Below are 72,089 nucleotides of genomic sequence, written 5' to 3' on the forward strand. Positions count from 1 at the left end.
TTTAAAAACTCTTTTTATATTAATTAATAAATATTTTTTTTATATTACTACGTAATAAATAAATATTGAAATACTAAAACTCTTTACACTTTTAATAATAGTGTATATATATACACACACTTGTTTTCATGTCCTAATTTATTTGCTCTCTATGCTTGTACTCTGGTGACCATTCAAGTGCTAGCTATCCTCTTGAAAGAGGGTCATAAAATACTAATTACTTTTCCCTTTCATTCCGATTTTTTTTTTTTTTTTTTTGTGGATCTCGTATGTGTAATTTTTTTTTTTTTATGTATATAAATCTGTGCTTTTTTTCATTTCGATGCTTGTGTAACTATTTTTTTAGCAATTTATATCTCTTGTTCCTCCAATTCTTTTCACTCTCCTTTCATGTGTACCATTATTGCATTGATGTTGATTTTTCTCTGCTTCCTTAAGAATCTTTCTTTCCTAAATCAATATAAAATTAGTCATCAAGAATATGTATTTCTTGGAAGCTAAATGTGGGCGTGGTGTGGGAGGTAAAGACCTTCTTACATCAGTTTTCAACCTGAAAGGCTTGGGGTGGGTTGTCTTTTATTTTCTATACTTAGCACTAGCGCCAGTGAAACTAATCCCTTCTTTCAAATTCTTATCCACCATCAGAGCAACCTACACCAATTTCAACACTTATATACATATACATATACATATACATATACATATATATATATATACATATACATATAAAGAGCAAGAAATAATTTGAATTTTTGTCAACTTGAACATGTAAGAAAAGACAAGGAACCTTTTTAGTATTTTCACTTGTCTCCTGCCTGCCATGAAATTTTCTTCTGCATTGGTTATTATTATGACCAAAATTTCTGTAATCATTTAATGAAAGAGTACAAAAGCATTACAACATATTATGAAGTGTTAATTAATAAGAAGAATACCATCTATGAATATAATGTGTAAGTTTGCTCTCATTCCTGTCATCATCATAATCTGTCCATGGTTTCACTCTCATGCCCTGCCACTTCTGAAGTTTGATATGTGAATTGTAATGTAAACTGTTATATTGAATTGATATATATGATATAAGATTACAATGACTATTTATGGTCATAACTTAGGAGACAAGGCTAAAGACAATCCTATCATAAAACATGGAAAAGATAGGAAACAAGCTAAGAACATTGATACCCATATATATATATATTCAAACTCAAGGAGAATGATATGCAATCAACTTGAGTTTGGAGAGGAAAAATGGAGCGGAACGAGAGGCGGATATGTGAGGATCCGATACGATACGATAAGATCATTGATGGAACGTGGTGATGCGCGTGGTGACGAAACTCTGAGGATTTAACACTTTAATGGTGCACATAAGTGCATGATAGGGCGTACGGAGGCGCATGACAAAGCGCTTGGAAGCACGTTATCAAATCAAGGATATGGCATTGAAAGCATCGAGAGCGTATAGGAACTGCAATACGTGTTTGGGACCGTCGACTCAGAACCAACACAAAAGCTATGCTAAGAACTTAGCATCAGAGAGTTTCACTCTCATGCCCTGCCACTTCTGAAGTTTGATATGCGGGATGATCTTTAGAGCTCAACGAGTGCTCTAAACTTGATTTCATTTTCTTTTCCTGCTCATTTTCTTCACTGTTTTCATCACCCTCTTCATTTGAAACTTGAACTTTTGGAAGACCATTTTCTTTTAAATCTCCTGCTTCAAAATTTGATTGGGTATTCATTTCATCTTTTGAGTCGTCTGATAACAGTGCCTCAAAGGAAATTAATGGCTTCTTCCTGAATAGAATCTGTAGAATCAAAATTTCCTAATGTTTGTACATTTGTCAAATTCTCCTCAACTCTATTATGTTTATTAATCCTTGAACTAGGTATTGTAGAGCCACGTCACTGGAGTCATTTTCAACAATTTCCTTAGCCATAAAGTTGCTGTGTTTGTTGAAGTTCCCTTTGCTCTTATCGTGAAAATTTGGCTTCCCTGTCCTTCACTTTTTGTTCCTAGGAGTAGTTAAATATTTGGCAGCAACTTGCTTTGCCTTGGCATGGGGTGTTGAAGGTGTTGAACTAAGCTCAAGAATAGGTTTAACTTTCCTTGGGCGTCAAACAGTTCTTGAGGAATTGAAGAAATCTCTGCAAAATTGATTTTGAAGGTTTAACTCTCCCTCTTTCCCCCGGACAAATAAATCATATAAACGGAATCTAGGGACAGATTAGTAAAATATTTTATTTTTTCTTCTTATTTTTGGGTAAAATAGAATGACCTCCTTTTGAGGTTTGGCTTAACAATAAGGGGAGAAAACATTTTTCAATTTTTTTTTTTTTTTTTTTTTTTTGCAAAGACCCTGATGATGGATTGGGTTACTTTTGAAGTGAATTTACCTTTTTATCCCAATTATTATATTCTTAAAAAAGCTAAAACATTCCGCTATGGTTTGGAGATCTTTCACTTGTTATTTGCGGATGATACTTTGGTTTTCTGTGAGGCTAAGGAGTCCCAGCTGAGATATTTGAGGTCTGTGTTGATTTGCTTTCAAGCAGTTTTGGGCTTGAAAGTTAATGTTGGGGAGGTGCTTGATATTGACAGGTTGGTTGCGGTTTTTGGCTGTGGAGTTAGCTCTTTTTTGATTTCTTATTTGGGTATGCCTCTAGGGTTTCTTCTAGGTCCGTGGGTGTTTGGGATCTTGTGGTAAAAAGGGTGAAAAGGAAGCTTGCAAGGTGGAAGAAGCAGTACCTTTCGAAAGGTGGGAAGATCATTTTGTTAAAGAGCTTTTTGTCGAGTCTCCCTACTTATTTTTTATCCCTTTTCTAGATTCCGTCCTCGCTAACCGCTTCGATTGAGAGACTACCGAGGAACTTCTTATGGGGAGGGCCAGGGGATGAATTTAAGTATCATCTTGTTCGTTGGGAGCAGGTATGTAGGTCCATTTAGTCCGGAGGCCTAGGGAGTAGGAGGTTAGTGCCTTTTAATAGGGTGTTTCTTTAGAAATAGTTGTGGATGTTTGGTTTGGAGTGTGATAGGTTATAGAGGAGAATTCTTTTGGGACGTTTTGGGGAGGAGGCTGGGGGGTGGTGCTTGCTTTAGGTGACATTTCCTGGAAGGGTGGGGGTCTGGAAAGTTATTTGGAATAGGTGGAATGAGTTTTCCAAATATATCAGATTCAGAGTATAGGAAGGTAGGGAGATTCGCTTTTGGGAGGATTTGTGGTGTGGAGATTGTATTATAGCTTGTTTATTTTTGAGACTATTTTGAATTGCTATTGATAGGCATACCTCGATTGCTGACTGTTATCGACTTGATAGCGAGAGGATGACCTGGGATGTACATTTTTGGAGATTTGTTCAGGATTGGGAGCTGGATGTTGTTTACGATTTTTTGGAGCTTTTGTACAAACATGAGATTCGTGGTGGAGGTAAGGATTCTCTGGTTTGGATTCCCTCCTATATAGGTACTTTTTGTGAAATACTTTTTTGATTGTCTGTTGAATTCAGCCGGGAGGTTTCCCTGTAAGGCAGTGTGGCGTTCCAAAGTGTTGCTTAAAGTGGTTTTCTTTACTTGGACTATAGTGTGAGGTAAGATTTTGACGCTTGACAATTTGAGGAGGAGAAAACATATCATTATTAACTGGTGCTACATGTGTAAGCAAAATGGAGAGTCGGTGGATCATCTCCTTTTACATTGCCCAGTGGCCTTGGATTGTTGGAGCCTTTTGTTGGGTCTGTTCGGTGTTTCATGGGTCATGCCTAGATCTACGAGAGGATTAATGGAGGTTTGGACAGGGGGTTCTGCGGGACCTCATGTTAGAGGGTATTGGAGGATGGTGCTCTTGTGTCTATGGTGGTGTTTATAGAGGGTGTGCAATAGAAGAGCCTTTGAAATAGAGGAGTCCTTCGTTGCTGTTCTCAAGTCTTCTATTATTGGCTCTTTTTTTTTTTGGGGTTCGGATTGACATTGTTGTTCTCCTAGGGAGATGATAGATTTTTTTGACTTATTTGGTGCCTTAGGGCCACTGTTCTTTTTTTGTATTCGAGATGCGTTCCACTTTTGAACGTTTTTTATTAATTTTTTTACTTTTTTTAAATAAATAAAAAAAAAAATAGCTATGTCAAATTACCAATTTGCCCACATTAAAAAAAAAAAAAAAAATTTCTCTTCTTCTCTCTCCTCTCCACCAATGCCTTTGCCCATGTGACCTCCTCCCACCCATCACCACCCCCACGCCATGGTACCCCCGCCACCCCCACCACTATCACACCACCCCCACCACTATCACACCACCCCCACTACAATCACCACCTCAAATCTAAGAAGAGGAACCCAAGCCTCCTCACCGCCATCGCCATTTTCAGATCTATACCTTAACCCACAATTGCATTCATTTTACTCTTTTTAGACACAACAAACAGGTAGAAAGATAGATTATACAGAGCAGCTGCAACAATGGGAATTATTTGAGTATTTTCTATGAAATAAACCTTCACGCTCTACGACACCGAAGGCGACTTTAAGATCATTCCGTCCGATCTCACCGTCAATTGGGCAGTCATCATCTGGGTAGTTGATGGAGTTATCTTCTGGGTCATGTCTCAATCGGTGCCTTTTATTTTTTCAATAGGTTCAAGTGGGCTAATTTAGGAGTTGAGAGAGGAAATGTGAGTGACTGGTGGTGATTTGGGTTGGAGGTTGCACATATTTTGTAGGGGAAAAGGGCCGAAGGTGTACAATGTGGATTTGCAAGTGCTGGTTCGACCCCAACCATCAGTGGAAAACTTCTATCACATATTCCATCTTTTTCTCATGCCCTGTGAAAAGAGAGAGCTTGAATATGTGAATTGAAATGTAAATTGTCATATTGAATTGATATATATGATATAAGATTACAATGACTATTTATGGTCATAACTTAGAAGACAAAGCTAGAGACAAGCCTACCATAAAATATGGAAAAGATAGGAAACAAGTCAAGAACATTGATACCCACACACACACACACACACACACACACATATATATATTATACATATATTTTAACCGCCACCCTCAAACTCAAGAGAGTGATATGCAATCAACTTGAGTTTGGAGAAGAAAAATGGAGCAGAAGATTAGAGGCGGATATGTCAATTTTTTTTTTTTTTAAATGATTACTCAAATTTTTTTTTTTTAAATGATTACTTTTTAATTTTTTTTTGGGTAAACTACAATGACCTCCCCTGATGTTTGGCATAATTGCAAACAAACCTGAAGTTTGCATTTTTGTTATAACATGTCCCCCTAAGGTTTGCCCCTTTTTGCAAAGACCTCCCCTCCGTACAAAAAGTAATATATTTTGTCAGAAAAATAATTTGAAGTGACCAAAATACCCTTCAACTAAATTGAAAAGACCTTACTACCCTTATAGTGCCATTAAATTACAACAAAAACTTGCATCAATGGACCAAACTACCCCATTATTTTTTAACTAAACAATTACAATGATTAAAATGTAATTAAAATAAATTTAAAAGACTATTAATTATATTTAATTACAATCATATTTATTTATATAAAATAAATTTATTATTATTATTTAAAATAATTAAATTAAATAAATTACACTTTTAATTTTACAATTATGGTTAGGATTAGGGTCACCATTATCATCATCATCACCATTACCGACCTGTCACCTACCACACTTTTATATGGAACAAACCCACATAACACACTTCTTGTTCATCAAATCAAAGAGAGCAACAAATCAAAGAGGGCTAAAGAGGACCAAAAAAAAATGTCCCAGCTGCTGTTAGAAGATGCAAGGGAATGGAAGGCCCTAAGGAGCTCTATCACGTATTCTCTGTTAGCCAAATAAAAGGGGCAATATCACAGCCGCTCCACCGCCGCCATGGGCTGACATAGTTGCAGATCGCCACCACAGATCACGTTGCAGATCGCCGCCACAAATTGTCATCATCGCTACAGGGTTTCGTCGCAGGTCATTACTGCCACTTTGGATCATTTCCAGCGAAGGCAAATAAACTCCACAGCCATGGTGGTCGCCGAAAGTCCAGGCTCAAAATACCACAATCCATGCCGCCGCCGCCATTCTTAACCCCCACCCCCCGGCAACGACCACCGATATATATGGCGAAACAACTATACCAAAGCTCTTGCGCTCGGCGGCGGAGAGGTTGATCTCGCGACCAGGTTCAAGGTTAGATCACGATGGTAGTAGCGTGGTTCACGGCGATAGCTTCAACGTATATAGTTCATGGTAGCGGCGGCGGTGCTGATAGAGAGAGAGGACGTGTGAGAGTGAGAAAGAAAAGGGAAGACATGTAATTATATGGTTGAGGGCAAAATAGGCATTTTTATTTTTAGATATTTTGATAATCTTTAAAAATATAATAACGAGTGTATATAAGTAAATTCATCACAAAATCTGACATGGGGAGGTCTTTGTAAAAAAATGTCAAACTTCAGGTTTGTTTGCAATTAGGCCAAACCATAGGGGAGGTCATTACAATTTGTCCCTTTTTTTTCATGTCAAAAAGATAATTTTTTAAATGATAATTTTTTATTAATTTATTCAATACTTTTATTTTTTAAAAATCTTCACAAATAACTAAAACTAATGTTAGCGCTTCTCTGAGTAGGTTCAAGTCAAAGAATACAAAAAAATAAAAATAAAAAAATAATAGAAACAAAAAATAATTTCAATTCAAGTACTTAAACCTAATAGAACCTCTAATTAAATCACATAAATAAGAATAGATTATCTCAATTTATTTAATTATTTTTTACCCTGCTAGATAAGCTGAAAAGTTAGAACTTCAATTTGTTGTAAACAAAAAAGAAAAAAAAAACCCTAAAAAGTTAAGAGTCCAATTTGATTGAAGAACATAAACAAATAGAAAATCCCTAGAGCAACATTGTGTTGATTTACATTGTTAAGATTATAAAACATCAAGAAAACCCTAGATCTACATTGTCTTGTATAGTGTTTTCCAATCATTTTTCTAGCAGATTTATGAATTCTCGTGGTGCATGCAATGAAGAAAAGGAGCTGCGTTCTTTAGGTTATAAATGGAGATATATATAGATAGATACACATAGTTTATACGGGTTACTTGGTAAGAGTTCAATTTGTAAGTAGACTGAGAGTTACTAGTTCTCAACTACTAGTCTGTGTTGTTCCACCTGGTTGGTCCCACATAAGTAAAGGTTATTTCAAAGAAATAATAAATAATAAACAAAATTATTATAATGACATATAAACATTGATAACATTTTTGGCCAATAAGGATTGACGTTTAAGTCTCATGATCCCACTCATAATTTCAAAGTCAATTTTAACCATCCACACCAATTAAGAAAATAAATCTTTAACCGTTCGATATTATTCTTCAAAGACACATGGATAGAAATGCACGCACATGCACCGATGCACGCTCTTATGTGATATAAATTTTTTAGGGCAAATCATTTCAGCCTCCCCAATCGCCTCCATCTCTATACTCGTTCCAACTCTGAACTTGCCCCCCCCTCTCTTTCTCCAACTGCAAACTACAAAATCTACAAGAATCAGAAGTTCAAAACCCATATATTTCAGTTTATCCATCTGTCTTCAAGAATCAAAAGTTGAAAACCCATATCGGCATATCATTTCAGATTGTTCAAAAAATCAAAACATATCTTTCAGTTTCCATCGCCCGCTGTTCCAGATCGGGTTCGCCGTTCGCAAGCTTCAGCCGCTGGCTCTCAACTCGCAAGCTTGCCCCCTTTCTCTCTGCAACTGCTAACTTGTATGTATGGGTTTTGTTTTAATTTTTTTTTTTCTAAATTAACTAATCAAGGTCTGTAATTCTTGTTTTGCAAACTAAAAAATCCTATTTGGTGAAATTTTTTATGATCTTTTTTATTTTTATTTTTTGTTTATTTATTTTTTTTACAATATAAACATTTTGAGGTAATCACCGTATCTACATTTTATTTCAGCAAAGCAAAATCTTTTTTTTATTTTCTTTTTCTATAATTTTTTTTTTTTGTTGTTGTTGTTGTTTTATCTACAAGAAAATTTGGATCTGGGCATGAAAAAAGAAAAAGAAAAAGAAAAAGAAAGAATCTGAATTGGATTAGAAATCTGCAGAGATTGAATCTGAAACAATTTTTATCAACATGCCAAGCTTTTTGAAGATGGAAATCTTTTCGGAACTAAAAAAAAGTTATAACAAGAAAATTAAAATACTCACAAAAAACATGCTTTTGAGGGAATTCCATGGTGTTGGAAGGGGCTTGCCATGATTCCATGAACTACCTCACACTCTGCTTCCACTAGTAGATTCTCAAACAGGATTAGTAAATTTGTCAAAAGAAGAGATAGGGTAGGTACTGAGTGATGCATTGTTCAGAAATAAATTGGTAATTTTTTTCATTAATTACCCAAATAGGATTTTCTATGCCTTAATCAGTCTGTCTAAAGAAACATTGTTAGTTAACTAAAAATTGAATTAAACAACAGTTGATTTTGGTTGATATATTTTGATTTAGCCCACCCCATTGAGAAATCTCTGTGTGATGCACGAAGGATATGATGATATTGATTTGTTAATTTTGAAGATTATTCCTAAACTGATGCATTGTACTTTGTTGTTGGATTAATTTAACATAAGAGCCGAGTATAATATGTGCTAATCACACCTATCAATAATCACACCTCTTTCTACGGATAGGTGTCCAACATTTTGATTGAAAGCATAGCTGGGTTGGGTTGATACATGATATAGATAGTACTTAGATGGTGGTATTTTAATTGTTATGAGTGAGATTGTGAAACCTTTTCCTCACAACTTGAGTGTTTTCTTATTTTTAGGGTTAGCATCGGGCCTTAACATTTAGCAAGAACAAGGTTTAAGAAACATCCTCAGTTCTCAAGTAACAAACTCTTACTATTTCTAAAATTTTAATTGGCATTTTTAGTCATTGGTTACGTTTATTTATTCATGTTTTACATACTGATTTTTTGTTTCTACATACATATATATAATATTGTTATGATGTGATACTCGAACAATTTATTAAAGGGGATTAAAGACTTGGAAGTTTAGTTTTCAATTTCAGAATATATGTTTTACAAGTTTATTAACGCTTTTAAAATTTTTCCTCTTTTGTCCTAATAATATAGGTCTCTTCTCTAAAAGAAGAGAGTTGATGGGAATGGGTGGTGTAGGAAAAAAGAAAATAGGTATGTTTTTTTTTTGCCTAGGTTTAAATTCTTTTTATGTTTTGTTTGGTGGTATTTATTTTGATTTTATTAATTATTTCTTTAATACTTTGTTTTTATTTAAAGAGTCAGTATCACGCAACATTTGTTGATGACTGCATTCCGGCTATCTTCCCAAATTCATGCTCTCATGAATTTTTTTAGCCAAAGTGTCATGAGAGTTGAGAAAGTCCTCCAGACATTCATGCTGAGATGTGTAGAGCTCGACTCACACGTATGATATTAACTTGAAAAAAAAAATTCATTAGCTATAATGCAAAGTGTCATGAGAGTGAGAAAGTCCTCCAGACATTCCTGCTATGAGATGTGTAGAGCTCGACTTACACGCATGATATTAACTTTAACACTCTGGATAGTGATTTTTTTTTGAGAAAGAACTAATTACTTATGAGAAATGATTGTCTTTTTTTGTTTTGGGTTGAGAACTTTGAGGTCTGGCTGAAGAATGATAATACTGGTTTTTGTTGGGTATGCTCCGGCTATTCTGTCAAGTTTTATTTTCTTCTTTGTTATGCTTAACAAACATGTCAGCTCATACATAAATTCTGCTTGTTTGTGTGAAATGTATGTGTAAGAGCAGACTTTGTCAACTTCTGCGTAGGGTATGATGGTAGAAGTGGTGAAATGATGCTCTTGAAAGATACTTAGAATGTTCATTTGGTTGTGTTTTATAATAATATGTATGAACACTCGACTCAATTTTTAGTTTTATTTTTTGCCCTAGCAAAGAACTTGCACTCTACCCTTTTTTTTTTTTTTTTTTTTGATTCCTCTACCTTTCAAAAATACCATTAGGCTTTGGTAGTTTATTGTCTAGATTTAAAATTACTGAGAACTTAGAAACTCTCTTTTCTCTCTTTAGGCTGTTAGACCTAAAAAAAAATTATTACTATTTGAAAAGTAGTATAATAATATTGTTACCTGGAAATGTTTTTATTTGTTTATTCATGTATGTATTTTGTTGTTGAGGAAAATAAGTTAAAAGAATGTTTTGGGACCCCTTTTGGCCAAGGTCACCCCCTTTTTTATTGGTTCATGAAATTCTAGATCTGACTTCGACCTTCCATCCAATTGGACGAAAAATCACATATGGCTTATAATAATGGGAGTCTCCCTGTTGCAGTGTGGCCAGATATCAGAACAAGAACTGGTGATAAATTAAATTGAGTTGGAAGTAAAATATGTTACACAATCCAACAGTGAATCGATGAGAAAAGCATGACATTAAGAACATACAGCAGCTACAAATGATTCAAATAAGTAATGAAGCAGGGTGCAGAGACCACCAAATCCCTCCCTTGATCAGCAAAAATATTACGCAATTCTATTCAAAATTAACATGGTTAAACAAAACCCAATAAACTTGCAAATTATTCAGTGTCGGCAATCGTCTACTCTTTACACGACTTGATCTTATAGTTTATTATTTTATCTAGTCTAATAAATAAATAAAAAATCATCCTTTCCAAGGAAACAACGCCAGATTTCATCTTAATGTGGTAAATCATTATCACTCATCAGTAGGTGGATGGATGCAACAAGGATATAATTAATTTCCATGGCAGCTTATTTTTGTAATACCAAGTGAAGAAGATAATCAACAGAATCATGATATTTAGCCAAAATTCACAAAACGTTGACTGTTTTTTTAGAAGTTTACCATTAAAATACACATCATGAAAAGTTTAGACACATGAGATTAACATCATAAAGAGATGAAAAATAATAATAATAATAAGTAAATATCGCAATTTATTATTTAAAATTCTAACTCTAATGATATTCCAAATATCACATTAAAAAACATTTTTAAAATGACTACCACTCGTATTATAAACGTTTGTTCCATCTTTCACTCACATCCCAACACCGTGTAAAATAACTTAAATATTCTTTAATTTTGTCAGAATAGCTCTATAACTTAAATAATTAGATTAAAAGACTAAATTATCTCGAAATGCTTTGCAAATTTACAATTATCTAAGAAGATAAAGGTTGGATGGTTCATACATGTATGAGTGTTTGTTTATGAACTTTCCCTTTCTTTTGGATCATCAAAACCGCTAAAGATTGTTTCCTTCTAAGTTCAGAAGCTCTTTTTAATTTTTGTGTTTAAATTTGATATGGGTTTTTCGAAAAAGCATCAACCAATTGGAAGCCTAGAATCCAAAGGCAAGAAATGGGTGATCGCTGGAATTGCAATTTTTGTTTTTTTTCGTTTTTGTTTTGTTTTAGGGTTTCTCTATTTTAGTTGTTTGGATTTATATTAGATGAGTATAGTATATATTGGGTATTCTAGTTTAGATCAAGATATTTGATTAATGGGTACTTTTTATTTTTATTTCTTATGTTTTGTCTGTTGAACCTCGTCACTGAAAATAATGGAGTTTATGGACTTGGAACCACAGCCGGACTTTTCGGAAGAGATAATGGCATTTAGGACCATTAAAGATTTCTAGTAATTTTATTCAAATAATGCCAAAGGTTAATTTTTTTATTTATTTTTACTTATATAAGAGAGAATGTGCAAACTGGCTGGGCCAAATATGGACCAAACCACAATAGTGGGCAATCCCAAGACATAAAAACATTGCCAAACAAAACCAACCCAAGGCCCAAAATGGCCCAAAATAGAAAGGAAAAAGACATATCCGTGTACGATATGGTTTTGTACTGATAAAAGTGAGAAAATAGGGAGCTAGAACTTTAATGTATAAATGTGTCTATATATATATATGTGTGTGTGAATAAATATCCGTGGTGTGCCTACAAAAAGACAAGAGATAGCAGCGGTGCAGCACAATGGCACATTGTAAAATTTTCACTAATATAGCAAGTGATGTACATAACACAATGGCACATTGTAAAATTTTCACTAATATAGCAAGTGATGATGTACATAAAATGAAGCGGGAAAAGTAAAAGTAAGAAAATTTTGAGAAATTATAGTTATCCATAGCTGTAACACACGAAAGAGAGATTTGAAAATTTATACCCCGTTATAATATTACAATAATAGGTGAGATAATAGTATCGTTTCTGTAATTCTATTAAAAAGCACAATTGAGAAATTAATGAAACAGTAAATGTAATTGTTGAAAAAATCAAATATATAAGGTAGAATCTATTGTCAGGATATAAAAATAAATAAATAAATAAAATAAATAAAACTAGACGGTTAACAAAAACGGAAACTATAACCTTTCAAAAAAAAGTAATAATAATGGGAAACTGTTTTGTCCATTTATGCCTGGTTTGATGGGACGTTTTATTTGTTAGTGGATTAAAAGAGAAAATATTTTAGGAAAAAAAAAAAAAAAAAAAAAAACAGAACAATAAAGTAAAAACAAAAGCCTAGTGTTAAAATATATAAAAAGTTTCAATCAAGGAGCAGGAGAATGATCTAGAAAAGGATACCTTTAGTATATCCACGCAAAGTTCAAATTCACTTTTTATTATCAACGGTCTTAATTGTGTATACCAAATTATAAATACCCATCTTTTATTATGAACTCTTTTAATTGTGTATACAAAATTTATAAATATCCATCACTATTTAATCGTGTATATAGAATTACATGCTATTTAATCATGTATATAGAATTACATGCTATTATAAAGGAAAAACTTCAAAGAAAGTCAAAAGGTTAATATCAATCAATCCTATTAAAAAAAATTGTCATTCAAGTACAGTAACTTTAGCAGGTTACGATTGAAATTACAAAATATTACAAAAGCATAATAAATCGAGTATTAAAAATTTTATTTTCAATATAAAGATTTCTCAATTTGACTTAAAAATTAAAAATTATAATAGAAGTTATTTAACGAATTAGGAGGGAAAAAAAAAATAGTAGCTATTATATAAGTAATTTGGGTTTGTTGAGTTAGCTTATTAGTCAACCGGAAAACAAATTGGAGGCCCAGGCCTAATTCACTACCGCGCTTTTTGGTTGGCTGACCAACAACTTGAGTACAGTTAGTTAAGGGATCAATTCGTGTTAATTTGTTTAATAAACGGTCAAAACTTAGACAAAATTCTTAGTGAAACTCAAATATCTCACTGTCCAATTTATTTGTTCATGAAAATGTTCCTGAACAAGTTCGTTTAAAAGCTGGTTTTGAACTCCAAATATATATATATATAAACACATATTTTTGAGTTCATTTAATATTTACTTAACCAACGTTAATAAAGCTAATGTGACACCCCCAACATTTTCCACGCATAAGTTGATCAAGTTTATACACGAAAAACGAGGGATATCAAAAACAATTGGCAATATACAAGCATGGAATACAAAATGATGATAATAAAAGAATTTAGACAGGAAAGGAACACTAAATAATACAACATCCATCCATCCTTTATTTAATACAGTACTCCATTACAACTTGGAAATCCTATGTCAAGGATCCCTAAATATAAACCGGAGAGTTCAACGTCAAAAGTAAATAAAAGCTGAAACTGAAGTAATACATAAAACTTCTACCCTGAACTGGATCGTAAGAGTAGATGAGTTCGGATGGTGGTCCCTCACTGCTAACCTCAACCTTGGAACGGGTACTGACCGTATCCTGAAATAACAACAATGGTGGGTCAACCCCACGAGCAAGTCCTCTCTACTATGACCCAAATCAGAGAATCAAATAAATTAATCATTATGAATCGGACGAGTACTATATCGGTATACATCCTAAAGGAACTATCCAATGTATAACATGACCTCAACCAGAATAGACGGTAATCACTTAGACTCACACTAGGTGGTTAAGTGTCGCCTTTCCCTACCCGGGAAATCAGCTATTATACATGGTGCATGGTACTGACAACACAGACTATAACGAACTACACAGTGATAACACTTCTCAAAGTACTGATGAATATACTGAGCATATAAATTAGGCAACACATGCCAATAATATTACTATACATACTGAGCATGCCAATTATGCAACACATGCCAATAATATTAAACCACATACCCCGACAGCCACACATCTGTCTATAGCAACGAATGCATAAGGTATAAATGAGTCTAAACTTATTAGCCAGCTCACATGGTTCTATATGGCAACACATCCATATAATATAAATGTGATATAATTAAACAGTCCATTTATTTCCTGAAATGCACACAGCATAATAATCATGGTTTCTATATCATTTAACAGTATAAGCATCCCATAAGATATCATGGATAATTTATATGACTAAAACCATGGCATTATTTAATTTAACAGTAATGTTTGATACCATTTAATAAAATAACACTATTTATATTTAACAATGTCATTAAATAAATTACATTAATATTCGTACTGTAAACGAGCCAATAAACACTTAGAAAAGATTAATTGGCCATAAGAATAATTACCGGGTATTAAAATAATAATTTCGTGGCCCGTTAAACCCGTAAATACCAACACAGTACCTAAAAATCCACGTTTAAGGTTCTGGAATTTACAAAACAGTCCCTAGGGGTATTCTGGACTTTTCCAGTAGCTGTAGAGACCCCACACGCGCCCTCACGCGCCTCCCAGAGCTTCCCACACGCGCCACCACTTTTCTCTCACGTGCACGCGCTTACACGCGCCTTCACGCGCGTCTAGAACCTCCCACGCGCGCACAGGCGCTGCCACGCGCGCACTAATGCGTCCTGATGACGCGGCACTTGCTGATTCGTTGGTTGCATGGTCTTGCTATGGGCGCGCTACACTGGATGAATCTACCTAATCCAAAGGTTCTTGATCCGGGTGTACTGCAGTAACATAGACTGCGATGCACCGGATCAATCAGACTCTACCAATGGCCAGGATGCGCGCACGCACTAACCTACAATGCGCCGCATCACACCGGATCACTCCAGTCATCTTCTTCACTGCCGGTGGCCGGAAACCTCGCCGGAAATTGCATAAAATGCCCGAAAAATCCCTAAAAATTCTAAAAAAAATCCCTAACGCCTTAAGGAAATATTTTTAGCTATTTTGAATTTCATAGGATAATAACTAATTATCTACCATCCTAAATAATTAAAAATTCATTAATTTAATAAACTAAAAAAATTCATTTATTAAAATCTAAGCATGCTCTCACTGCTCCATCATAATCTAAATAATTTAAACAATTAATTTATGGATTCAAAGGGGAAAAATAGATAATAACTTGCCTTATGGATTTAAAATAAATCCGCCGGTTGTGCGTAGTCGGGTAAAATCGCCTACACCGGTCCAAGCTTCTTTCTCTCTCTCTTTTCCTTTCACTCTTATAAAATAGCTTCTGTAATTTTTAAGCTTTCTAACTTAAGTGAGTTGCCTTAAGGGTAAGTTGGCTAACTAATATATATATACTAACTTATATAATATATATAATACAAATATCTAAATTAACATTTAATTCTCACCCATTCCTCACATTCCTACCTATATCATTTAAGCCAAGAAAGCCAAGTCAAGCAAAATGTCGTAAGGTTCAACTATGGGAATGAAATCCTATCCTAAGATTTAATTTTTCATCATTACATTGATTTAATACTATTAATATTATAATAATAATAATAATAATTATTATTATTATTATATAATACAAATTAAATACTTTAATTTAAATAATATTAATTAATCTAAAACATAACCAATAAAATGTCTAAACTAATCATTATAATATATAGAACAAAAAAATCAATATTACATGCACAAATAAATAAAATTAATTAAATAATTTAACATATATAATTAAAAGGTGAATAAATCTACACATTAAAGAATTAACCCTACACAAAATTAATTTAAATAAACTCTTTAAAATTACGGGGTATTACAGCTAAGTTCAAATCTAATCTAATGCAGCCCAACTCAACTTTAACTCATAACACTACATTCATTTAAAAATTAGGGATAATTTCATTTGGTCATTTTTCACCTTCAAATATCTTTACTCAGAATCTCATTGAAGTTTATGCCTTTCACTGCTTCTTATGAAGTTGCATTTTTGATCATAAATAAAAGAAAAAAAAAAAAAATTGAAATGGAAAGAAAATAATCAGTAAATTGAAGATAAAATTACTGCTTAGATAAAATAAAATAAAAAAGACCTATCACAATATTGAACAAAAAATGACTGAATTAAAAAGCAGAAAATTTTAATGCTAACTTTCGAGGGCTTGGTGTCTATTTTAACTATGCAAGTTAACACCAATTGGTGCTAGGGTGGTACGTGTGAGCTGTCATTTAGCAAAATAGGAACCAAAAATGCCATGCCTGCAAAATAGAGTGCTGTGGGTGAGGTATTAATATTTTTAGTTTATATACACACACACACACATTGTTTGGTTGCACCTCAAGCTTTGTAATTTGGAGTGGCTAATTGTATTAGGATAAGTAGTTATTAATATGAAAACTTATTTTTTGTAGGTTCACTTTTTGAGAAGATGAAAGCTTACTGAAATGAAAGGAGTGAAATCGAAAAAGATAGTTTGGTAATATATTATTATTTTGTTAACAACTTTGCATTATAAAATTGGAAATTTTGTTTACACCTAAAATTGGTGCAAAATTTAATTCACCAAGAATTTATGAAGAATTTATCTATTATATATATACACACATTGCTGGGAATTTTGCTGATCTCAGGTGTTTAGCTTCTAATTTGTATCAATTCAAGTTTTTTTTAGTATGTAGCTTATTTTGTTAAATCAATCATCACTTAACCTGAAAATATTCTACAACGAATTTAACAACGAATTTAAAGTGGGAAAAATCCATAGTAACTAGGATACTTGGGTGGGGTTGACTACTTTGAAAAATTCATATAATTTTATTTAATTTGTTGAATGTTTAAAATCAAATCTGTCACCATTACCATTGCAAAAATATAGTCTACAAATCATATTTTTTAATTAATTAGAAAGTCCAAGAACCCCAAACTGCAAAACCAGACCTCCCCTCCCAAAAAAAAAAAAAAAAAAAAAAAAAAAAAAAAAAAAAAAAAAACTCCCTTCAAATAAACCGAGCTATTCGCGAACAGTTCGGATTCAGTTCGATCTCTTTCGTTAAGGAAACGAGTCGAGCTTGAGTTCAAATTCTAAACTCGTTTATTAATAAACGAGTCGAGCCCAAATAGTATTAAGCTCGGCTCGTGAACATAAACTCATTTTAGCTTCGTTTGTGTACGCGAACACAAAGCTCGTATAATATATAAATCACTAAAATACATTAACTTATTTTTAACCCCCCCCCCCCCCCCCCCATTTCCCCCAAACTGCAAAACCAGACCTCCCCTCAAAAAAAAAAAAAAAAAAAAAAAAAAAACTCCCTTCAAATAAACCGAGCTATTCGCGAACAGTTCGAATTCAGTTCGATCTCTTTCGTTAAGGAAACGAGTTGAGCTTAAGTTCAAATTCTAAACTCGTTTATTAATAAACGAGTCGAGCCCAAATAGTATTAAGCTCGGTTCGTGAACATAAACTCATTTTAGCTTCGTTTGTGTACGTGAACACAAAGCTCGTATAATATATAAATCGCTAAAATACATTAACTTATTTTTAAAAAATAATAATGTACAAATCAAATTTGAAAACTTTTATCTTTAAAAAATCGTGTCACCTTACTAAATGCTAACCTTAGCTCTTTGCAATCTCTATGCTATGTCCTTATAATGACATGTGTCAACCTTTATTCCTACTCGACAACCTAGCAAATGAAACGTCAGACTACAACCCATCACCTTACCAGGTTTTCATAGAGCAGCCCTGAGTCTCTCTAAACCCCACCGCCTTCTCCAGCTTCGTTCTACTTTCTCTCTCTAGAAAATGCGTGAGATTCTGCACATTCAGGGTGGCCAATGTGGCAACCAGATCGGGGCAAAGTTCTGGGAGGTGGTTTGCGCCGGCATAGATTCGACGGGTCGATACCAAGGTGACACGGATCTGCAACTGGAGCGGGTCAATGTGTACTACAACGAAGTCAGCTGTGGCCGGTTCGTCCCACGCGCCGTCCTTATGGACCTCGAACCAGGCACCATGGAAAGCGTCCGATCCGGGCCCTACGGCCAGATCTTCCGACCCGACAACTTCGTGTTCGGGCTGTCCGGTGCCGCCAATAATTGGGCCAAAGGTCACTATACTGAAGGGGCTGAGCTCATCGATTCTGTTCTTGATGTGGTTCGGAAAGAGGCAGAGAATTGTGACTGCCTTCAAGGTGATATAATTATATTCTTTTTTTTGTGCTTTTAGAAAGCTACTGTAGTTGTTATTTTTTTGGTCTGTCTGAATGGGTTGGTTCAATTTTTAGTGATTTTTTTTTTCCAGTATTAAAGCAATTTATTCAGTATGTGTAGTGTAGATATGATGATCTGACTATGAGTATGGTTAAATCATCAAAATATACGGAGTAGTATATATATATATATATCATTAATGTGCGGTAGGATTGTAAGAGATCCGAGCAGCTTTTCTGGGTAAAAGATAAATGGAAGTGCAGAGGGCACGTGGGTTTTCAGAAAAGGACCATGAAATATCAGTTTTTTTCCTCTGAAAAAATCTCAGCCGTCTGTGTCTCCCCTGTAAATCTCAGCCTTTTTCTCTCTCCACAGTACTTCATCTATATCGTCCATCTCTTAATCTCTAGACATTAAATTTGGGTTTGAGAAATCTGTTTCATCATCTTTTTTCCTCAACAAAGAAAATGGTCCGAAATTGGAGAGAATCGGAACATGTGTATAAATAAAACTCACGTCTGATTCATATATATATATATATATATATATATATATAAATTTGTATAAATACAAACTGAGATATGGGAGGTGCAGAGAGCAGATGGTTCTTAATATATAAAGAAGTCTTTTTAAGACAGAGATCAACAAAACTCTTTGATGCTTCTCGTCAAAATCTTTCCCACAAGCAAAAGTTTCTCTCCTATTGAGATTTATGAAAGTATGAATCTTGTATTATCTGCATCTTCAAAATTAAAATTTTCATCTGCATCTGTTACAATCTGAAATCTGTGTACTATGTTATGTGCCTTGTTTTTGTTATGTCTTCAAACCTATATAATATATCAATAGTGTCAACATAAAGTTTCCTAATATGTTGCGTCTTAATTTGAATGATGCAGGGTTTACTTTTGAAAAAGAAACAAAAACACGAAGTGAAATGAGTGGAATCGGAAAAAGAAGGTAAAATTCTTTAAATTTATTTTACTTGTTTTACTAGTGCTATATTGTTTATCAATTGAAATTTTCATCTATTAGAAATAATTATCTCATTTTGTTGGTATATGGCTTTATTTATACTTTAAATTTGAATAGATAAGAATCTCATTTGTTAGTTTATGAATTGCTTTTCTTGCACGGTGCAATATTAAGTTTTTTTATTTTTATTTTTTTTGAAAGAATTTTTTTTTTTTTCCAGACTTTGGGTTTGAAGTTTCACATATTAGATGAAACTGATTGTTGGAATTATATCTTCTCTTTGATGTTTAGTATCAAAATTTGGAAGGGGATTTGAAGTTATTGCTTCATGTCTTTTAGACTTGTCTGAAATCAAAATCCAATACTTCTGCAATAAACATTCTTTGGGTCATTCTTGTTTTAGTGAAATTATCCCTCACTGTTGAGGAGATATCTACCTTTCACTTTGAAAGAAGAGGAGATACCATTAGGCTTTGGTAGTTATTCATGTATGTATTTGTTGTTGAGGAAAATCACCTTAGAAGAATTTTTTGGGACGCCTTTTCGCCAAGGTGTTGGACCTTTCATTGCACGTAAAATCGGAGGAGTCTCCTTGTTGCAGTGTGGCCTGATATCAGAACAAGAACTGGGGATAAATTAAATTGAGTTGGAAGAAAATTAAGAACATACAACAGCTACAAATGATTCAAATAAGTAATGAAGCAGGGTGCAGAGACCACCAAATCCCTTCCTTGATCGGCAAAAATATTACGCAATTCTATCCAAAATCTCATTCCTCCCAAAATCTCATTCATCTTTCAATGTAGATAGAGAGAGGTTGATGAGCATTCCACTATTACAACATCCATATGATCCATGTGCCTAATCAAAATCTTGAGAATTGTTAGTTCAAGATAAAGATTTTATAAATTGTGGCAGTGTGGATCTTCATGTATATAGAGTGTGTGACGGGAGGGTAAAACTATAATAATTCAACTACATAAATAAGGACAACAATACTTGGGTCCTCCCATTTTATCCTCCCAATTGATGTGGGCCAATACAATTTATACACATGTTCAAATTTTAATTTTAATTTTTTTTTTTTTTTCACAATGATTATTATCCAACTTGTTACAAGTTAAATCCAAATTCAATTCTTTTTCTTTCCCTATTTAAAATTTTTAGAATCCCTTAAACTCAAACCCAAATTTTTTTTCTTTACCAATTAAAAATTTTTAGAATCCCTCTTTTAACCGGACACGCTTCTCTCCCTTCCCCCCTTTCTCTCTCTTTCCCCACGACTCTCCATACTCAACCTCAATCTAAAATCATAGTCTATTTACATCAATTAAACACTCGACTTCTATTCAATACGTAAAACAATAAGACAAACCAATAGAAGTTGGACACAAAACTGCACCAATCAAATTTTGCAATATTCACAGACTTTTAATCTTTTTTTTTTTTTTTTTTTTTTTTTCATATTTTCCACCAACTAGAGAAAGGGATTAAAAAAAAAAAGAAGCCAATTCCTAGCCCTATCTATTGAAGGTGTTGGGAACTTGGAGGGAAGCAAAAGATAGATCTTACTTTGACAAAAAATAGATTTACAAGAAAAATTAACTCTAACTAAGAAATAAGGGATGTAGAACGACATAGAAATAATGTAAAGAAATATATATTCACGGAGAAGAAAGAAATTCACACACACAAAACAGAGAAAATGGAGTAGATAAAACTACAAAAATGAACGTGTGTGAACATGGAGAAATTATGTATGGTCAACATGTATATATAGAGAGAATTAGGAAAAAGACATTAGAGGAACATAATACAAGTAGGGATGTAGGAAGACATTGAAACAATGTAAAGAAATAGATATCCACAGAGGAGAAATCCACACAATATGCACACAAAGATATAAAATGGAGTAAATAAAATTAACAAAAACGAACCGAAATGAACAGAATCACCGACCGTGTGTGTTTGTGTGTGTGAATAGAGAGAAAACACCTAAAATACAAGGAGAGGTGTGGTAGAAAGACATTGAAAAAATATATAGAGATATGTACATTTACAGAGAAGAAATGTACACACAGTCAGTCAATATACATTTACTGAAGAATATATATAGCACCACCAAGAGAAAATGGAGAAGAAGAAGCACAAAAACGAACTGATTATGTATGTATACACATATATACATATGTGTATAGAGATAATGCCTAAAATATAAGGAGAGGTGTGGTAGAAAGACATTGGAAAAATGGATAGAGATATGTACATTTACAGAGAAAAATCTATACACAACCAGTCAATATACATTTACCGAAGAATATATATAACACAAACAAGAGAAAATGGAGAAGAAGAAGCACATAAACAAACCGATTATGTATATATATGCATATATACATGTGTACACGCGTATATACATATGTGTATAGAGATATGTACGTTTACAGAGAATAAATATACACAGCCAGTCAATATACATTTACCGATGAATATATATAGCACAAACAAGAGAAAATGAAACATAGCACAAACAAGAGAAAATGAAATGAACCATTATGTACAAATGTATATTGATTGGCTGTGTGTAGATTTTTTCTCTGTAAATATACATATTTCTATACATTTTTTCAATATTTTTTTACCACACCTTTCCTTGTATTTTAGGTATCTTCTCTCTATTCACATACGCAAACACACACGGTCGGTGACTTGGTTCGTTTTTGTTAATTTTATCTACTCCATTTTATGTCTTTTTGTGCACATTATGTGGATTTCTCCTCTGTGAATATCTATTTCTTTACATTGTTTCAATGTCTTCCTACATCCCTACTTGTATTATGTTCCTCTAATGTTCTTTATCTAATTTTCTCTTTATATATACATGTTGGTCATACATAATTTTTCTATGCTCACACGTTTATTTTTGTAGTTTTATTTACTTCATTTTATCTGTTTTTTGTGTGTGGATTTTTTTCTTCTCCGTGAATATATATTTCTTTACATTGTTTCTATGTCTTTCTACATCCCTTATTTTTTTTTCTTTTGTGCATATTGATGGTGTATGTAGATTTCTTTTTTCTCCGTGAATATATATTTCTTTACATTGTCTTTATGTCTTTCTACATCCTTTTATTGCTTATTAATTCATTTGTTGATTTTTGAAGTTTTATTGGGATTTTAGTATATGAAATGGGATGATTTGCACTTTTTTAATGGTTTTCTTATGTGACTTTTGACTGAAATGGAGGATTTCATAGTGGAATTGGGAACATATGTTACTCGTGACTATGAGCTTGCCTGTCTTAGAGATGACCTCGCGGAAGCAAGAATCAAGGTTAAAAGACTTAAGGCTGAGCAAGAGGCGTTGTACAACTCATCTGTGATGAGGAAATGAGGAAGAAGTTCTGCAACTAAGAATCACATTTGAAGTTGCGGAACATCGTTTTGAAGATGCTAGGATGGAAAACAGTGACTTAATTAATCATCTTCAGATCGAAATTCATAATGCAAAATTTAAAAGATAATATAATTATAAGAATTGAAAATGGTAATAGAAATATTGTATATAATTTGACTTCTATATCGGGTGCATATTTTATTTCTAAGTTTAAAAGTTGGGTACTATCATTAGCAGTACGATGAGGAGAAAATTTTACATTATCATATGGTTTTGGACGTGTAGGTAAAAATGTATGGACTGATATGTGCATGGTTGGGGATAGTGTTGATGTTGAAATCCCAAAAAGAGGTAGTCGGATCGTCATCAGCGTTTGCCATAATCCTTCTGCGGTGTTAGAAGACACTATTCGTGTACCGGGTGTTTGAAGATATTATTTTTGTAAATTGATTTAAATATAGTATAAATTTTTTTCTTATAGTTTGTTTTATTTTTTGTTTGATATAAATTTTAATGGATTTTGAAAATAATATAAAAGTTCTTAGTGCCTAGATTTGGTGCCTGGATTTGGATTAGTTGGTAGTTAATCACAAGGGACTTTAACATGTAAGTGGTAGTGGGGACTTTATCATGTAAGTGGTGGTGGCAAAAGTATATTATCAACCTATGAACATATATAGTTTGTATATGTGTATTTATTATATCATGAAACAAAAGTGAAGGCTTTCTATTTGAACCCCTATTATAAGTTAAAATTATGTTTTCACCCTTAAAGTTTTTTTTATGCACAATTTATCCAAAGAAGAACTTTTAGGAATTCTAAAGTATTTTTAAATAGTATTTAGGAACTGTTAAACTTCACTAGAATTCGGAAACACAACACATAGCCTTCAACGAAGAATAGAAGAACTTAGATATAAAATTATGGGAAAATTACATATAAATGGAGTTAAAGTTTCATATTTACTTAGAGGCTGAGTCAAAGTTTCATATTTCTCTAAAATGGATTGCTGAGGTGGCACATGGTTTTTTAATGTTTAGAAATTGTGATGCCTAAAATACCCTTCCGCGAAGGTACTACTTTTTCTTCGAAGGTACTACTTTTTTGAACTGAAGGTACTACTTTTTGGCGTCCAGGTACCATGTTTTTTAAACACTCGCGAAGGTACTACTTTTTCTCCGAAGGTACTACTTTTTTGAACTGAAGGTACTACTTTTTTATTAGGGAAGGGCATTTTAGGCACCACAATTTTTTAAACAGTAAAAAATCATGTGCCACCTCAGCAATCCATTTTAGAGAAATATGGAACTTTGACTCAGTCTCTAAGTAAATATGAAACTTTGACTCCATTTATATGTAATTTTCCCTAAAATTATTCTTTTACAGAATATTCTAGAAGTTAGACGATAAATATTTTAGTTAGGTTTATGAACAGAATAGAGTTTAATAACCTAGACAACTCGATAAAACGAATCGGAGAAAACTTAAATTATATCAAAACAATAGTTGAACAAAAGTCTAGTCTCAAGAAATTTAGATAATAAAATAATAATTTTCGTCATTAAAGATATAAATATTGATATAAAAGATATAGCGGAAAATGAAAAAACAATTATAGACTATTTAAAATCGTTAAAAGAAGATATCTAAAGGTTATTGTAATAATTTATGAGCATTAGTGTAATTAATAATCAAGTAATATTAGATCTCATAACTCCAGAACCTTATCATGAATTAGAAAAAACTAAGTTAAACATTGTGCATTTAGGTGTTATAATGATAGGCATAGTAGGATTAAATAGATCAGAGGTAGGAACTAAAACACTTGTTTATATTTATGATGATAGATGGATTAACCATCAATAAGCATAAATAGCTAGTGTAGAAGTAGATTTAGCAGTTAACGTAGCCATTGTAGGATGTATTCCTAATTACACAATGACTACTAAAGAATTTAGTAAACATATCAAGATAACAATATCTAAAAAGGATATAATATGGCAGGCCAATATGAAAACTTATTCATTAATACTTTATTTATGGGAAAAACTGTTAATCAATATAACCTAAAGTTTAAAGCTCAATTTGACGAAATCGTTAAACTATTTTGTAGTAAATATGTTCAAATAATTGAAGTTAGGAAAATAATTAGTGAAACCTAGAATTACCAAATCTTGATAAAACAATCCAAAAGATTCTAAAAAATAATAAAATATATATAAAACATACCGGTCAAGCAAGTATACGTTTCAGTAATTATAATCGACAAGATAATTTAATAGACAGTAATTATAAACGACAAGATAATTTAATAGATAATAATAACGAATAAGATTTTATGACTACTCTAATAGAGATAGAATCTTTCGAAGAAATTAATGTTTTCTATGATAGATTAGAAGATGAAATTTTAGATAAAATCATGTATGATTTCGATAATTTAGAAATAGATGATCTGAACGCTAAATATCCAGAACCTAAGATCAACTCCTAGAAAGCATTTAACCTAGGACAGGGAAAGAATGAGAACATTAAAAGAAATATTTTTACAGTAGGATTTGAATCATTTTACACAAAGAATGAATTAAACACCTTAAAAGAAGAATTAAATGTAGTAGAACATAGAGAAGGAAAAGATATAGTAGAAACATCAACTTCTCAAGACCAACCTACAGGGTCAGTCGACCAATAAATGCCTAACGCCACAGGTAATACTAATACCATAAACGATGATTATACCACTGGACAACGGTTAAATCAAATACAAGAAATCTATGTAGAAAATAGAAATATACCAGACATGCACACATGGACACAAAATCGTAGACGTTACGATAATATACCAGCACAACAAATAGGATCAATACTAGACATATCACGACACGATCCCTAAGATTCGGCAAAAGTAATCGACGATTGGGAACAAGACTGTATTAGGCAAGCTATTCTAACCAACTTTGATAATAAAACACAAGCCATAACTTAGTGTGAAACCCTATTAAGGGGAACAATCCATAACTAGTGGCAATCCTATAAAGTAAATTACGTTAACGATTACGCCCTCTTACGAGATAATTTTACAGTTTAAGGTTTTATTAGTTTAATAAAAAAGGTACTAATAGGAGAAGATAGACTATTAGACGGAACCCAAATAAAGCAAACCGAAACTTTATGTAATTTAGAATGACTATATATTTGTGATTTTAGATATATAAGAGATTACATTAATAAGTTTTTTTGAGTATTACGCAGCCACAGGCAAAACAGGAGATATAACAATAATCGATTGGTATTTTAAAAAATTACCAAGAAGTGTAGGAACTAAGATATGGAAAAAATGGCTAGAAAATTTCAGAAGAGATAGGTTAACTATAAGAGATAGAGTAACCATGTTTATAACATGTTAAAAGCAGAATGTAGATAATGTAAAGAATCAAAACAAATTAAAAAACAATTTTATTATACATGTAAGCAAATAGATTTTTCACCACAGTATGGTTGCATGCCTTAGAAAAATTATAATTATAAGCGTAATAAACAAAAAAAAAAAAATATATAATTTACGCAAAAACAAAATTTATAAGAATTATCGTAATAAAAAACCTTATTTTAGAAATAACCCCAGAGAATTCAAAAAGCGCCCTTGGTATAAAAGGCAAAAAATAAATAAAGATAATAACAAAAAGGATAATAAAAATAATAAGGATAATAAAGTTAACATATTAGGGGTGAGCAAATAATTCGTCAATCCGGTCCGAACCAATTCGATCCGTGTGGTTCGGTTCGGTTTTCAGATCTCATGGTTCGGTGATGGTTTGAAAAATCTGCAATCCAGTGTTCGCGGTTCGGTTAACGGATTGGACCCTGAGAAATCCGATCCAAATCGTTAACCGATCCGAACTGAACCGTTGCCAATCCGAACCGTTAGGAAAGCCGAACCGTTAACCGTTAGTAATATATTAATATATTATATATATATACAATATAATGATATATCGTTTTTATTTTTTTCTTTTTTTTCTTTATTCATTATTTTTTAATGTTAACCTAACCCTAACTCAGTGTCTCAGCCTCATCTCTTCATTACGACATTTCAAGTTGCGCCTCCCTCACTAACTCAGCCAGTCAGCCTCTTCTCTTCACCCTCTTCGCCTCTCCCAATCTCTCGCCTCCTAATCTCTCATCTCTCAATCCAACACCTTTCAGCCATCGTTCACCTGATTCGAAGCAACGGAGACCTCGGTGTATCGAAGCAACGGCGACCTCTTCGACTGGATCTACCTCTTTTCCGGTGAGTTCACAAGATTTTTGAATGAATCTACTTATTCTCTTCTTCTCTGAACAGTTTTTACATGGATCTACTTAATATGTGATTGTTTGAACTTTAGATTTATATTTATCCTTTTTTTTTTTTTTTGGATGTCTTCTTCTGTTCTTCATGCCTTTGATTTTTAGTCACATATCTTCTTTTTTTCCCATTTTTTCATCCTTTGGTCCTTGTCCCTGGATGTCTTCCTGATGCTTAATGTTTTTGGCTATTCGAGAATACTTTAGTATTTGATTGTTCTCTGTTTTATTTAGAAAAAAAAAAAAAATAAGGAGACAAGAATGTTCCAAGTGTTGCAGAAAAGGAGGATTTGATCCATCTTTAATTTGGGATTTTGGGATTTTTTTTCAGCTTTGGGAAATGAGTTCTTGGTTGATTTTGTTCATCTCTGTTCTTAATTTGGGAAGCTTTCAAAGTGTTACTGGGAAATTTGTCTGAGAATGACAACTATGTTTCATATATATTAATATTTGGATGAATTAAGTACTATTTGGTATGAAGTAAATTATTGTAATTTTTATTTTCTATCACCTTTTTTTCGTGGGAATTCTCTGTGTTTCACAATCAAGAAAAAATAGTAGCCATTGATTATATATGTGTTTTTAAATATGTAGAAATGTTGGACTTTGACCCACCACCTTTTTATAACTCAAATAAATCCTTTTAACTAAATGTGTAAGATTGTGATATTAAAGTATTTTCATTTGACAGAACTAATCAGACTCAATTTGTCCTTTATTTCATCCAGTTCCTTTCATCTTTCACATTTTAATATTTGACTGATACTTCTAAAGGAACTGCATCATCAAGTACTTCTGTTTCATCAGTAGATTATAATTACTTTATGGCAATCTTTCACTAATTTTTTGTAACAATTATTTTTCCTGGTAGATGACAACTGCAGAAAATTCTAATGTTCCAAGGCCTGAAGTTACTGCTGCTGGCACCAATGATGATGATTTAAACACGCAGGTATGTCCTACCAAAAAACGTTTCATATATGATGTTTGGGACCATTTCACAAAAGAGAAAGGCTCTAATTGTACTAAGTCAAAATGTAATGTAAAATGCAACTATTGTAGTGCATCTTATTCATGGTCTAGTGGAAATGGGACAAGTACATTGAGGAACCACATAAGTAGATGCCAATAATATCCATTTAATGTTGACAAGAAACAAAAACTCATTTCGTTTCATTCAACTACTGAAGGAGAGGGTGTTATGGTTTCTTGGAAATTTGATCAGGAGTTGTGTAGACAAGCACTTACTAAAATGATTATTATTGATATATTACCTTTCAAGTTTGTTGAGCGTGAAGGTTTTCATTATTTTCTTAGTGTCTTGCAGCCAAAATTCAAATTGTTGTCACGTTTTACTGTGGTTAGGGACTGTTTGAAATTGTATGCTATAGAAAAGAAGAGGTTGAAAACCTTAGTGAATCAACTCAATCAAAGAATTTGTTTCACCAATGATATATGGACGTCAATTCAAAATCTTTCTTATATGTGTCTCACGGCTCATTTCATTGATAAGAATTGGACCTTACACAAAAGAATTCTGAATTTTTGTATAATACCTAGTCACAAGGGTAAGGAAATTGGTCGTGCAGTTGAGACTTGTTTGCTTGATTGGGGTATAGACAAATTGTGTACACTCACGGTTGATAATGCTAGTTCAAATGATCTTGCGGTTGCATATTTGAAAGAAAAGAAGCTTGCTAGGAATGTTGGCTCTTTCCTTTTAGGTGGTGAATGTTTTCATATGAGGTGTTGTGCACATATATTGAATTTGATTCTGAAAGATGGTTTGAGTGATGTAAATGGTTCAATAGTTCGAATTCGTGAGGCTGTGAAGTATGTTAGGAGTTCTCCACAACGGGGAGAGCGTTTTCAAGCATGTGTGAAGAGGGAGAATATAACATTTAAGTCACATTTGTGCCTAGATGTTTCAACTAGATGGAATTCCACATACCTTATGTTAGAGGTGGCCGTAAAGTTTCAAAAGGCTTTTGAAAGGTTAGAAGATGATGATATTCAATTCCTACCGGAAGTTAATAATAAAGCTCCTTCTAGTACTGATTGGGAATATGCTCGAGTTTTGATTGTTTTTTTTAAAAAATTTTATGACGCCACTAACAAGCTTTCCGGATCTTTGTATGTTACTTCCAATAGATATTTTCATGAAGTGTTGGGAATTGAAAAGTTGTTAAATACGTGGTCAAAGAGTTCTGATATTTGGTTAAGTAATATGGCATAAAAAATGAAAATTAAATTTGACAAATATTGGGGAACATTGAAAAAGTGAACATGTTGGTGGTGCTTGCGGTTGTGTTGGATCCTCATTATAAATTGGAATTTGTGGAATTTTGCTATTCCCAACTTTATTCTCTTGAAATGGTTGAAAACCTTAGGAAGAAGGTAATAGATACATTCAACTGCATTTTTAGTGAATGTGCAAAGTTTCATGCATTTACTTCAAGCTCTAGTGGAACAAGTAATATTGCAAATGAAGTGAGAGTTGATGATGGAAATGTAGAAGATGATTTTTCCTCTTTGTACAAGAAGCACAAGATACAAGAAGAAAGTTCTACTCCTAAGTCGGAAGTGGAAAAATATTTGGAGGAAGCTTGTGAAGATGTTCCAGAATTTGACATCTTGAATTGGTGGAAGGTGAACGGAAGTAGGTATAAAATACTTTCAGAAATTGCAAGAGATATTCTAGCTGTTCCAGTCTCTACTGTTGCTTCGGAGTCCGCTTTTAGCACTGGAGGTCGTGTGCTTGATCAATTCCGTAGTTCTTTAACTCCAAAGCTTGCGGAATGCTTAATTTGTACACAAGATTGGTTACGGGCTTCACCAATACCAATTGATGTTGAAGAAAAGTTGGACGAACTTGAACAATACGACTCTGGTAAATGTTAACAATTTGTTACATTTTTATTCAATTTATAAATAAATACCATATTGTGGATTTTTAATTAAATTATGTTATTTTGTATATGTGACTACGGTTTCAGATTCAGATTGAAAGCTAGCCTTGCTTACTGCTATTTTCAGAGTTGTTTTGCTGCTAGTCAAGACTGTTGTTTGATGTTTTATTGTGCTATTTATTTATTTATTTATTATTATTATTATTATTATTATTTTTATGCTAATGAGCTACTGGGCTACTGTTTAAGTATTTTGTTTTGTTTTATTTGGATAATTTATATTTGGTACTGTAATATTATTTTCACTTCCGGATAATTTATAATTTTTTTTTGTTATTAGATAATTTAAGTTTGTGGTGGTATTTATATGTACCAAATATATTTTGAAATTTTCGTAAATCTATTGCTGTTATAATTGTTATAATTGAACGGGCTGTTATAATTGTTATAATTGAATGGCCTGTTATAAATCTTGTTGCAGATTGAATACATAAATTTTGATAATGGGCTATAATTGAATGGGCTATTTGAAAAGCCTAATCAGCTCAATCCGAGGAACTGATTTGATTTGGGTTATAATTGAATAGGCTGTTTGAAAAGGCCCAATCAGCCCAATTCGGGAACCGATCCAATCCGTTAACTCACGGATCGGTTTGGTTCGGATTGAATACCCCCACGGATCGGTTCGGTTTCAGTTTTAACCAATCCGTGGGGACCGGTTCGGCTTGGGATTTATCCCCAAACCGAACTGATCTGAACCGTGATCAGGCCTATAACATACTACCCACAAAAGAAAGAAATTGCAAATGTTTTATTTGTGGAGATTCAGGTCATATAAGACTAAATTGCCTTTATAGATATAAACAAAATCCTATCAAAAGAATATAAGAAAAAATCAATATACTTGAAGATATTGAAGAACAAATAAAAGAATTATATGAATTAGAAAGTATTTATGATTCCGAAGATGATAATGAAAGTATATATAGTATCGAAAGGATAGAAAATGATTTCGTTAATGATGAAGACTTTAAGTAAGGTCTTCATTCAATGTAAGATTTTGTTTGCACTGTAAACAATCTATCATGTCTATATACTTTAGTTAATTTTTATTTTTCATCTTATAATTGTAAACAATGTAATACATCTATTAAAAAAGGTCATTACTGTAGAGACCGCTGTAAAATTTTATTATGTCATGATTGTTATACAAAATATGAGAATCAGCTAGAAGATACACTAGTAGAATCTATAAATTCAATATATAAACCATCTAGTTTCATCCAATTTCCTGTAACATTAGAATTTAAAGAAAAATTAGTTCAAACATCAGTTATGTTAGATACTGGAGCATCTAAAAGCATGATTCAAAAGCATTTAGTACCAGAAGAATTATTAATAAAATTAAACTATAATGTTAATATGAGTCAGTATAATAATCAAAAACTCCCAATAACTTACTGTGTTCAAAATATTCATATATTAATTAACAATGAAAAATTTATTTTTCCACAAACTTATGTAGTTAATAATATTCCTAGTACCTATGATTTTATTTTAGGATTAAATTTTATAAATTCACTCACTAGAAGATTCATGTATACCCCCAAAGGTTTACAGTTCTTTAAAAAAGGAATCTTTAGTCCATTCAACTCTCCTTATATTCATCAGAAAGAAAAATGAGTTATTACGTATGTCAATACTTTACCTATGACAAAAGAAACTGCAGAAAACTTATTTGGTGTAACTGAATATTTAGAAGATATTTCTGAAGCATTAATGTTTCTCAGTCATTTATATGAACTTAAGATTTTCCTTAATAACAAAGCTATCCTTAAAAATTTTAAATTAAAGATAATCTTCTACGATTAGCTGAAACAACCGAGATTTTAGGAGAAAATCCTCAAAAACATTGGTATAAAAATAAAATCGAAGTAAAACTAAATATAATCAATCCTTTTATAATTATAAAAACTCAAGATAATCCATGTACCCTAGATAACCAAGAAGAATTTCAGAAATAAATTAAAGAACTCTTACTACTAAAGGTAATAAGTAAAAGTAATAGTAGAGATAGGAGTCCAACTTTTATGGTTAGAAATCATACCCAAAAAAAGAGCGGAAAAGCTCGTATGGTTATAAATTATAAAAGATTAAACAATAATACTTATGATGACAACTATAAAATTCCTAATAAAGATGTTTTAATAAATAGAATATAATAATACTTATGATGACAACTATAAAATTCCTAATAAAGATGTTTTAATAAATAGAATATAAGATAAAAAATGGTTTTCTAAATTTGACTGCAAATCAGGATTTTGGCAAATCCATATGGCTGACGAATCCATTGAATAGGCTGCATTCACATATCCTGAAGGACATTATGAATGGTTTGTTATGCCTTTTGGATTAAAAAACGCAGCACAAGAATTCTAACGAAAAATCGATACATATTTAATAAGCATTCAAAATTCTGTTGTGTTTATATAGATGATATTCTAGTCTTCAGTCAAATTAAAGAAGAATGTAGAAAACATCTTGAGATAATATTAAATGAATTTATAACACAATGACTCGTTATAAGTAGTAAAAAGATGATATTAGAAAAACAAGAAATCGAATTTTTAGGCTTATTCATAAAATGAGGAAAAATAGAATTACAATCACATATTGTTCAAAAGATTTTAAATTTTCTTGATAAATCAGAAGAAACCAAGTTATTATAAGCATTTTTAGGATTATTAAATTATGGTTGCAAATTTATTTCAAAATTAGGACAATTAGTAGGACCATTATACTCTAAATTAGGAAAAAATAGTCAAAAATATTTTAATACGCAAGACATAGAACTAGTTAAGAAAATTAAATCTCTAGTCACTCAGTTAGAACCTTTACAACTCCCACTTGAAAATTGTTACAAAATAATTCAAACACATTTGTCGCCATGCAAGCGGAACATTTAATAAAGCACAATTTACTTTACCATCAACAGATCTAGAGATCTTAGGAGTAATAAACTCTATTGAAAAATTTCAGATATTCCTTAATAAATAGTTTCTTATAAGAACAGATTATGATAATATAGTTAAATTTGCAAACAACAGCGGATGTTTGCCAAGAGATGCATTTAAGTTCTTGACTGTATTATTGGAAGAGATTTTAAACCTATATTTGAACATGTTAAAGGAAAATTATTTAGCAGATATTCTATCTCGCTTACTAATTGATTGCTAAATTTTTAAGGAATAGAGAAAAGTAGCAACAATAGCTATAGCCTTATACCATGTACTTATAACCCATTTTTAATTATACAAAACCCAGCTCAACAGTTCCGCGCTAGATATAATCTTTTTCCAGACCAAAAACTTATTCTAGATAATCTTTGGTTTAAAAGAAATGCACCCGATAAATCCATCATCATAAATTTAAATACTTTAAGTGAATATTTTGTAGCATCTAACCAAACATATCATAATCTCCAGCAAAAATACCAAATTCTCATATTTCATTATAAAAAGCTGAATTTAGCTTATCAAAATATGATAGCAAACCCCACAGCTGAACTAACCTTTTTTGAACAAAGGACTAATGAAGATGAAAATCTTCAGAAAGTTCAATTTCTGCAAGTACAAACCAAGTATGTCAATCTATTACCCATCTTCTCTTCGACTTACAGAGAAATCCTTAGACAACAAGTCGAACTCTTTCCTAAAGACATAAAAGATCTAATCCTTGAAGAAGTAAAGTCTGATAGATTCAAAGAAAAGGGGTTGATATCTAAAATTACCTCAGAAACAACAGTCCACCTAAAGGAACTCATTACAATTATCTTTCTTTACGTCTTGTACAAAATTACGACGTTCTTGCCATAGTCCTATTAGACATAGATCTTGTACATTACTCCCATATTGATATTTTCCGAAAAACATGTTTCTCAACAAAAACCACCAGTACAAAATTACGACGTTCTTGCCATAGTCCTGTTAGACATTGATCTTGTACATTACTCCCATATTGATATTTTCCGAAAAACATGTTTCTCAACAAAAACCACCAGATGCACCGCGAGCAAGCTCTTAGAGTTAGGGATGGTCAATGGTATAACCATACCCAATGACATGCCCTTGGAAGTATTAGAAGTTTTTAATTTTCCAGATAGATTAGATCAAGCCATTCTCTTTGAACAATCTCATTGACACCAAAACTACATGCCAGAAAGTCTAATTCTCCTTCAAATCCATAGCACTTCCCTAGAATGGGTAAAAGATGGAGCTGTAATTCTTAGACAACGTAGGATCTATATTAATTCAGAACCAGTTGAAGTTCAAAACTAGTTACAACACATCTCCTTTGTTAATGATTTTCGTAACCATATAAAACCAGCCACATTTGACTATTTAATATATTATAAAGCATATCGACAGCTTAACCCGAGTTTTAACAATGGTTTCAAATTTTAGATCATAATATTAATATGGAGATTTTTATCAAAACCAAAATTCCATATGTCAGCAGATCTCCCCCAGAGATTGAAATCTCACCAGAAGTTATTGCTATAATGAATAAGGAAGAAAAAATGCATCAGAGGACTACATGCTCAATTAGATAATCAGTCAGATGAAGGAAACAATAGCTCACTAGACAACACTGAAGAGAGAAATCTGTTTAATATGCTAAAAGTGTAAAGATTTCACCAGAAGAATCCAAAGAGCATTCCAGAGTAAAAAAGTCCACAGTATAATTCACTTTCAGGGACCATTTCTAGATAAGATTCCACAAAAAAAGTAGATTTTGAATATAAGAATCCACCGAAAGCAGATTTTGAAGCCACAAATTTTCTAAAGGACAACAGTTTAAACATAAAGGTGTCCCACAATAATTCAAAAAATCTTATCTCCAAAGCATCTTACATCTTAGCCATCTATGTAGCATCTACAATCTCAAGCGTTGATCTATCTCTCAGATCACTCTATAAAAGGAGCTTCTAGCTCAGGAGAAGATCATCAAGTTTAGAGCCATCAAGTTTTAGCTTCCATCAAGCATTCCAGCCTTCAGCTAAAACTTCCTAGTGTGTTTTCTTTTGTGATTTCTTTCAGTGTGTTTCCTTTTGTAAAATATTGTGTGCGAGTGTATCAATGTATAAACAGTGTGTATCCATGTATATAGTTTTTATGAAATAAATTGTGTAGTTTGCTCTTATTCAAAAGATTTTCTTTTTCCTTATTTAGTATTTTCAGTTCTTTCAGGCAAAAGACTTAGGTTGACAAAAAGATCAAATATATAGATTTTATTTAGCTAGATAGTATAGATTCTAGAATTTTCTTGAATCCAACTAGTACAAGCAGCCATAGTTTTAATTTAGCAATTTCTTCTGTGAATTGACTCCAATTGTTGGCTTGTTGGCCCCTTTTTGTCGGTGTTCAGGCATTTTTACAGGGCGTTATCAGAGCGTTATCAGGTTTGGCAGTCATTTTTGTGATTTAATTATTAATTTGATCTCTATGTTATCCCTATGATATTGTATGCTTCAATCTTGGTTATGTTTGATTTAATTTTGGTATCAAAACTGTAATGACCCGGTCATTTTCCTTCCTTTCATTTTTCTCAAATTTTACGGATAAATTTTTTCCGTTCAATTTTCTTTTCCGAGTTCGGTTTCTCGTCACTTGGCGTCGTCTCGAGTGCTCGGGGAATGATTTTAGAGACTCTTTCCATTGGATTGACAACTTCCTTATAAGGACTGTGTTATTTACACATTTTCTTTTTTTGGACACTATTCACTTTTCGTCTTTTTTCCCGTTTGTCACTTTTTGCCACAACCTCACTTTTCGTTTACGGAGTTGAATTTTGACTTTACGAGTTTTCATTCCAGTTGATTTCCTCAAAATAAGTAGCTTTACTTTTGGAGAAAAGCTCGTAGGTTAATTATTGTTGTTGTTGTTGTTTTTTTTTTTTTTTTTTTTTTTTCACAGGGGCGTGGATGAAAGGATTTTTCAAAAACATTTTTTTTGTTTCTTGGGTTTTTCGTAAATAGCTTTTGGAGATATTTTGATTAGGGGGTTTTTAAGAAAATATCTTTTGGCATTCTATGCCAGTTTTGCAGTTTTTCCTTTTTGTAGGTGTATTGTGTAATTAACGAAAGTTATTACAAAAATGCCTCATTTTGAGCTTGGATTCTCGTACGGGTTTCATTTTCACATTTTATTGAGTCGTGTATTCTTAGAATTTTCTTCCGATCGTTTTCCCCAGTTTTAGGGTTTTTGGCCCCGGTTACTGCTGAACTTGTTCGGGGCATATCTTTCTGCTCGGGACTCGGTTTTCGACGCTGTTTTTCTGTTATTCATTTTGGTTCTTTTTCGTTCACGGTGTTTCGCTATTTGAGCGCGTCTGCGCAGATTTCACTTTTCGGGACTCGGCGGGACTTATTCGGGGCACTTTTTGAAATTTTCTATAAATAGGGGGTTTGAAAAATTAAATCATTTCATTTCCTCTTCTTCTCCATTGCTATAGGTCTGGTTCTTTAGCCTTAAGGGGGCAACCACCCTTCTTTTCTTAAATCAACCCTCTCCCTCTTTGATTTTTGCCTTGATATATAAGGCTTTGTTGTGTTGAATGTTTTCTATACTTATACAACTTGTATGCATGCCTTTGTATTTATTCTAGAATTTAATTTAATTATTTTCTTTATATAAGATTTAATGCACATGGTTATATATAGCTTAGAATTAAATTGTGTCATGCTATTAAATTAGGCCTTCATATGTGCATTAACATATATTAAATTGGAAATATTTGAATAAGTTTTGAGATTTTTATTTAATTATTATCTTGTATGAAAATTTAATTCATTTGGTTGTATGTACTATAGAATCAATTTGTAATGTGATATTAAATTAGGCCTTGGTATTATGGATGACAATTTGACCCGCCTCCCGGTTATCTGCCCCACCCCGCCCCTTTTTTGGCGGTTTTGGGGGACTGTTTTGCTTATTTGAGCGGGGATGGTTTGATATAATAAAAACCCGCGCGGATTTAATAGGAGAGTGGGGGGAGGTTGTTCTGTCCCGCTCCGCCCCATTTAGATAAGCAAATTACTTAAGTACCCTTATTTCATTAGTATATATATTTCACACAATATATTAAGTACCCTATATAACAATATTAAAATAACAAATAAAATTGATTAAAAGGAAAATTAGAATGGTGAAGAATTGAAGATGAGGGGAAAAAAAAAAATGTATTTCAACAATAAATAAATTATGGTCTTCAACGGGGCGGGGCGGGTACCCGTGGGGGTAAAAATATTAAACGGTTACCGGGATGAGGTGGAAAGTTCCCCCGTTTTTATCGCTTTAGGCGGGGACGGGGGCCGGGTTTTTAAACTGTTGCGGTGGAGGGGGAGGGTACACCCGCCCAAACCCACCCCCGTTGCCATCCCTACTTGGTATGTTCTTTAACATATGTGAATTTGAGAATATTTGGAATTGTTTTTAAATGTAGAGAAAATTAATTAATTAGTGAGCTTTGGTTAATTAATTTTATTTTAAGTGTTCTAATCACTTGTAGACACTAAAATTTTAGTGAGTTTTGGTTTTGACAAATTGACCCATCAAATATGGGTCTAATGTTAATTAAGTTATTTAATTGGTCCAAGGTTAGTCCACTTAAATTATTTAATTATCCCAGCCCAGATAATTAAATGAAAAGATAATTATTCATAGTAAAATATATTTAGAATAATTATTTTTAAGGATAATTATCATAATATAACCGACTCGGCCCAGTTATGATTTTATCATCATCAGAAGAGGACACGTGTTATCATCCTATTAATCGAAGAAGCCTATAAATAGAGGCTTGGAGGAAGGAGGAAGGGGTACACAAATTCAGAATTCAGAAATCCTGAATTTTAGAGTTAAATACAGAAACTCTGTCAATACTCATCCCCAACATCTAAACCCAAAAACGAAGAACACCAAAGACATCAAATCGTGCCGTTGTTCATCAAATTTCATGGTGATCAAACAACAATCACATTAAATCGTGCCGTTCTTCATCCAAATTCCACGACGATTCAAGATCACGCTCGTGCAGTCCTTGGATCCAACCAACTAAAAAAAGAGATCGAATCAGATGACCTTATTTTTTTGTAAAGAATATTATAGAGGGTTATACTCCAATTTTTTCAATTTAATAAAATATTATTTTTGCTCCATATTTTGTTCTTATTTGCAAGAGGTCAGAGCATTCGTGGAGTGTTGTGTGATCTACTTGCAACTCTTCTACAGAGATTGAGAGTAAACCTGAGGTCGAGAGCTGTTAGACGGGGGAGTCGCAAAGCCAGGGATTGTCAGCAATTGCTTTTTGGTAGAACGATAGGGTGTGAGACTGAGTCAAAGTTTGGTATACTTTGCTTCAAATATAATGGATCGTTTATCTCAGACTACAAAGTCCAACGAGGTTTTTCTTGTTACAATTGGTCTATTATACTAATTGGAGTTTCCTCGCTAAAATCCTGGTGTTATCTCTCAAACTCTTTTTACTTTACTTGCACTTTTTTTTTTTTTTGCTTTGTGATTTAATTTTAGTTTTATTTTGATAAAATTAAAATAAGTAAAAATTGAATAAAAGAGTAAGTTGAATCTATTCAATACCTCTCCACAACCATTCCGCTGTGCACAAACTCAACATTATTTTTGATAATTGTAGTATTATTAATAGAAATAATAATCTTATTATTATTTTTATGGTAGAGTTGGTATTGTATATATATTGAATATATTTATAAAATTATAGTATAATATATATGATACCTATCACGTTAGTTTTATGAACTTAATATATATATATATATATATATATATATGTTTATTTTATATTTTCCTTTTTCTTTTCTTTTTGAGTAAGATAACTAGATGGGAAGGAATTAAGATTATATAGCTATATATATTTATTTTGGGTTTGCCATAGGGTTTAGAAAACCCTATTCACGTTCATAATGGAGGCAGCAGTTTTAGAGAGAAAAAGGGAAGCAGGAAGAGGAAAAACAAATAAGGAGGCTTAGGTTTCAATTTGTAAATCCCTAAGGCAAGTTCTAATTCTGTCTCTTCTCCTTTGGCTTGTGTTCTGTACATGCTTAGTTCAATCCCAGGATCAATTAATGGATTAAAACAAACCTTCTTGCATATTAAAATTTTGATTTTCACAGTATGTTCATATATGTAATGGGTTGTATAGTTTTTACATAATTAGATGATATGATGCATGACCTATGATTTAATTTGATGTAAAGATGTTTATATGCTTTAAAATCAATATGGGAACACTCTGGGACGTAGTTGGTAAGCTTCGAACCTTCAACAATGGAGGTTTGAAGGAGCAGAGCCGTCGGAGAAGAAGAAGTTGGTTTGCCGCGGTGGTTCGGTCGACCAAAGTGGCTCAGCAGTGAGGGGTAGAGATTGTATTTCGGCCGATCGAACTGGGTATTTCAGTCGACCGAAATAGCGTTATCGACTGACCAGTTTGGTACTTCGGTCGACCGGTTTGGCACTGGGAACTGTTTTTGGGATTTTTGCATACTGTATATGCTTGCATGTACTGAATCTGTTTTAAATATTTTAAATCTATTTAAATAGATTCATGGAGGATTGTAATGCATAATTTAAATTACTATGCTAATGGTTTGAACAATATGATTTTTTTATTTATTTTTAATTATAAATTTGCATGTTGTTAAATGATTATTTAAGTTGCTTAAAAATTTAATCTAAGTAATTTATGTGGATGCTATATGATCTGAAACATGAGTTTGCCATATAATATAATCATGTATATTATCAAATTTTATTATGTTTATATTCTGGAATTAATTGATGGATTGTTTAATTATTTCATCAACTGCTGGATTTTTGTGGATCGAATGCACCAGCATAGGATGGTGGCATTCTAGGGAAGAATTATCTTATCAATTAAGTTCTACCTATTTTTGGTATAAGAGAATGGATTAACTAAAATGTTAAGTCCTACTTATATTCGTGTCAGGTCAATTGAACAAGTTGAATAACTTATCTGGATTACTTATGGTTGGATATGATGAATTATATATATATAATTATATACCATGATATGAGCTTGAGTGTCAGGATCAGTGGTTAGAGCACGTATAACCAGGGATGTGTAGCTGAATATAGGGTAGTTGTGTACCCTGGTAGGTCTAGGTACTCATGCCCACTATATGTGCGTTTTTGCATGTTGTCTACTATTCAGGTTAAGACAACCCTATAGTTTAGAGAGGTTCTTTTAGTATTTGTATATATATATATATATATATATATATATATACATACAAACTATATAGTTAATGTTGGATTGATTAGGATGTATACGTGTATTGGGGTTTCTGTTTGGAATGTAGTAGATTATAACTTGTTCGTGGGCTTGACCTACTATTATTTTTCAGGTGTTCGTCAGATCCAACCATAGATGTGGTTCGTGCAGAGCAGAGACTATCCATTCACTTTTTCAATTCGACGTACTAGTCTTTCCTTATATTTTAGTATTTGGTTTCATTTCTTTTATTTCATTATTTAATTTCAGTTTTTATGGATAGGAGTCCGCATGATGGGTTCCCGAGTTATAATGATATCAAGAATTTTGGATATTGTTATTTGGAGGATTATTTAATTAATTATTTAAGAGTTATTATTTAGTTTTTTCTTTCTTCTTATTTATTCTTAATTCTTTTTGTACTCAATACTTGTTTAAATATTAATTGTTTGATATCCTTCGGTTCTGTGCTCGGACTTGATAACCCGTGGCTTTAGAATCGAGGGATATCACAGTTGGTATCAGAGCACTCCAGGTTCAAGTGTCTCTAGGATTCTTTCGTTATAAGATATTCGCGTAGCGTATTATTTTGTTTAGAGCATTTAGGATTCATTGTATTCCTTTACGGTCCGTTTTAATCGTACTGATGTTTATCTTTCTATGTTACTAGAATAGTTAACGCTAGAAGAAGATGGAACAATATGAGAAACAGGCAGCGAATGGGAGCGGCACGTAGGCAGCAGGATTCCTACGGCGTCAGCAACTTGAGGAAGAGTAACAACTGCCTAGGTTTCAGAAGGAGGAACAGGAGGAAGATGGTCAGTTGCACATTGAGCAGGAAGAAATACAGTAGACTCAGGAGTCTTAGGATCGGGGCTACAATCAGGGCAGGGATCCAGAGTATCTTCCTCATGTAAATGACCTCATTGCTCGGGCTATAGAAGCAGGTTTAACAGCTACACTTCGGAATCAGCAGACACCTATACCAGCAGCAGTGGTTCAGACTGATCCTTGGGAGAAAGCTAGGAGTTCTTTCACAAAGGGGAGCCCACCTAAATTTTTAGGCTCCACCGATGCGAAAGTAGCTCACCGGTGGAAGAAGGACATTGAGTGACATCTTCGCATGGTTAAGTGCATAAAGGTTCAGAAGTAGATACTTGTTACCTTCAAGCTTGTCGGAGATGCACTCCAGTGGTAGGAGATAGTTACCATCGCGGAGGAGAGGACTTCATTAACTTATGATCAGTTCAATGCTCGCTTCAATGAGATGTACTTTCCATATGCAGTCAGGACAGCTATGAAGACAGAGTTCTTTAATCTAGAGCAGGGGAACATGACAATGGCAGAGTATTAGCAGCAGTTCACGCGCTTATTTCTATTTGCTCCAGAGGAGGTGGATACCGAGGAGAAGAAACGTAACAGCTTCATTAAGGGACTTATGTGGTCTATTAAGCGATCTATTACAGGTAGTCCAGCATACACTACTTATGCTCAAGTGGTAGATGCTGCTTTACAATAGTATCAGTTGACTGTGGATTTCAGATAGGCTAGGGGTGAGAAGCGGGGGGATAGAGACTCTGCTAATTAGTCAGTTGAGAAAGGGAACAATAATGGACATCGACACAATGATAAGGGCAGATTCCAGGGACAACAGTCTTGGAAGAAGCATAAGGGTGGTTCAGATGCTCACATAGATGGAGCACCTATTCAGAGGCAGCATAATGGGGGACCACTGGCAGGATAGGGTCAACCATAGGCTAACCAACAGAGGAGGAAATTTGGCACCTTCCAGGGAAATTAGGCATCTTTCAGGGTCAGCCATAGGCTAACCAACAAAAAGTTGTAATATTTGGAAGATTTAAAATAATTTCGAATAGTTGAAAGATTTTTTTTTTTTTCCAAAATTTTCATGAAGAATAGTGTTACACAAGCTGATTCGGTTGAGAGAATTTTTTTTGCAGTGGTACTGACAATCACAACTTTCCAAACTTGTATTAATTATTTTGGGTTAATTACAACGACACTTCCTGAGGTTTGACATATTGACAGTCATATATAACTTAGCTCTTTTTTGGATAAAGATACCCCCTATAATAATTTTGATCCAAATAAGCCCTTAAAATGTTAAAAAAGACGAGATTACCCTTCAATATTTAATTCAATTTTATTGTAAAATATCAGTACTCATGAAAAGTCAAATTTGTCCTTATATATATATATATATATATATATATATATATATATAACAGTAGGGAAGAGAGAGCACCAGCCGCGACCACCACAAACAACTATGGCCGCCCCTCTCTCTTTGCACCCACCATCGCAGCCACAACCACCATCCCTCTCATCTCCCTTCTTCCTTTCTCCTCTCCACCCAATTTCTTCACCCATTGTCGCCATCGCCATCTGGCTCTTGTGTCGAGGAAGTGTTCATCGCCGCTGCGGATGACGGAGGAGGCGACAAGTTCTGGTGGGGTTCACGATTGTTCTCGGGGTTTAAGATCGGGAAAGTGATTCAGAGTCAGGTGGGTTGGGGTAGAATTGGAGAAGAAGATAAGCGAGTTGAGTGAGTTAGAGCGATTTAGATTGGGTGGGAGCCAGTTGAGTGAGTCTGGGAGCTAGTTGATTGAGTCGGGGAGGGCGAGTTGATTAAGTCGGTTGGGCCGCCGTTGAGGGCGTCGAGTGGTGGTGGCTGCTAGAGGAAGGTTGAGTCGTCATCGTCGTCGTCGTCATCATCATCGACGGCGGTGGTGGCTCGTTTGCGTTTAGAGATATGGTTGCGGTGGTGATGATTTCAATTGTTTATGTTCGTTTTGATGGAGAAATTAGAAAACCCAACTTCTGTGCAATTTGGGGGTGACGTGGTTGTTGTGTGCACGCTTCTGTGTATATGTATCTGCATCTGTGCAAAAGAGGGAAAACATGTAATTGTTTGTGTATATGTATATACATATATTCTTCTCTCAAACACACAAATATACATATATATATATATATATATATATATATATATATATATGTATATTTGTGTGTTTGAGAGAAGAAGCGATTTATAAATCTGTGTGCGCACAATTGGGGTGTTTTATCGGTTCAATTGGTTGGGTTTTTTTATGGGTTCAATTGATGGGTTTTGGTTGTGGTGGCAGAGGTTGTAGTGGTGGGTGGAGAGAGAGAAAGAAGGGGTGGGTAGGTTCAATTGGTTGGGTTTTTTTCATGGCATCATAAAACTCATAATTGAAAAATAAATAAACAATTGAACTTTTGGAGCCATACTTACATTGACATGATGTTAAAACGTGTTCTTTCTGTAAAATGGTCTTTCAAAAAATAATTACAATGACATGCAAAATTGTTGTACACAAATTTTTCATGCGCATTAGCATCGGTGCATAATATTGGGTACAAAATCACGCAACTATACGTAATATTTCTTTGAACATGAATTACAGCGAGTAATTTTGTCCACAATTTAAATAATTCTATGCATAGAATCAATGCCATATGATATCACTTTTGAGAATGCCATGTACCACTTTTTTATGCACACACGCCTACTTGAAAATTTTACGCACGAGTACTAAATTTTATGAAGAATATCATGCAAAGATGCAAAATCACGCAGCATTTTTATTATTTCCCATCAAAATCGAAAGGACAATTTTGGGAGAGAAAATATGGAATCAATATTTTCAGAAAATGACATAATTGTTGATTCTATTTTATCGACTACATAATCGATTTTACATAAATAAATTATTAAATAGTTTTGTATCATTTGACACATGATAGAGTACTAGTTCAATTTAAATTTTTCGATTAAAAAAATTGTCTGTGAATTGAATTGAATTGGTCTGCCATGTGTTAAATGATACAGAACTAGTATCTAATAATTTCTCTTAATAAAGAGGTTTTATTATTTTTTAAATCTAACAAAAGTCCTTAGATTTTATTTATGGGAGTAAGTACAAAATGGGATGACCTTTTGCAGCATTACTCTTCACTTCATTGTATAATCTGCAAAAGTCTGTTGGCATAAGAGCATCTGCATCGGCCTGTTTAGATTTTCGCTCTCCAAAAAAAAAAAAAAAAAATTATTATTATTTTTTTAATTTTTTCCTAACGACTATTTCCTAACAGTTATATTTTTCATCTTATATAATGAATACTCATTTACTTATTTAAAAATCATCATTATATTCATCTCTCTATTTGTATTCGTGTACTAAAACTTTTATTATGTAATATTTTTTAAGATTAAAAATAATAAAATTGTTTCCCAACGACAATATTTTTCAATTAAATAATTTCTTTGCAAATTATTAAAAAAAGTTAGATTGATATTATAACTTTAAACAATATATTATCCATTATGGATTTTTTTTTTCTAAAAAAAGGCAAAAAAACAAATTAAACAAAATAATTAAAAATAACTTAAACAACACAATATCCTGAATTTGATAAGAAAATAAGGATTACAAAATCCATGGGAATAAGAAAATGAATTAATTTTTTTTTTTTTTTGAAAGGTTTTAAAAAATTGAATTTTTTAAACTTTTTTTTTAAAAAAAGATTATAGTCGTTAAGACACTATTTGTGTCAGACAAACAGTGCCTTAATGGCCAAATGCACTATTTGTGGCAGAAATTTAAAATTTAAAGCAAAAAAAAGTTAAAAAAATATCAAATTTTAAGGAGAAAAAAAAGTTTTTAAATTTATTTTTGGCCAAAATTAAATTTTTTTTGGACAAATAGTGCCTAAACAATATGTCTTTTATTTAATGAATTTTATTTTATTTTTTAAAAAATAATGAGCTCAAAATAACCTAATTTTGGGTTTTTCCCATAAAAACCCATGCCGCCAAATAATGCCTTAATTCAGAACTGTATTACTTTGGCCAAAACGACATCGTTTTGGCAAAGGCAAAAGACAATAAAAAATTAAAAAAAAAACCCGTTCGGGCTTGGGCTTGGGCTTGGGCTTGCAGTATTTAGCGAGCCAAATTGCTAGCCCATGTGGGCCCGTCCAATTATTGCGAGCCCACTACAGTGCGTTTGGGCTGCTCACTCACGGAAAGGCCCGTTTGGCTGGAGCAGTGTGGATGCTCTAAAGTATGTATCCAAAAAGTCCATGTATTTGTAATTTTATCGTTTCAATTTGAGTGACAGTTGCTTTTATCCTCGCGCAGACAAATAGTTCCCAGTGTGTCCATTTTCAAAAATTTCATGGATGAAATCCAGATGGGTCTTTCAGAAACTGAACCCTCACCTTCCTTCATGGGCCTCCTCTCTAATCCCCTCCTTCAAAACCCTAAATTCCCAAAACCCTTTTCCAGAAACTCCAAAGTTCGTCCTCAACCATGCAGATATAAGCAGCCTCCTCTCCATTTGCGGCGAGGAAGGCTATCTTCATCTGGGTTCTTCCCTACATGCCTCGATCATCAAGAAAATTGAATTTTTTGACCTCGAAAATCAATATAGTTTTCGAAATGCCCTTGTTGTTTGGAATTCTCTCCTTCACATGTACTCAAAATGTGGTGAATTATTGGACGCAGGCAAGCTGTTTGATAATATGCCCATGAAAGACACCATCTCCTGGAATTCAATAATATCAGGCTTTTTAAGGAATGGTGACTTTGAGATTGGTTTTGGGTATTTTAAACAAATGTGTGATTTGGGTACTTGTCGATTCGATCAAGCAACTCTAACTACAATTGTTTCTGCATTCGATGGACCGGATTTTCTTTACCTAAATAAGATGATGCATGCTTTAGTTCTTTCAAATGGGTATGAGCAGGACATTGCCGTTGGCAACGCTTTGATAACATCATATTTTAGATGTGGGTGTTTTTGTTCAGGAAGGCGTGTTTTTGATGAGATGCTTGAAAGAAATGTGATTACTTGGACGGCTGTTATATCTGGTCTTGCACAAAATCAACTTTACGAGGAGAGTTTGAAACTGTTTGCGAAGATGCGTTGTGGATCAGTGAATCCCAATTTTTTGACATATTTGAGTTCGCTGTTGCCATGTTCCGGTCTGCAGGCTCTCAAGGAAGGGCATCAGATTCATGGGCTTGTCTCGAAATTGGGGATTCAATCAGATTTGTGCATTGAAAGTGCATTAATGGACATGTATTCTAAATGCGGTAGCATGGGCGATGCATTGCAGATCTTCGAGGGTGCTGAAGTGCTTGATAAGGTTTCTATGACCATTATTCTTGTGGGTTTTGCACAAAATGGGCTCGAGGAAGAATCTATTAAATTTTTTGTGAAGATGGCAAAGGCAGGAATTAAGATTGACCCCAACATGATTTCAGCTGTTCTTGGTGTCTTTGGCATAGATACATCGTTATCCCTTGGCAAGCAAATTCATTCTATAGTTATAAAAAAAAGCTTCAGTTCAAATCTCTTTGTTAGCAATGGGCTGATCAACATGTACTCCAAGTGTGGTGATTTTGGGGAGTCGGTTAAAATTTTTATTCGAATGCCTCAGAGGAACTCAGTCTCATGGAATTCCATGATTGCAGCTTTTGCCCGTCATGGGGATGGATCCAGAGCACTTCAATTGTTTGAGGAGATGAAATTAGAAGGTGTAGAGCCCACTGATGTAACATTTCTCTCTTTGCTTCATGCTTGTAGTCATGTAGGATTAGTGGACAAGGGCATGGAGTTCTTGGAATCCATGGATAGAGTTTATGGGATTAGTCCAAGGATGGAGCACTATGCTTCTGTTGTCGACATGTTAGGCCGAGCAGGGCTTCTTAAAGAAGCTAAGAGTTTCATTGAGGGATTACCTGTAAAGCCAGGCATACTTCTTTGGCAGGCACTGCTTGGTGCTTGCAGCATTCGTGGCGATTCTGAAATTGGTAAATATGCAGCTGATCAGTTGCTTTTGGCGGCCCCTGATAGCCCATCACCCTACATTTTAATGGCCAACATTTATTCCTCTGAAGGGCGATGGAAAGACAGAGCAAGTACCATTAAGAGAATGAAGGAGATGGGGGTAGCGAAAGAAACGGGGATAAGTTGGATTGAGGTTGAGAAGAATGTCCACAGTTTTGTGGTTGAGGACCGAATGCATCCACAAGCAGAGATTATTTATGGTGCTTTGTTCGAGTTGTTTAGGCACATGAGTGATGAAGGTTATGTGCCAGATAAGAGGTTTATTCTACATTACTTGGATCAAGATGGAAAAGGGATTAGCAACATTTTGACCATCTAAGATCCAACTACTTTTAATTGTACGAGGATTGTAGTTATAAACCGTCGTGCTGTTTTTCTATACGTTCTAACGATCTCTCTACTAACTGATATTATCTATTTAATTACTTTCAATCAATATGTGTTGGTTTGTTCTAATTTCAATCAATATATGTTGATTTATGATTGTGTGTATCGGTTTTGAAGATTCGGATGATCTAAAAATGGTTTTTTGCTCAACTGTGAGCACAAAGTTTAGAAGGAATCACAACATCTAAGCTCTTGTTTGTCATGTCAACTTGCTTCAACGACGGTCACTGTGCCCATCCCTGGCCAAAATTTTGACGTGAATGCCTCCTTTCTTCGTCCAAAGACAAGGACTTAAATTTCACGAAATTGTGATATGAAAATCAAAGCTTAAAGGATGCACTATCACCTTAACCTGGATGCCTCCATCACAGAACAAATAATGGAATCATATGCCTCAAAAATTGGCCAAAAATGTAGTAACTTTTCCCTTGTGTGTGTGTATATATATTGATTTAAATTGCGAGGGCTCAATTTTAAGGTGAAGTGGATTCTGCAAGAGTGAATGGGAATTCTGCTTGGCCAGAAAGTTCCTATCCTGCATCTTCCATTAGTTTTTTTTGGTAACTAAATAACCAGAACTCAGGTGTAAAAGACTGATTACTTTGATTATACCATCAAAATTCTACGTTTTGCCTTACAATGTAAGGTATACATGACATAGATTTTACAGTGTAGGCTTGATGAGTGCGAGACTCTGCAACACAAAACCTTAAAGCAGAGTTAAGTTGGCTGCCAGGCACCAAGTTACAAGACACGGAAGACAAACTCATCTTGAAATAACTTTCATGAATCGATTTATTGAAGAGAAGATGCCAGCTGCTTTATCAAACAACGATGGGCCTTTCTCTGAATTCTCTTCTACATCTCCAAATATTATCTGCAGAAGATCAAAGAAAAAAAGTTACCGGCTATGTACTTTCAAAGCCCCTTGCAACCCAACTTTGCCGGCCATGCTTCCAAAAGTTGCTGCATAATTTATGTGTTGATTGCAATTGTTTCCTTTTCTGTTCCCCAATTCCCTGTTCCTCAAGTATTTCTTTAGTCGCAGTTTTTGGAAAAAAGAACGATTTTTATGCATAAAAGTGTAAAACCTATTGAAAACTATCAGGCATCCCGAACCCCAAAATTTCCTTAATTAAAGGCATGGTTTTAAGAAAAATTCATAGCCGCATTCTGTAACATTATTTGTACCTGTTCAAGAGAGAGCGAAAAAAAAAAAGGAGATTCCGGGACTAACTAACCTCAAGTTCTTCTGCATCAGGACGGCTTATTTGTTCCTTGGCTAGCAGATATCTGTTTGGCCTATCCTTATCATCATAAAACACCTTCCATAATCTGGCAAAAAGTTAGAAAAAGATGAGGAGGTGGAGTTATTAGATCGGTTCATTAATATCCCGGGGATTAGAGCCGAAAAATAATGGGGCAAGCGTGAGAAACTGCTCAAGCTAGGCTTAGTGATGGCGTGCCATGGTAGGTCATCAGTTGGGACACAAATTCAATTTCAAGGTTCAATTTACTGGGTTCAACTAAAATTCACACATATGTTCTATAGCATGTGTGTATGTAAATATGTAATCAACTAAAAATCTAAATTCTGTCAAGATCGTAACCGTTCATCTATTTGGTTGTAGCCGGGGCTCAGGATTGATCCAGGCATAGAATGTGTTGGGCTCAAGCATACCTCAGTGTAGACTGAAGGGTCTAGTGGATGCTGGGATTGCGATAAGATGGAAAATGTTAGTGCTTACCCTGGGTAACATCTAAATGTAGCACCAGATGGCAGAGGTCTCATTGAATATACCACCGTGAAAGTGCTGCATGACAAATGAAACACATTTTATCATTAATATGATCACCACGCAATTTACATCAAGCATACAGAAAGGATTTAAAGAAACTAAGTCTGACAATTAAAATTTTGGAAAGAGATATCCAGGTTTAAACACACAAGCAGCACATAAATGGAATTACAAGCAACACATAAAAGACATGCATCAATCCTTTCAACATATGACAACATACAAGATTTATGTAATCTTATCAACCTTCTAAAAAGTCAATGAGTTCATATAATCAAGAAAAGAATGAATTTAAAATAAATACATTTGTAAAAAAAACAAAGGTGCAATGAGATGAACTACATGACTATTAAGGTGTGACAAGGTACAGATGAAGGCACTGCAAGGACAAGATAAATGCCCTATAAGTGCAAGAAGAGATGTTCAATAAAAAAGATGACCCAAATTATACAAGGCACAAGGAGAGACAAAAAGGAAAAGCTTTTGTCTAGTTGACATAAGTTGTAACAACCCTCATCCTACCTAGACACATAATATTGTCCGCTTTTGGCTCCCCCGGACCAAAGACTTCTCAAGGGGTCACCACCATCCTGGTACTGCTCCAGGTTAAGCAGGCTTAACTCTGGAGTTCTGGTAAGTTCACGGCCATCACGGCTTTAAAACGCGTTGTTCATAGAAGGGTGTAGAACCTACATATAGCAATTCATCTTTCCCAGGTGATGTGGGATTATGACACCCTGTAGCCTGCCAGTGCTCGCCCACATCACACCCGCCCACAGAGGTCGTCACATAAGTAGTCAGAATAAGCTTCATTGGGTTCAGTTGAGTTGTTACCCTATCCATACACAATTTCTAGGCAGAAAGAAAAAAGTTTGTGGACAGTTCCATTTTGTCCAAACAAAAATGGTTCTCAATAGAATAAAATTAAAAAATTCAAGTGAAAAGTGAGCATGGAAGAAAAATAAAAATTACCTTAAAAAGTACCGCCGCAACTTCCGGACATTGAACCCAACTCCAACATCCTCACTGATAAGACGTGGGTTCCACATGATAAGAGGCCTTGGCTAACAATATAATTCAAAGAATTATCAGAAAAAAATTTCCTTGCCAGCTTAAGGTGAAAATGAAAGAGAAATTTGTCAAAATGAACAAAAGGTACATAAATTTACACATATTATGGAAGATGCTGTGTCAGGGGCTTATTTGTTATTACTTATATAATGTTGGGGCTTATGTGTAATTTCTGAAACTTGTTATTATAAATAGAATGTGGTGGAAGGATGAAAGTATTCTCTTCATTCTTTCTCTCTTTTTCTCTCATCCGCTTTCTTCTCTTTTTCTTCTTTATCACTTACTCTTGATTTGATTATATCTTAAAGTCAAATATAAGTACATCACAGACATATTTAACCCCCTGACGCGTGTTGAGATAGACAAAAAGAAATACAAAAAAGACACCATCAAGAGTACAGTTTTCAAGTTTTCCAAAATTGTGCAGACCTTTTCTGTAAGATTTCCAGGCAAGATTTCCATTTTCCTAAAGTAAAAGGTTGAGGGTTCAAGCCCATTGGGGCAATGTGTTCGTGAGTTTCTTGTCACGATAAAAAATTATCTGTGAGTTTCATGTTAATTCAATGAAGTCTACTCCAATTTGCATACAATTTTCTGATAAGAACAATTACTTATTTGTTACGATGTGCATCTATGCCAGAGATCTAGAAGACGGAATGGATGAGACAAGAAGCTTTCAGTGGCAGCCTAGAAACCTCATATCCAAATCCAGCCAACAATCTCAACATATCTTCTTTGTCTCATTAGAATTATTCATTAGAGAACCATAAAGTCAAAGGAAAAATTACAGCACAATGATTTAAGTTTCTTTAGATTTTAGAAGCTATATCATCACAACACTATTGATATAGGTTTCCAAAAAAAAAAAAAAAAATAACCATGAGCTAAGGCCATGATTCTATTTCTAATAAAGAGATATAATGAGGTCAAGTAGTTACCGGATCATCTGAGAGAGCAGATGCAATTCGTTCCACATATTCCAACATTTGATAATCAGGAACGACCATTACAATGATTTCATCATCGATAGCTACAGGTTTCCGGTCACTTAAACTGGATGATATAACAAGCACATAATTGTAAGAATATATGAATTTTACAGAAAGAAAATCATCTCAATGATCTCATACAGTTTTGCATCAATCCATTCATTAATCGAAGCATATAGGGAGATATAGAATCAGAAAACCCCAGTGACACAGTCTGACTACTGGGTAAATAGCATACAAAGCAGTGTTAGATCCCTCTGAAAAGAACAACTACCCAATCTAAATTAATGGAGTAATTTCATCTGTTTAGTGAAATTTACCTGGAGAATCCGAAAACAGCATCTTTCCACTGATATTTTAGAAGTGCGGCTGCACCAGCATCCGGAAATATGGCTTTAACTCTCTAAGAACAAAAACTAGTGGTTGAAGCCAAATAAAATGAATAATGACTAAATTTAGAATTTCTTATTTATGTAGCATTCTAGTCAAAATTAAAAAGCAAAGAAACCACACACTTTTGTCCATTAATAAACTGGTTTAGACATATCAGCGTCAGAAAAGAAACATTCTACAGACATCTATATGAATGGATTCCAAAATCCCAACTTTCATGGTAAGCAAAAATATTTATTGGCTTATAACTTTCTTAATGCACTATCTTTTTAACAAGTTTAAAATATCAAATAGTTTCAATTGCAAAATATTACTAAAGCAATGCTCCCCACTGACCTGACATCCTGTTTCCTCAATAAGTGTATCCAAGAAAATTCTCGACAGTTGCCATAGCTCTGCTTGGGCACCTTCATCATCAAGAAACTGCAACTGTGGGATTAAGAGCTCAACCTAAGTGGGGAAAAAAAGAAAAACATAAGTGAGAGTAATAGACCAGAATCAGCAGAAGTGTTAGCAAATTCCACATAAATCAGTATTGTAACATGCAGAAAAGCAATAAATACTTGCGATCAAAGTATAAGAAACAAATTTGACAGCTTGACCAGGAATAAGAATTGACTAGCTTTGCAAGTATGCATTGGAAAAATGCTTCCTGAAAAGACAACTTGACAGTAATCCATGGACTTCTGATAAGCCAGTAGCAATTAGTATCACTTTCCAAAGACTTCAAGATCGAATATATGCCAATTGATTCTGTATAACCCAGTAGATACAAGTCTTCAGGTTAGAATAATGTGGCTTTAAATGTTTGATGTGTATGTGTGTGTTAGGAAATACATAAATACTAAGAAGAATTCAGAGGGGATCATACTTATACAATGGTGAGAAATAGCAGGCAAGTATGAATTAATCATTCTTTATACTAATATAAGTAAGAAGCTCTTTTAACATCCCTAAGCTTCTAAAATCAGAACCGAGTATAAGATTGAGTTTTCTAACATACTATGGCTCTCATTCCTCCTGAAGACACAAAAGTGGCACTTGCTTGACTTGACTGTCGGACTGCACCTTCCAGATCAGAAGGCAAACAGCTGAAACATACAATGAATCAAGTAAAATATTATTTCCTTCCACCATTTTGATAGAGATACAGAAATATAGAGCTAGCATTAAACAAAATGCACCAGTTCATCAATGAAATGTTGCTTGACAAGTAACCTATATGCTTTAGTTCTACATATAAATAGCTTAACAGAATGGACAAAAACCCAACAAATAGTTAGTTTTGAAAGCATATTCCTCCACCTATTTATACTTGGAAATTCATGTGCATGCTTAGAAATGCATTCATGAAGCATAATCCCAATATAAATAAATGCACAATAGTAGGAATGATCACTCTAGTATCTGTTCAAATAATAGAAAAATTACATTGCAAACAGCAAATTCCTTTTTAAGGATATAAAACGTTAAAAGTTTCCAAGTTACGGTAACCTATATTTATATATAGAGAGAGAGAGACAGAGAATAAAGGTATTCTATGATTTGTCCATTACTGCCTTTTCCTTGCATAGCTGGTCCAAAACCCAAAAATGGAGGAAGGTTCAATTAAATAACTGGTAACCAATGTAAATTATATGTCAAATGACTCAAACCTATATTAACATGAACTTGAGAATATTTGTATAAATTTTTGGAAGTTCCCCTTATGGGACGCATTGCATCAAAACTTTTGAATATCTATTGGCCACTTACTTTCTTGTTGATATGTCGACTTAGTTTTCACTTTAAACGGATTTCACAAATAGAATAAAAGATGAACATGTGATATATAATTTTAGCAGAACAAGAAATGAGTGGGGTAAAGTGAAAATCAAGAGCCAAATATGCCAAAACGGAACAATTTCATTACTGGCATAGACTCCGTTGGGTAGAGATTTGAGATGATATTGCTTACAAAATTAAAAAAGAATGGTGTTGGAGTATGTCTCAAATTCTGTTGAAGGATGGGTCATGAAGAAGTCTGACCGGTCACACTATTTGTGACCGGTTGCAATTGTCGAGCGGCAAAGACTGGGGTATTGGATCGCACTTTTGCGGACTGGTTGCACTCGCTTGACATGTGTGGGAAATTGCTTTCCTAAAGGCTGCAGGACCGGTTGCACTCACCTGACATGTGCAGGATTGGTTTCCTTGTTTGAGAAACTGCTTTCCTAAAGGTTGCAGGCTTGTAGGGCAAGTTGTTTCTTTGTAATTCAGGAAGTTGTCTCTCACAAGGATTCTATTTTAGAGTTGAAGATTGATTTGGTAATTTCTTGTTAGACAAGGAATGAGAATCCTTGTTCAAGAAACAATTGGGTTTGAAGACGATAAATAGAGGTTGAGTTGGGTGGAGAGGGTAGAGAAGAAAAGATGAGGGGTGAGTATTGCGAGGAGAGGAGAGAGTGTACGCAATTCCTGAGAGGAGAGATGTAGCCTCAAAAGATGATGAGTGAGTGAGTGGGGTTGGGCATCTGGTTGCATATTCTCTTCTTGATTCATTATAGTGAAAGTTCTCTCCATGGACAGTCACGTAGCCCTCTCCATATTTGTGTGATTGATGATGTGATGATGATATGCTTCCGTATCAAAGCTAGTTGGAGGGAGTTAATATTCACAACAAATGGGTCAGATGGAGATGTGTTTTTGTCATATTATGTGATCAACATATACCTTCAAAATTTTAAGGTAAGTTTTATAAAGCATTTCTTAAACAAATTATACTTTATGGAACAAAATGTTGAATGGCTTACAAAAGATTTACAGATTTAGAGATGGGTGTGCACTTGACAAGAAAGATAAAACTTGATCCAAATACGTATGTGAGACAGTCTAAGTAGCACCCATTGGAAATAAAACAAGAGAAAACTGACTAATATGGTTTGTGCGACTGAAGTTAATAGTAGTTAGTCTTACTAAACCTTGCTTAAAATATGAACTCCATTTCAACTTGTTTAGGTCAGTAGCCAAGTTATTGAAGAAACAAACTTCAGTTTATATAAGGCGCTTATAAAAACTGAAAGGAAATCAAATTGTGTTTCACATAGTATTTACGCACACAATTTAGCAGTGTAAAATGGAATAATCACCACAATTGATAACAACAATAGCAGGAATGAGGGATGAATTAATAAGCTAATCTCTTAAATGACCTAACAACAATTCTAGAAACAGATGGATTCGTATTAGTGTCACAACTCACAAGAAAACTAAGAAGCACGAACACACCTCTAAGAAGGTGCCAGGTATGACACTCCTGGACATGTGTTTGTTAGTTCCTGGGGGTGTTCGGAACTGAAAATTAAATTTTACTATTTCTGATGATTAGGTGACACATCGGTACACTTGACCGACACATCCTACACACAACCAACGAGTCTTATTTAACCCAAACACGTCTAAAAGTAGCCTTATTTGAAATCTTAAAAATAAGGCACACCTCCAAATTCCAATATATATTTTTTCCGTTAAGAAGCATGGTCTCTATAAGTTAAACATGCAATGAAACCTTTTCATATAGGACAAAAGTATTATTGTAATAATAAAGTAGGAGAATAATAGCGTATATAATACAATAATCTTCAAGATATTTGCATAAATCCATCACCTGAATTAATTTAAAAACCATAATTGTCTTATAGATATATATAAAGGATAACTTATGCTTATATATAGTTGTGCCCATGCAGTGCCTGTGTCCTACATTTCTAGTGGAGCTAAGACCATCCCCATACCCTGCAATAGCAGGAGCCCTCGTGCACTAGGCTAGCCCTTTTTACTTATCTGTTGTGTTGTGTTGTTTCTTGTTCCTGTCCCTTGAGTCTGTGCTACAGTACTACTTAGGAAGAAACACAATGGCCTACATTTAAATGTTATGCAACCACAATAAATTCTGCCAATTTCTCTTGAACACCCCCCACAATGGTCACTCAACTGTTCATGGGTAAAGAAAAAAACCCAAAAAAGAGGCACAATCAATACACAAACACATACAAGTATACTTGGATATCTCTATACATATGTGAATCCAATTTCTCTTGAAACCCCACAATTAAACATACATCAGTACATGGGGAAAAATACTAATTACCCTCCATTTTCTATGCATGCCCTGCACACACTGAATCAATATAAACACCATGGTAAAAAAAGAGGAACAATCAATACACAAACACATACAAATATACTATGGACATCTATAATCTGTAAATATGTGATTCAATGCTGTCCTGGGTGTACAAGAAATCAAACCTGTCATCTTCTTCTGGCTCCTCTAGAATTGTCTGTTGCAGAGAAAGTGAAGCAGACGGGATGTCCTCAAGATTGTCTTGGGGAGCTTCACCTTGGAATTTATCAAACTTGGCACAAGTTCTTGAGTTAGATAGAGCTATGTGGAGTGAAATTCCATTATACCCACAAAGGTTGGGAGGATAAGGAGATGATGGAAAGAGAGGGGTAGAGGGTAATCTGGGAAAAGAGGCAAAGCAACAATACAAGCTTGAAAATGAAGAAGCCATGAGGTTTCAAGCCTCCAGCATTACCTCGAATCAACACACAAACCACCATGTGTGATGGTATAGCAGGAGATAAGTGGGTATGCATCGGGTGTGGAGGCTATAACTACGCCACACCGAAATGGCAACTAAATATTCGCCACGTCCGCAAAATGTCTTCTTTTTTTTCCAAATAATTTTTTTTTTTTAAGAGAAAATTACTACGAAATCCTACTTTTCTTATCAAAAGACAAATAAATCCTAAAATATTTCTTTAGACCAATAAATCCTTTTTTTTTTTTTTTTTTTTTTTTTTTCCTTTTCCCTTTCAATTTAAGTCCTAAATTACTAAATCTTTCATTTGAACCTTATTAAATAGAAGTAAATTTTTTTAGTTATAAATTTATTCTTGATATATAATTTATTTGTAAATATTCTTTTACATTTTAGCTACTTAATAATATATCATTATGAGATTAAATATTAATTAATCTAATTTAAATTCAATTAAAAAACTCTCGTGTAGAATACAAGATTTTAGTAATTTAAAATTTTTTAAATATAAATAAAATGTATTTTTTATTCAAATTTTATGTCTGATTTTGTAAGGGTATTTATGAAAGTTTGGATATAAATTTTATATCTAATTTAACAAGAGTGTAAATAAATAAAACGTGTGTACTAATGATAAAAAATAACGTGAGAGATGTTCACTGTTGTTGGTAGATGTACAGCTTTGTGATGAAAAAAATGCTTTTATTAGGAGAATTGTTATAAAATTATTATTAATAAAACACATAAATAGCTGTTTGGAGATGCATTTTATAAAATACTTTCACAGTTGGAGCATTTTTTAATTTGTTTAGTAACAATGTTGTTTAAAAGCACTTTAATACTAATTTTACAGTAATGTATTTTAATGGAGTGCTCTTAGATTTAGTAATTGTAGGACTTTGTAAGAGGGAACAAAATTGTCTTAATTAAAAAAAGGGTTAATTTTGTTTAATAAGAAAACAATTATCTAAATATAGAACCTCCACTTTGTATGCAGTTTAAAAGTTAAAATTTTTAACTTTATTCAAAATCTCTCCCATTCAAAAGTTTTTTTTTTTTTTTTTTATTTACCAAACACATTTAAAAGCAAATTTTTAAAAATAAAAACGCATTTAAATGGTTTAACAATCCCAAAAAATTTGTAATCTTGTTTGTCTCAACTCTCAAGACACCACGCATATCATGAGAATTATTCAAGACAATAATGATTCTTAAGGTGTATAGTGGAACCAAACCTATGATTCCAAATAACCTTTTCTGCTTTTGTATTATTTAAACAATATGAGAAGGTTCTGATCAACTAAACAAACATTAAATCATTAACAAATGTTTTTTATTTTATTTTTTAATAAGGCAAGAACAGTAAGAAGTTAAATTAATGGATACAAAGAGTTAAAATCTGATACTCCAAAACTCACTGAAAGTACTAATTCATTAAGCTACCGAGACATCTACGATCACTAGCAAATGTTAATAATTAAGAATAAATTATTCTTGATTTAACCCTGCAGATATACTAACCCAAATGGATCTCATAACAAGGAAAAAGTTTAGGTTTCTCTGATTGTACAAAAGAGAAATTAATCAAACAGAACTACTTTGAGGGGTTTAACAAAAAATTTAAATCGGTAATGCATAATAACAATTTTGAAAAGGGAAAGGATATATATTTCTATTCTTAGCAACAATATATAGATGTCAAAGTACATATTTTCCTACCCAAGTGCATAGCGGCTTTAGTAAGGAGTCAAAAGATAAGTTTTTGAGGTATCGCTTTCGAATACGTATTTTAAGAAAAAAAAAAAAAACGAAAAAAATTCATATTTTCCTGTTTCTCTTTCTATCATTCTTTTGCTTTCCTAAAAATAATGTCTCGCATTATTATCTACATAGTTCCAAGATCCATAGGAGATTCTTGTATGCATACATTTGGCTTAGTTTACTCATTAAATATTAAACATGCAGGACATTTTATTTCAACATTGTTTTAAAAATCACGCACCCAAAATTATTGTTTTGCTAAGCTTCTGACCCTCCCAAGACAGAGGAGCCTCATGCCATTTTTTTCATAAACATTTTAGAATCACACAAATGTAGGAAATTGTATGTGGTTTGTTTGTTTACTTATTTATTTTGTCAAGTTCAAAGCACAGATATTGACATAATAAAAAAGATTGGTGGTCCATCATTGCCACAACAAATGAAACATATTTAGAATCAATTCATTAATTATCCCAAAGGAAACTGATACAATCTAATAATAAACAAAGTAACAATTAAAGGTAATGTTGCATACTTTATGTTTTGCTGTTCCGAATTTAGGATCGGAGAAAATTTAGTATAAATTTTAAATTAAATTTTCTTAAATTTTAAATTAAAGTCTCCAATTCGTTACTCCTAAAAAAAAAAATAGTTCAGCACCCTGGAGAGAGGAAAATAATAATAATAATAGTAAGATAACCCAGAGTACGTAGTGCATACCATGCGGTATTGAAGAAGTTCTATAGGAAGCGTGCAACATTCAAGAGAAGTTGCTAACTACTTCTCATTTAATATTAATTATATATATATAATTAATATTGTTGACTAAGTTGTACAGTGACTTTTTAAAAAAAATAAAAAAGAAAAAAAAATTGTAATACTTGAAATCAAAAGATTAATGTAAGAAATTTTTTTTTTTTTCTGTTTGCAAAAGTGATAAATAAAAAATAAAAAAATAAAAAAACAGAAACCTTGTTGGAGGAAAAAAAAAAAAAAATCGGTTTGCAGAAGCAGAAAAGAAAGTGGTTGACTCGTTTCTGGCTTGTCCATTTTAGCCCTTACCCATTTATTAATACTTGTTATTGACGGGTTGAAAATGAGTTACCGATCAATTTATATCCAATCCATTTAAAACCCACCCAATTGCCACCATAAGTCTATAACTATAATAAAACATTGTTAAGGCCAAATTTACTAATATTCGCAAGTCCCAACTCTACTCAACAAAGCGGTCTGTAAAATGGATTGCAGCAAGCTAAAGAGAAGAAATATTTTTCCAAGTTAACATTCATGAGGTGGTCGTCTAAAATATAATCGAAATGCAAGATGTGTTCCACTTAGGCTCTGTTTGTTTGGACTTAAAATATTTTTTAAAAAATATTTTTTTATTTTCTCGTGTTTTGTTGTTGTAAAATATTTACGAAGAAAAAAAAAATTAAAATTTAACAAAAATAATTTATCCATAAATTTTCGGCAAGTTATTTTACATGCCTCGCCTGATATACTCGACCTCAACTTTTGTCAAACACTGACGAAATAAAAATAAAAGAATATTTTATCTATAAAAAAAAAATATTTTCTAAAAGAAATATTTTACGTCGAAACAAATGAAACTTTAATTAAGAATCGAAATGCAAGATGTGTTCCACTTAATTAAGGATCCAAATTAAGGTTTCACAAGGTTTTATCTTTTTGTCAATGAATTGACATGAATGATCAGCAAGGCTTTGTAATCTTACGCCCTTACCACATGCAGTCATTTAGCCTTCACAATTCAGAGTACTCTTTCTCACTCCACTTAATTATTTTTTTAAGTAAAATAAATGACATAAATGGCGTCTTTTTTTTGAGACATTTGGGTCGGAATTGTGAATTTAAAAGTTGAAGTCTCAAAAAATTTAAACTGGACTTGGGTTAAGCAGATTGGCCCGTCCAAATTATACCCCTACCCTCCACATAATTATCTTAATCAATATATGTATATAAATTAGGACAATACTTGCCTACTCACCGGTGAGTAGGAACTTCATACTTACCACCTATATGGCAAGATAATAAAATGACAAGTGTCCTTCCAATAAAAAATAAAAGATTTGAAAAGTTATTTGGGTTAAGCCCAATAAAATTTGAATCAAATCCTAATTTGATTATTTCTCTTTCTTAAAAAATCAGAATCAAACCCAAAAAAATAGAAGGAATTGGATTAATTTTTTTGATGATGGTGAGACTTAAGAGTTCAATTGTAAATCTAGTCACTACCTGCTAGAGTATTTGCATTAAAATAGGCTTATTAACATTATTCAAATAAATAAAAGGAAGTCTTTAGTCATGATTTAGTAAAAAAATAAAATTTATTTTCTTAAGAATTCTTTTTGGTTGATTAATTATAAGACAATCATATATTCATATTTACTTTCACATGTGGGACAAGATACCCATTAACAAGTGCAAGCATCTACCTTTAAACAAACAATTTGTATTTTTTTATTTTTATTTTTATTTTTTTCAACAAGAAGGCAACAGAGGGCTAAACAACATAAGCCACGCTTTAAAAGAACAAAATCAATATATATATATATATATTAGTTTACACATGAAATCTTATCACCCACAATCGAAAATCCTAATCCTATTCATTTCATGGATTTGATTTGAGCAAGATACTTGTAGTTGTGGTTCCTTAAAGCTTAGAGATTAAGGCAATAGAGTAGCATGGGAAAGAGATAATTAAATATGGATTTGATTTGGATCCTACTGGATTTAACTCAAATAACTTCTTAAATCTTTTATTAAATTTTTTTTTAACATTATAGGGACACTTGTCACTTTATTGTTGCGCCATATCGATGGTAAGCATGAAGTTCCTACTCACTGGTAAATAGATAAGTATTGTTCTATAAATTACAAGAGTTTAGATATTTATTATATATATACCATTGTCATGAAGGGCCAGTGGGGCGGCCGCCCCATTGATTTTTTTATATTTATTTATTTACAAAATTATTTATAAATTTTGTAAAAATCTTAAAAATGTCTCTATTTTTTGTAAAAATCTTAAATATGCCCCCACTCAATTCTAGTGCTACCCACTAATCACTATACATTATTGTTGTTTAAAGCGGCCTCATCTCATACAATTCTCGATCACCGGCCTTGTCCTGTCCTGCAATGTTATGCAAACACACCGAATTCTGTCAATTTCTCTCGAACACCACAAAATTTAGCATACATCACTATAGTCTGAACTTCCACTATATCAGAATAATGGATACACAATTTTCCTATGCATACTTAGAGATATATCTTAATCATTAAGAATAAATTATAGTACTTATTAACACTGTAGATTTACTCACCCAAAGGTGAATTTCTTTGCCAGAAAAAAGTTATAATTCTCACTGATTGGACAAAAGAGAATTAATAAAAAAAATTTTACTTTTGAGGGGTTAAACAAAAAATCTGAATCAATAAACGTGTAGAGTTTGTCAAATGATTCAAGTAGAATCGGAGTAAAATTAACTATCTTATTTTCTGGTCAAAAACCAACAATATTCCTCATATTCCTTTGCTTTTCTGAAAATAATATCTTGCATTATTATCAACATAGTTCCAAGAAAACCTTCTCCATAGGAGGTTATTTTATGGATTCATAGGGCTTAGGTTTACTCATCTACACCTATAATAAAACATTGTTAAGGCTATAATTTACCATATTCAGCAAGTCCAAACACTAATTAACTAATAAAACATAGAAGAAAATATTTTCCAGAAGTCAACAATAATCATGAGATGCATTGTCTAAAATATAATCAAAATCCATAAGCATATGGAGCAAAATGAACTATGCAAATTAAAGATCCAACTTGATGCAAAAATAAGCAGGATGTGTTCCACTTAATTAAGAATCCAAATTAAGGATACGTTAGCTTTTCATTTTGTCAATGAATTAACTTTTATAATCTTACTCTGATGGTCTTTGTATAAACATGAATGATCAGCAAGGCTTTGTAATCTTACCACTTGTTTCACTAAAACTTAATAGTGTTAAGATTTTTGAAGCCTTATAATTGACAAATGTGAACCAGGAAAAATGGCTATCAGGCACAGCTAAATAGTCCTCTGATTGTGGATGTGTGTGCATTTGTTTGAACTTTCGAAAAAAGAAAAAGAAAAGACGAAAAATGTTAGGTTTTGGCATATATCAGCAAATCCATATCTATATGACGTTTTCGTCGTTGCTTGCAATTTCTACAAATAATCCGAAGTTTCTTCTCAGCTCATTTCAACTTTGATGCATGTTTAATCTAATGAGGGGAAAGGTGGAAAGAGATAGAATATTAGATCAATCACAGGACACCGCATATCACGAGCTTGCCTTGAAATTTCAGACATATCCTATAAATTATACGTAGCTATAGCGTCGCTTATTAGGAATACATGAAACATACACTTTTTAACCAATGTTGCCATACCTTGATATGGATGATCAGAACTGTTATAGTTGCCAGGCTTTGTGAAACCAGCCGCAAAGGTGACAGTGGCCACAAGTGTAGTGTTGACACCAGCAAGAGAGTATTGACGCTTGTTCTTTCCTGTAGTACTCCTCCTCCTCCGAGCTTGTGTTGCACCAGCATCTCTCAAGGCCAGCCATGTTAACCTCTGATAATTAATCATGATCATGTAACCATAATTAATGAAAGAGAACACTATCTCTCTGTATGTGTGTGTGTGTATATTTGATGCATATGTACATGCCTACACCGAAATGTAGGTATGATTTACTGCCACCAGCAACGTTAACTGGTTTAGTCCAACTTGTAATAGTAAAATTGTGCGACATTTCACTTATGATACTTACCTTATTATTTTCTATCATTAATAGGGATTTGCCTATCTACGACACATACCATTTGAAATGAGGGCACTGTCCCAAGGTCGTTAGTTCACTGCAACATCAAAAGCCGTTGAGCGTTCATGATTTATAAGCTTTAAGTTAACTGTCTTGTCCCATATCAGAATTTGGACAACCCGAGTGCGTATCCCCTTGGTGGCCAAATGCAATGGGGTATTTCCTTTTCCATCTATCTCATTGATCAGCATCGCAGGCCTCAGACTTTTTTAGCATGTAGCAGACTACATTGGCTTTCCCATTCTTAGCAGCCACATGAAGAATATTTTGACCCTCTTTGTTGAGCAATTCTCTCAAGTCCGGGCAATATCGTAGAAACTCCTCTATAATCTTGACATGGCCGCTAATGGAGGCTGAGTCAATAGGAAATGAGCCATCCTGGTTCCGGTCTCTTGTATACATAGCATCAGAAGTTTTGTTTAAGAAGTAGCAAACACTATGCTCCTTTCCAAAAGGAAAGAGAAGAAAAGAGTTGAATCTACTTGTTCCTTTTCAAGGGTTGAAGGTACAAGCAACAAGGGAAGAGAGAGTAGAAATGTTTTTGAGTCAGCAATGTTAACATGTCGTGTCGCAATTATTATCAAATCCATAAGCATATAAAATAATATACAAACATAAACACTCACAAACACGTGTGAAAATGACCAAAGTTTTTGCAAAAATCAAGCAAAATATTTGAACAGAACCACAGGTGGGAGGAAGAACTGAGTCTTGAATTATGAAAATAAGAAAAAACCACAAGGTTGAAGGTTGAAGATTTGCTAGCTTGCTCATTTGAGAAAGAATCAAAATATTGTTTCCTTATGTTACTGTTACCACCTGGAGACTTGAATTTGACCTGGCATTCATTTGGTCATGCCCTACATGAAATCAAGGAACACAGAAACATTGATTGTTAAGAAATAATTGCATGACTTGCCAACAAAGATTTAAACTAGCAGGACTTTCTCCCACAAAATAAAATGGACACTTAAACATTTAAATGCAGAACACAGGAGAGAATAGGGGAGCAGGACAATATTTAGTCTTTTATAATCAGTGTTTGGGGTTCGCAATTACATGGCAGACTAATGTATGAAATACACCATTAGAATGCCCTTAAAACAGGGTGTTTCCTCAAACTCACATGCATAGCATACTCTGATCTGGTAAGATTTTCTTGATGTAAGCTTGCTTGTTTGCATGTCCAAGTAAAAGAAAAAAGAAAGAAAAAATATGAGACCCCTAAACTTTTTTTTTTTTAAAAAAAAAAGGGAAAAGAAATAAAGAGAATCTGGAGTGTGAAAGAAAGATTATATTTAGGTGTTCTAAAGTACCTCCACTAACTAAAGGCCATTACTCAGAGTTGTCCCTGTTTTAGAATTTTTTTTTTTGAGAGCAGCAGACCAGATTTGGACTTAATATTTATCATTATTTATGCAAAATGGTTGTTCTCACACTCAAACATGTGTTTTTACATTTGTGCTAATTCTTTCACTCCCCTAAAGCAGTTTAAAGAGAGTAGCAGTGCATCATATGCAACCGTGCTCATTCTTTGAACTAGATATCAGTAACTTTAATCAATTATTTAAGATCAATGGGCAGGTGACTAATTGTCTGGTCATATTTTTTTTACTGCAAATTTGCAGTTTAAAGAGAGTAGCAGTGCATCATATGCAACCGTGGTCATTCTTTGAACTAGATATTAGTAACTTTAATCAATTATTTAAGATCAATGGGCAGGTGATTAATTGTCTGGTCATATATTTTTTATTCAAGTGTTCACGAATGTCTAAAGATTTCACCAGCTAAGAATCTTTAAACTTATTTCAAAGATGAGGTTGAAAGAGAGAAACAGAGAAGAAGGATGTTGTAGCGTCGCCTAGGCATTTAATCGAGCAGATTGCCTTCGTCCCAGTTAGTAAAGCAGTTGGTGCAATTAAGCTGGGTAGTGCCGAATGCTTATCCTCTGAATTGAAGACAAAGTGAAACAAAGTCAATAGGTATCGAATGATATCCCACCTGCTAGGAAGGTACTGGGATAAGACTGGTGGGTGGGTTGACAGCAATTTTTTTTTTAATCCACACCATAATTATTAATTAGTGCATAGTGCTTCTAGTGGCCCTATCACACCTTCTAGGAAGCTGCTGGGACGGTACTTTAATTAACTGCTGGGTGGTCGACCGGTTGGTACATTTCAAACAATTATATGCATCTTAACAAAATTTCAAGCTCAAATTCATCTGCCAGTCCTCTCTTAATTTATTTAAGTGATCATATATATATATATATATATATATATAGGCTTTGATCAAGTTTATGGTGTGGGTATAAGGGCCCTGCACCTGATGTGGAAGCTAAAAAATATGTTTGGTAATTGATCCGTGCCTCATGGTAGCTTGAAATTGGCTTGTAGAATCTGTTAATTTGAATTAATGGAACAAGGTCTGCTCACCTTAATCATCTGCTTTGAGTGGTGACCGTACGGATCAAAACGAATACAAGGGATTTTTGGTTCAAAAAGAGGGTTAACAAATTTTGGAGTACAAAGAAATAAATTATGCACTTTCTTTTTCTTTTTTTTTTTTTTTTAAAACTGACTAGTTTTCTAGTCAATTGGATTGTATCCCATCCAATCTAAAATTTATACTGGGACTCGAATCTGGCAAGCATAACTGTAACTTAAATTTAACACCACAGAAAGTTTTCGTGATGCTTTGCAACTAAAAAATGGAAGAGAAAAAAAATAAATAAATAAAAAAGACATTGGAATGAAAAATTAAAAGAGCCAACTCACTCGTGAAAAGTCAAGCTATCAGTGCTGCACATAGAGGGGGGGTGGGGGCAGATGAAATTTTGAAGGCTTGAGAAGCAACCGAAATCTCCATTTCCATTTAAGCTTGAGATAAAATGTCTTGATATCTCCATTTCCATTTAAGCTTGAGATAAAATGTCTTGATAGATTGCAGAGAAAGGGAGAGAGGGAGAGAAAAGAATTTGGTATAGAAAGAAAATAAGAGGTAAGAGATAGGACAAATGAGTCTTTTTAATTTATGTGGTATTTTGTCATTTTTATTTAAAAATATAAAAATAATTTCAAGTGTGAATTTGTGAATCTACAATCTCTGTAACATGTGTATAACATGAGAAGTTGTTATTTTTAAAAATATAGGGGAGATTTCTGTAATTTAGTCTTTCTATAGGAGAGATCAGCGTAATTATTCATTTCTTTTTATCGTGACAAGAATCTCACACACACATGACACTGTGAGAACTAGAACTATTGATTTTCTACTTCGAAAGGTAAAGAAACATCATTGGATTACAACCCTGGGAGGTATGCAGTCATTTGACCTTCTAAAAATTCAGTATATTTATTTTTCCAAATATGTGATACATGTACTTCACATAGTACTCTTTCCCTCCACTTAATTATTTTTCTAGTAAAATAAATGGCACAAGTATATTAGGGTAGTTTAATTATTTTTTGAGAAAATGGTGGAAATAGTTTAATTATCCCATTTTCTTTATTTATTTAAAATGAGTAGAATGCGAGAGTACTTTATAAAGTGTGAATATATCATTTATTCTTTTAGTTTTTTTCAATTTAATTTTTTTAAATGTTTTTAAGTTTCCACAATTTTCTTGTACTTTTGTCAAGAGGGAAATTATGCTTGACATTTGGGGTTATCAAGAGTTTATCCTATCATTGTTTGTAAAACATGAAAAATGTTATAAACAACAGCCTGATAAATGGAATGAACTCTCTTTATTAGTCATTCCATTGTATTTTGAACCTTTTTCAATCAGATGTTCAAGAAAAAGAACTTACGACTTGATAGCCTTACACTAAAAGATTAAACAAAAGAAGAAGGTGAAGTTAATCAATAATTATGTTATGTCAGCCTACAAAAGACCATAAAAAAGGCTGCTGTACAAAATCATTTCTTTTTCAACTTAATTTTCATAAATCATTTCAAAAAAGAAAATTGTTTTTAGAAAATCATCAATCAAATGAGTGTCACATTATTTTGTTATTTTCAGAATTTCTAGAATAGTTTCTTACACAATGAACTAAGCGGTCTTGAATTCCTGAAGTTTAATTATCCTTGAACTTAGTTTTATACACGAGTTGTAGTTAGGTTTAGTTTGATAGCTTACAAAAAATGGATGAACAAGAATGGGATAGAGATTACAGCAAAATACCATGCCATAAAAAATTATCTGATCAAGTGAAATAATCAACCAAGTCCTTCAAAGGGGAAAAATGTTTAATAAAATGATGATACAGATGACATGGTGTCAGAGACACGCGATGATGGATTCACTAAATATATATACATATTTTACTTATTTGATAAGATATAATTGCTTATCAAAAAAAGAAAAAAAAAAATTGATAAAAGCTTTTCCATCTATTTACACTACAAATAAAAGCTTTGGCTCGATACAACAATCTGTAATCTATAAAAATTCAAATATTTTATTGATATGAGACACCCCTTGCTCCAAAAGGCCACACCATCAACAATTGTAAGACCTTTCATCAGAATTCGAATTCTCTTCTGTGCATATTTGTGTATTTGAGCTTTATCGTGTTGTTAAATCGATGTTGTTCATATGTATATGTTGCGTTATGTTAGAAGTGTACTTTTACTTTCTGCTCCGGCAATTGTTTTCTTGTAGAAGAAGTTCACGCCAGTTAATCTTGGTTTGATCAACTTAGTTCACATATCTGAACAATGTGTATAACTGTGTTTGTTTGGCAAGCACACCCTCTATACCCACTCCTCTTGTTCAACAGAGATGAATGCCACATCAGGCAAGTTCCATTATATTTCAATTTCGAATGCTTATTCTTTTTTCTTTTTTTTTCTTTTTTTTTTTTTTTGTCTCTCTTAAGGTGTTTAGTTTCTTAATTTTTCTAGTGGTAATGAGCTATTTCCTAAGAATGTTGTGTTTCATTGTTACTTAAATAAGAGTTGTGAAAAAAAAAAGGATATAAAACTTCAAAAGTTTACTAGTTACAATAATCTGTACATATATAGAGAGAGAGAGAGAAAATAAAGGTATTCTATGCTTCTCCATTACTGTCTTATCCTTGCATAGCATTGTGCAACTAGTAACCAAAATGTAAATTTTTTATCAAACCCTCTAAAAACACGAACTTGAGAATATTTGAATAAATTTTGGACATTCCCCTTATGTGTATTGGCCATTTACTTTCACATTGATACGTCAACTAAGTTTTTCACTTGAAACAGGTAAGTCATAAATGGAATCGAAGATGAATATACAAAATATAATTTTAGCAAAACTAGAAATGAGTAGGGTGAAGTGAAAATCAAGAGCCAAATATTTCAAGCAGGGTTTAGTAAGACTAATGATCAACTTCAGTTGCACAAACCATCTGAAACATCTGCAATGGGTGCTACTTAGACTGTCTCACATATGTATTTGGATCTAATAATTCTTTCTTTCTTGTCAAGCACACATCCAACTCGAACATCTGCAAATCTTTTTTAAGCCATTCAACCTTTTGTTCCATAAAGTATAATTTGTTTAATAAATACTTTATAAAATTTAGGGTTAATTATAATGACGCCCCCTGAGGTTTGCTATAATAACACTCTTAGATAAGTTAGATGTTTTTTGAACAATGGCACTCCCTGACAAAATTTGGACCCAAACAGACCCTTAAGAGATTTGAAAAGACAAGATTGCCCATCAATATTTAACTAACTTTTATTGTAAAATATTAAAATTTTAAAATCACACTTTTGCCCTTCTACCAATTTCTTCTAAACCCATCCATCCGGCCCTCTCTCTCTTCACCCATTGATTGAATCTACTCCGGGAAGCAAAAGGCTTAGAACACTTTGTTCTGGCCACAGATGAGTATATGTGAGTCGATATATATATATATATATATATATATGGTCTGTAACTTCTATCAGTATATATATGGTCTGTGAGTCGATATATATATATATATATATATGGTCTCCATATTGGCAGAGACCTCGCCCAGATGGCGTAACTGGTCTTTAACTTCTATATAAATATATATATATCTATGTTTGGCAGAGACCGATCGAGATCGCATAACTTATATATATATATATATATATAAAATATATTTCTATATTGGCAGAGACCCAAATCATAACTTCTATATATATATATATATATAGACTATAGAAATCATTTTGCACGATCTGTATGGAGATAAATTATATATATATATATATATATATATATATATATATATGTGTGTGTGTGTGTGTGTGTGTGTGTGTCAGGTTATATATTGTTCATATTAGATCGCACAATCTGCAACTTGAAATCAGGATTTTACATGCGTGCTTCTCGTTGCTCTAGAAATGGATTTGCTTTAAAAGCTAAACCTATATATATATGTGTGTGTGTGTGAATTTCAACTCTCAAAATTTTCTTCTTAAATGCAATTACAACTTTTCATATTTTTCTTCTTAAATGCAATTATCAATGGAATTCCATGGAAGTTAGAATCATGTTCCAATCAGTGAAGCTCATACATATATGACTTAGATGTTTGGTAAAGGGAAAAACATGCAACCAAACCAGAACACCTAATTTGCTTTAGAGAGTAGACAAAATGATTCTAATCTTGGCAATCAAAAAAATTAATAAATAAAACATCCGATTTGTAAGCGTATGTGATAGTATTTTCTTTTATAATTTTTCTCAGCTTTCTCGGCAACCATGCAAGGGTTTTAGAATAGAGAACACACAAAATTCACCTTGAGAAAACCTTTTGCTATTTTGCGAACGAGATCTTTCGGGAATCCATCTATATATATATATATATGTCAGGTTATATATTGTTCATATTTCTATATAGAGAGATGTGAGAGAGGTTATTTTGGACATTTCAAATTTATTAGAATGGGTAATTTAATAATTTTGTGTCATTTCATAAGTCAAAGGGCATTTAGGTCATTTTATCACATGTCAGCCCTTCAATGGGTGTCTTTGTCAAAGGCAGCAAAGCTTAGGGGGTGTCATTGTTTAAAAGTGGACTAATTTGTATATGACTGTCAATAAGGTAAACTTCAAGTGTCATTGTAATTAATCCTAAAATTTACCTTTAAATTTTGAAGATATATGTTGATCACACAATGTGAGAAACACATCTTCGTTTGACCCATTCTATTTTAATTTTGTAAGCAATATCATCTCAAATCTCTATACTAATAATATTTCATTTTATTGCTACCCCGCTGATAGGAAATCATATTGTTTCATATAAGATTTAAGCACACAAATTGGTAAATGTCAAATGGGAATAATCACCACAAATCGTAACAACAAAAGCAGGAATGAGGGAATGGGGTAAAAAGATGACATCCTAAATGACCTAACAACTGTTCTAAAAACAGATGGGTTCAATGGTTGATATTAATGTCACAACTCACAAGAAGTCTAAGAAGCACGGACGCCTCAAAGAAGGTACCGTGTCTGACACTCCTAAACATGTATTTGACACTTTTTGAAAGTGATCATAACTTAAAATTAAATTTCATAATATTTTACGATTAGCCGACAATCCCATATGATTGGCCAGCACATCCTAGACACTACCAACAAGTCTGGTATGACACCAACATATCTAAAAGTAGCCTTTATTTGACAGCCTTGAAAATAATATGAACAAATCTCAAAATTCAAATCTTATTTATTTATTTATTTATTATTATTTAAGAAACATGTTGTCTATAAGTCAAACATGCAATGAAATCTTTTCATATAAGACGATATACTAATCAGTGTTGTCAAAGGCGTGCGCCTAGACTCAAGGCCCCAGGCTCATACACGTGCAACAATTGCGCCTATTGTGTACCCTTTGACAACATTTCCTCTATAATATGAAATAAAATACTAATTAAGTAACGATAGAGAGTCCAACAGTCCAACATATCCAATTAATTTGTATAAATAAGGGTTGAAGTCATCCAGACATCATGAATATTAATCACACCACGTAAATCTGCCTTCCACACACCACATACTTAATCAATCTAAACAGCATGGTCACTCAACTATTCATGGGTAAAGCAACAAACCCAATAAAAAAATTGCACAATCAATACACAAACACATACAATTATACATGGTTTTCCATAAATATGTGATTCAATGATGTTCTGGGTGTTCAAGCAAATCAAACCTTTCATCTTCTTCTTTCTCCTCTGATCATCTGCTGCTGTGAAATTCACATGAAGAAGATGTGGTGTCCCCAAGATTCTTCACCTTGGAATTTATCAAACTTGGCACAAGTTCTTGAGTTGGATAGAGCTATGTGGAGTGAAATTCCATTATACCCACAAAGGGTGGGAGGATAAAATATAAATGGGTTATAGAAAAGAGGGGTGGAGGGTAATCTGGGAAAAGAGGCAAAGCAACAGTATGAGTTTGCATATGAAGAAGCCATGGGTTTCAAGTGCCCAAAAGCTTCCTGCAACAGACTCATTTTGGTATAGCAAGACATGAGGGGGCATCGGGTGTGGCGGCTATAACTACACCACGCTCAGTTACTAAATTATTCGCCACGTCGACAATATGTGTTTTTGTTTTGTCAAAAGTTTCAGTAAACATTACCACCAAATTCTACTGTTCTGGCCCTTCTGGGTGAAAAACAATTAAGTCCAAAAAATTCAAATCTTTTATTTATACTCTTACAAATTAAAAGTAATTTTTTTTAGTTATAAATTTATTTAAGAATTTATATATAATTATTGTTTATATATTTCTTAAAATATTAGTTACCTGATAATATTATGTTATGATTTTAAATTTAATTAATTTAATATAAACTCA

General features: G+C 33.2%; 4 protein-coding genes across 9 annotated transcripts; 3 read left to right on the forward strand and 1 right to left on the reverse strand.

Annotated features, from left to right (window-relative positions):
* Positions 1-17,971: 17,971 nt before the first annotated feature.
* Positions 17,972-23,418, forward strand: LOC132294630 (tubulin beta-8 chain-like). Of its 6 annotated transcripts, none has more exons than XM_059792548.1 (3): positions 17,972-18,476; positions 19,395-19,455; positions 23,153-23,418. In XM_059792548.1, the coding sequence occupies exons 1-3, from the start codon at positions 18,089-18,091 to the stop codon at positions 23,154-23,156; spliced, it is 453 nt and encodes a 150-aa protein (XP_059648531.1). In that variant the 5' UTR covers positions 17,972-18,088; the 3' UTR covers positions 23,157-23,418. The 6 variants fall into 6 exon arrangements, with proteins under 6 accessions (XP_059648531.1, XP_059648530.1, XP_059648528.1 ...); XM_059792547.1 differs by lacking the exon at positions 23,153-23,418 and adding an exon at positions 22,718-23,146; XM_059792545.1 differs by lacking the exon at positions 23,153-23,418 and adding an exon at positions 22,728-23,146.
* Positions 23,419-28,086: 4,668 nt separating this feature from the next.
* On the forward strand, positions 28,087-30,116 carry LOC132296027 (zinc finger BED domain-containing protein RICESLEEPER 2-like). Its single transcript, XM_059794275.1, has 3 exons — positions 28,087-28,167; positions 28,783-29,210; positions 29,606-30,116. The coding sequence occupies exons 1-3, from the start codon at positions 28,087-28,089 to the stop codon at positions 30,114-30,116; spliced, it is 1,020 nt and encodes a 339-aa protein (XP_059650258.1).
* Positions 30,117-45,614: 15,498 nt separating this feature from the next.
* LOC132294631 (pentatricopeptide repeat-containing protein At3g05340) lies at positions 45,615-47,787 on the forward strand. The gene has a single exon (XM_059792549.1). The coding sequence runs from the start codon at positions 45,683-45,685 to the stop codon at positions 47,672-47,674; it is 1,992 nt and encodes a 663-aa protein (XP_059648532.1). The 5' UTR covers positions 45,615-45,682; the 3' UTR covers positions 47,675-47,787.
* Positions 47,788-48,321: 534 nt separating this feature from the next.
* Positions 48,322-56,606, reverse strand: LOC132294632 (uncharacterized). Its single transcript, XM_059792550.1, has 9 exons — positions 56,285-56,606; positions 52,998-53,085; positions 52,331-52,444; positions 51,922-52,004; positions 51,551-51,665; positions 50,514-50,605; positions 49,491-49,556; positions 48,984-49,077; positions 48,322-48,619 (listed from the first exon to the last, which is right to left on the reverse strand). The coding sequence occupies exons 1-9, from the start codon at positions 56,548-56,550 to the stop codon at positions 48,509-48,511; spliced, it is 1,029 nt and encodes a 342-aa protein (XP_059648533.1). The 5' UTR covers positions 56,551-56,606; the 3' UTR covers positions 48,322-48,508.
* Between the last annotated feature and the right edge of the window lie 15,483 nt (positions 56,607-72,089).

Source organism: Cornus florida, unplaced genomic scaffold, assembly GCF_030987335.1.
Source record: "Cornus florida cultivar Cherokee Brave unplaced genomic scaffold, ASM3098733v1 CherokeeBrave_3.0.0_Hap2_Chr02, whole genome shotgun sequence".
NCBI classification, from domain to species: Eukaryota; Viridiplantae; Streptophyta; class Magnoliopsida; order Cornales; family Cornaceae; genus Cornus; species Cornus florida.

Coding starts and splice junctions, on each gene's coding strand:
- LOC132294632 (XM_059792550.1), bottom strand. CDS start 56,550: ATGGCTTCTTCATTTTCAAGCTTGTATTGTTGCTTTGCCTCTTTTCCC. Junction 49,557..50,513: donor TTGCGGCGGTACTTTTTAAG/GTAATTTTTATT, acceptor TTTGTCATGCAG/CACTTTCACGGTGGTATATT. Junction 48,620..48,983: donor CTGATGCAGAAGAACTTGAG/GTTAGTTAGTCC, acceptor GATCTTCTGCAG/ATAATATTTGGAGATGTAGA.
- LOC132296027 (XM_059794275.1), top strand. CDS start 28,087: ATGACAACTGCAGAAAATTCTAATGTTCCAAGGCCTGAAGTTACTGCT. Junction 28,168..28,782: donor ATGATGATTTAAACACGCAG/GTATGTCCTACC, acceptor CCTAGTCACAAG/GGTAAGGAAATTGGTCGTGC. Junction 29,211..29,605: donor TTTCAAAAGGCTTTTGAAAG/GTTAGAAGATGA, acceptor TGAAAACCTTAG/GAAGAAGGTAATAGATACAT.
- LOC132294630 (XM_059792543.1), top strand. CDS start 18,089: ATGCGTGAGATTCTGCACATTCAGGGTGGCCAATGTGGCAACCAGATC. Junction 18,477..23,152: donor GAATTGTGACTGCCTTCAAG/GTGATATAATTA, acceptor TTGGACGTGTAG/GTAAAAATGTATGGACTGAT.
- LOC132294631 (XM_059792549.1), top strand. CDS start 45,683: ATGAAATCCAGATGGGTCTTTCAGAAACTGAACCCTCACCTTCCTTCA.